At 52.4% G+C, this 69,572-nt stretch overlaps 2 protein-coding genes and 1 non-coding gene across 6 annotated transcripts in view; 2 read left to right on the forward strand and 1 right to left on the reverse strand.

Moving 5' to 3' along the window:
- Window positions 1-1,028: 1,028 nt before the first annotated feature.
- Window positions 1,029-47,087, forward strand: KIAA0930. 4 transcript variants are annotated; one of them, XM_077949341.1, is made up of 11 exons: window positions 14,774-14,869; window positions 15,160-15,233; window positions 30,562-30,713; window positions 37,031-37,150; window positions 37,235-37,312; window positions 37,645-37,746; window positions 39,017-39,157; window positions 39,824-40,018; window positions 42,981-43,143; window positions 45,026-45,184; window positions 45,736-47,087. In XM_077949341.1, the coding sequence occupies exons 3-11, from the start codon at window positions 30,600-30,602 to the stop codon at window positions 45,774-45,776; spliced, it is 1,113 nt and encodes a 370-aa protein (XP_077805467.1). In that variant the 5' UTR covers window positions 14,774-14,869; window positions 15,160-15,233; window positions 30,562-30,599; the 3' UTR covers window positions 45,777-47,087. The 4 variants fall into 4 exon arrangements, with proteins under 4 accessions (XP_028683439.1, XP_077805467.1, XP_077805466.1 ...); XM_077949340.1 differs by having other exon boundaries at window positions 14,842-15,012; XM_028827606.2 differs by lacking the exons at window positions 14,774-14,869; window positions 15,160-15,233 and adding an exon at window positions 1,029-1,397.
- On the forward strand, window positions 41,970-42,081 carry MIR1249 (microRNA mir-1249). Its single transcript, NR_128289.1, has one exon. It is a non-coding gene; the product is annotated as a microRNA mir-1249 (primary transcript).
- An 11,082-nt stretch (window positions 47,088-58,169) lies between the features above and the next one.
- The window catches only part of NUP50 (nucleoporin 50), a 21,461-nt gene continuing 10,058 nt past the window's right edge, over window positions 58,170-69,572 (reverse strand). Inside the window, 5 exon segments of the mRNA NM_001265689.2 lie at window positions 58,170-58,430; window positions 59,376-59,494; window positions 61,168-61,249; window positions 64,281-64,943; window positions 67,077-67,263. Of these exon segments, the coding sequence (NP_001252618.1) occupies window positions 58,228-58,430; window positions 59,376-59,494; window positions 61,168-61,249; window positions 64,281-64,943; window positions 67,077-67,263 (1,254 nt within the window). The 3' untranslated portion in view covers window positions 58,170-58,227.

The following is a 69,572-nucleotide window of genomic DNA, read 5'->3' on the forward strand; positions in this document are numbered from 1 at the left end:
AGAGAGGAAGGGAAGGCGGTCAGGGGAGGTTCTTTGAGGAGGTGACACTCCGGCCGCAAAGGAAATGAGGAAGCAAGTTACACAGGAATGGGGAGAAGAGGACTCTAGACAGAGGGAAGGGGGGCCTTGATGGGTCTGGGGGTCTGCACAGAGGCTGTGAATGCGGGGAGCGGCGTAGATTTAGCTTTGGGGAGACCTGGAAATCAATGCTGGTCTCTCCATCTCCCCTGTTCTTGGAAATGGACCACCAGGCATGAGGTTTGGGGAGGCCACTGGCTGCTTCTCCAGGGTCTTCCTGTATCAGTCACAACCAGCACACGGAGGGATGCTGGCCAGACCTGGCTTCATCAGGGTGACACGCCCAGCTAACCTCATACCTCCCACTTCATCAACACTCCCCCATGTTGGGGAGGCAAGGCAGGGAAAGGTCCCCCATGGTGCAGCCGAGGAAGTGGAGGCGCAACACTGCACTGTGCCAGGTGCAGAGGAAGGGGGCTGGAAGGGCTTTGCCACGGTGTCCCCCAGGAGACCACCTTCTGGGGGCAGGTGACCTCTTGAGGGGTTCTGCGGAAGAAATTCCCAGCAGAAACCAGGTGGGAAGTTCCCAGAAGTCAGCAGAGGGGACTCGGTGGAGGTGGCAACGCACAGGGCGGGTGACAAAGTACACATCCCGTGGGGCAGCAGCGGGGGAGGGGACAGGGGCCCTGAAGGGGCGGCGGAAGGGGCTCAGAGGCGTGATCCTGCTGGCGGGGCGTTTAGGACCGTGTGTGGAGGCGGGACCCCGCGAGCGGTTTGAAGGAGGGAGTCGCGAGCATCCGAAGATCGGCGGAGACCGGCCGTTGGAAGTGGGCGGGGCCAGGGAGGACAGGGGGCGGGGCCAGGGAGCCGGGGGCGGGTTCGTGCCGTTCAGAGGCGGGGCGGGAGGGGACAGGGGCGGGGCCGGGGCGGGGCCGAGGCGGGGCCAGGTCGGGGCCGGGCCGGGGCGGGGCGAGCGGAGCCGGGGGCGCGCGGGCGGCGGCGGCGCGGAGGTTCGCTCGCCGGTGTTGGGCTTGGCGAGTGGCGGCGGCGACGGCGACGCGCACAGAGGCGGATTGTGGCTTCCCTGGTGCTCGTGGCGGGTTGCGCCGGGGCGGGGGCGGCGGGGCGCGCCGGGGGCCCCTGCGGGCGCGGCGCAGGCGATGAACCGGGGCCCGGCATGGCCTCCGCGCGGCCGCCGGGCCGGGCCTGCGCCTCGGCGTCCGCGCCCGCGGGGCTCCGGGCCGGGCCGCCCGCCCTCCCCGCCGCCCCCGAGCCTGCGGGCGGCGCCGAGGCCGAGGAGCGCTCGCTGCAGCACATGCTCCGTGCCATAGCGGAGGAGCGCGGCCGCCTTAGCCTGCGCCGCGAGGTCTGCGGCCTCGGTGAGTGGGGCCTGGGGGCGAGGTCGGGCCGGGGGAGGTGAGCGTCTCCGGGGCCGCCTCTGCGCGTCCGTGTCTCTGTGCGCCCCGCGCGTCTCTGTCTCTGCGCGGGTGTCGTGGTCTCTGGGTCTACCCGGGTGCCCTGTCTTCCCCCATGCGCCCCCCGCCCTGCGTCTGGGTCTGTCTCTGCTTTCTGTCGGACCAGCGCCCCGCACCCCTGTGCCCGGGTCTCATTCGGCGTTTCCCCCTGTCAGTCCGTCCGGGTGTCTCTCTCATCTCCCTCCTTCCTCTTCGTGCCTCTGCGGGTCTTCTTCCTTCTCCAGGAAGCCCGCCCCGGGCCTTCAGCACGGCGGCAGGGAGTGTGGGCGTGGGATCTGGGTACACCCGTAGCCCAGCGCTGCAGGGCCGGGCCCTCGTGGGCTCTGGGTGGACCTCCGTGCGAACGTGCCCTGGCCACTGTCTCCTGCTTCCCGAAGCCTTTGTCTTTCCGCACCCGCCGGCCCCTCTCATCCCTTAGCTGTATCCAAGGACCTGTTGGGCAGTGGCCCCCCGAACCCGCCCGCTTGGCTGAGGGGCAAGGCCTGCTGCCTCTCGGTGTGATTCTGGGCTTAAGTCATGGATCTGCTGGGGGGCGTGGGGTGGGGGTGCCTCGTATTGTTTGGAAGGGCCTGGGACTGCAGGTGTGGGTGGGGTCTCCCAGCCAGTGAGGTAATCCATTACTGATAGATCGTGCCCAGACTCAAGCCCAGGAGAAGCCCCCTCTTTTGTCGTCTCAGGTTCGTCATTTTCTCCATGGAAAAGACCCCTCCCTCCTCCGTGCTGGGAATGACTTCATACCACATTGTCAGCCACCCCCCACCCCACCCCCAGGCTAGGCTGGGGATTTCTGAGGGGGTGACAGCACTGCTGAGTAGGGAATGTCAGCCTTCCAGGTTCACCCCGTGGCCCCTTCATTCACCGTTGGGGAAACTGAGTCCCAGAGAACAAATGCATCCCCCTAAGGTCACACAGCCGCCGGGACATGGCAGTACCAGGCATTCAGAGCCCCTCAGCAGGCCACACCCTGGAGGCTGGAGTGGGGAGAGGAAGTAAATTTGAATCCCTTTTGTAGGAGGCAGGCTTAGCATGAGAGGCTTCCCAGTGAGCAGGCCCCAGCCTAGCCTGCCTAGGGTTTCCTTATGGAGGGGTGGGGGTGGGGGGTGCTTATGAAGTGAAACGGACAAGAAGAACTTCAATGGTTGACAAGGTTTCAGTGGTTTCTTTCTGAAAGGTGTCAAGATTTACTTATGAGCAGAAATTGGAGCACGCTCATTAATTCATTCTGCAAACATTCATTGAGCACCTACTGTGTGCCACCCTGGCAGGCCCACCTGTCACCTGGCACCGAATATCTGAGCTGGGATGCGTCTGAGGGACCATCTGCTGCAGGCCACTTGGCCCTGTTTGCTCAGCAGCTGCAAGCAGTCCCTCCCCACTCCCCTGTCCACACATACCTACTGTCCTCTGACCACCTTTACTTGTGAGCACCTTCTCTCCTCTTGTAGACAGCCCCTCCCTCAAGGAGGCTGCAGGGCCATTCCCAGAACAGTGAACGGTGAAAATGGCACCTAGCATTTACTGAGAGCTTACTATGTGCCGGGTGCTTTCCTCATGCTGCAAATTTAATCCTGATACAATATTGACTTTGCCAGGGAGCGGTATTATCTCCATATCAGCGATGAAGAGTCTGAGGGCTCCTCTCCCGGCCTCCAGGCCTCCCACACGTGCGAGGTCTCCGTTCTTCCCCTACTGCTGAACTCAGTCCCTGCAGGGCTCTGAGGCACTGCACTTTACACCTGCTGTTTTCTCTGCGAGGAAAGCCGCCCCTACTCATGTGCCCCACAAGTTTTCCTTTAAGTCTCAGCTCCAATGCTGCCTCTCCGGGAACCCTTTCCAACTCCCAGGCCACAGTCCTGTGCTGCCTGTGTTCTCTCTGTGCCAGGGATGTGTTTGTCGGGACAATCAGGACGACTGTGGCCTTGTCATGGTCTGTGTGCTGTCTTCCCAGTTAGCACGTGAGGCCCTCAAAGGCATTACCCAGTCTGATTCGTCTTGGTGCCCAGTAAACACATAGTGAACAAGTGAGAAAATTATTATCTGGACTGGCAGATGAAGGGCGTGGAGGGCCACAGAGATGGGAATCTTAACTTCTTAGAAGGGCTCATTTTTGGCCGGGCACGGTGGCTCACGCCTGTAATCCCAACACTTTGGGAGGCCGAGGCGGGCGGATCATGAGGTCAGGAGTTCGAGACCAGCCTGGCTAACATGGTGAAACCCCACCTCTACTAAAAATACAACAACAAAAAAAATCAGCCTGGCATGGTGGCGGGCACCTATAGTCCCAGCTATTCAGGAGGCTGAGGCAGGAGAATGGCGTGAACCCAGGAGGCGGAGGTTGCAGTGAGCCGAGATCGCACCGCTGCACTCCAACCTGGGAGACAGAGTGAGACTGTTTAAAAAAAAAAAAAAAAAAAGGTCGTATTTTTCAGATGAGAGATTATCATGATGTTCAGTGAGGGATGAGCTTACTAGGAACTTGATGCCCAGAGTGGAGCAGAGCGCACCTCTCACCTCTCAGGTGTGAGTCCTGAGAGGAGCCAGAACACCAGCCCCGGAGCACTTCTGCGTCCTCGGAATCATCAACACGCGCAAGTTGTGGGGGTAGGGTTGTGTTTGATCATCTCCACTTCACATCTCTGGGAGCCTGTTAGATGTATGAGTGAATTTAAATCTCCCAGGTTGTTGTTGTTGTTTAGCGAAAGCTTGGGTTATTCAGAATCCTGCCGTGTCCTCTGAGGTTGTTTTGAAGGTGTCAAGGGAGCCTCAGGTGGAGACGCTGGGCTTTGGTTGAGTGATTGTCATTCTCGGAGTCAGTGTCTATGAGATGGGACAAAGCTCCTGGCCCTCCCCACTCAGGGATCATCGCTCAGCTCTCGTGATGAAAGGCACCTTGTAGATTCACACCTGGCTTTCGAGGCTTGTCTGTGGCAGCCTCTGCAGTAGAAGGGGACTTGAGCACTTGCTCTGTACTGAGAGGGGGCAGGAGTGTTGGGCCCTGATTCCTGCCTTGTGGGAGGGCACAGTCCATGGGGGAGACAGCCAGAAGCACAGGTCACTGTTAGCTGAAGTACAAACCCTGCTGGAAGCAGCCGGGGCTACGGCTGCCCGGAGCAAGATTTTGGTGTTGCATCCACAGGACACTGCTCGTGACTCCAGGTCACGGATAAGCCAGGTGATTCAGGACCCAGGTGTGCGATGCAGACGTTTGGACTGAAGGGGGACAAACCCTGTCACTTCCTCCTGGGTCCTGGACCTCCGCTCAAGCACGCAGGCCCCCTTTCAACAGGGGCAGCCCACCCGACAGTTGGTCAGGCGATGTGGATGCAACCTGGGCCCAAGACCCGGTGTGAGTCCTGAGAGGTGCCGTGAGCAGGTGGGGCCCACATCCGGCTGCTTGTCTCTGCGCCCTGCCTCAGCTGAGCATTTTTGGAGCAATTTGTGCCTGGCATTTGGGGCTAACCCCCTTTTAGGTGGCCTGGGGGATTCTCCCTGTGTCTGGAGTGCTGCAGAGAAGGGGCGTTTCATGTTCATTCTTTCCTTTTGTCTTTGGAGTAATCCCATGGGATTACTCCAAAGTTTCTTCTGATGAGGGAACACAGGTTGGCGGGAAGTAATGTGCCCCCAGCTGCAAGGCTAGAGAGTGGCCGAATCTTGCTGAGCCCAAGCTCTTAATTGCTTGACCCTGCGCAGAGGTGAGGCCCACCTAGACCTGTGCTGAGGGTCTGGTGTTTCAGGTTGTGTGGCAGCCTGGCCACAATGGATGGAGGCAGGGCCCCAGTGGAGCTGTGAGCTCTTAGCCAGAGGCCGCAGAGAATGGAACCACGAGCATGGCCCATGGGAGGGGTTTGTGGACAGCACAGTCTTCAAGCAGGGCTGAGGCTGGGTAGGCTTGTGTGGATGGAGGAGCAGAAGCTCACTTGGCTCTAAGCGGGGCTGTGGAAGTCGAGGCTGGAGTACTCCCTGGCTGAGAACTTGGTGTTTCCCAGCTCTGGCCTCAGAGAGCCCTGCAGGTGTGATTTGTGGAGCGGCTGCACGGGAGGGGCCACCAGTGCAGAGGATGCTGCGTGCCTGCCGCGAGCCGATGCCTGACACCTGCCGCGTTGCCTTCAGCCCCGCTCCTGGAGAGGTGGGTTCTGTCCTGACCTCATTTTGCAGGTGAGGAAGCTGAGCTTCAGAGCGGGGAGGGATGCACCCACAGCCACGTGGCTGGCAGGTGGCAGGCTGCCATTCCAGCTGAGGCCCGTCATATGCAAATAGCCGTCCCGGAAGGGTTCGTGGAATGGGCCCGAGGAGTGAGGGAGACGGCCTTGCCTCTATGCTGAACACCTGCGTGTGCTGGGCCTGCGAGTGGGGAAGAGCGCTGTGCCCCCTTCACCTCCCCCAACCCCCATCTAGGCCAGGTGTAGCTGGGCATAAGTGATGGGGGCTGGGGGGCTTTTCGTGGGAGGTGCTGCTGGAAAGGAAGACTGTGAGCCCTGGCTAAGCACTCCAGCCCTCGGGCCTCAGTGTCCTCATCTGTAGACTGGAGACCACAAACTCTCTAGGGACTTGGGGATTGTATGAGAGAAGTGACGGGGTAAATGAGACATGGCAGGTACAGGCTCAGCACAAACCCCTGGCGTGGAGTCGGGTGCAGTCCAGGCTGCTGTTGTCATCCAGGATACAAAGCACCTGGCCCAATGCCTGCACGTGGAATTAGGGTTGTATTTGCACCCTGACGCTCAGGCTGCTTTGAGTCAATGCGGAAGGTCTCCCTGGGCTCCTTGGGGCCCTCCAACCCCAAGACAGTCAGAGCTGGTCGTGGGCCAGCACAGTGGGGAGGAAGTGTGGCCGTGTGGCATGGCAGCAGAGCCTCTTTCGGTTCCTGGGCCTATTTTAAGGGTTGTGGGTTCCGGCCTCTAGCCGTTCCTGGGGTTGGAGCAGCCCGGGAGGCCCTCTCCTGAGGCTGAGACTCTGTGTCCTTTCGGGGGGAACCTGAGGACGCTGGACCTCACACTTTAAAGAGGCCGAGGACCACAGCTGCACGGACGTCTCTGCAGTGGCCGCATGGGCACCACCGGCCCGGGTGAGAATGCTGTGCTGCCCTGCTCTGGGCCTTGGGGAGTCATTCCCGCCCCTGGCTTCCAGCCTTCTGCAGAGAACTTCTGCGGCATGAGCCGTTCCCTCACTGTCCTGGGTCTCCTTGCCTCCTCCATCGAGCTGGGGAGGCTCGTATCGGCCGCACCACTAGGCTGCTGTAAAGAAGCCCTGAGCAGGAGACTTGTTAAACATCCTCAGATTTCCCAAATTTTTTTCTAATTAAAAAAGTTACATGCACGTTACAGAAACTGGAAAATAAGAGGAAACAATTATTCCTATTTCCAGTGACCCAGAGACACACTATTAACTTTGCAAAGTCCTGCCCGCTGGTCTTTCCAGAGGTTTTTAGAAGAGTACTTGATCCTCTATACAGGTTTCTTAATCACGCTTTTTCATTTAAAGTTCCTAAAACATTTCCCATGTTCTGACTCTAAACAGTAAATGACTGCTCCGGAGTTGGGTGGGCATGCCATGGTTTACTTAATTGGTCTCATGTGGTTGGAAGCATAGCCGGGATCCAGTTTTCACTGTTATAAATAACTTGCAGCAAAGCTTTTTCTACGTGCAAAGGTGTCTGTATTTGGATTATGTCTTTAAGCTGGCAACCTGGGAGGCCATTTCTTGGAGGCTGCTGTCTGACCCCCAAGGGCAGGGGCAGGACCACAGGTGGTAGATGGGTGTTTACAGGGCTTAAGGAGAACCCTTGAAGATAGCTTGTGGACTAGGAAGGAAGGTGAGCCGCAGCCCGTAGCTATGGGCGTCTCTGCCGAGGGCATGCAAGGAGCTGAGAAAGGGTCCAGCCTCCGACTAGACTTTGGGCCCATGCCTTGCCAGTCTGTGATCCTCCAACCTCGTCTTCTCCCCCGAGAGCTCTCCCCCTGGCGTTTCAGGCTTGTCTTCCCAGAGCAGGAAGCAGAGGTGCCCTCTTCCCCATCGGAGGACCGTGAGGCCTGGGAGCTGAGCCCCGAGCACAGGCCCGGGCCAGCTCCCCAACTGCACCCACACACTCACTGACCTTCCACTCCTGGTCACCCCTCACTCCGGGCCGCCCCAGCTTGCCGGGGCCTCGGAGATAACAGAGACGTTTGGCCCTCAGGGTCAGTACACGTGCCTGGCTTGTGCCACGGCCCCTGCGTCTCAGAATTCAACCAGCCTCTCCCTGTCACTGCCACATACAGGAGCTCTGCAAGCCCCAGTCCAGGCTCTCCCCGCTAGGGGTTCTGTGGGGGCTGGGGAAGCCCTGGTGCATAGCAGCAGCCCCAGCCCCGCTCTTCTGTCCTCTGGAGGCCCTTGTCCCTCTGGGCCTCCAATCCTTCCTGCACGCAATGCTGGGCTAGGCAGGGCCAAGCGGGATTTGTAAACAATACGTCATCTAATCTCATAACCCCCGTCAGGTGGGAGTTAGCCCGTGTCTTATAGGGAAGAAGCAGAGGCTCAGAGGGTTGGGTAGACCTTCCCTCGGTCATTTCCAGCAGCTTGGGTCTGGTGCACTCAGCTTCCTAAGAGGGCAGAGCTCGCTGCCCATCACCCAAACCCGGCTGTCCTGCCCACCCTCCCAGCGTCCTGAGAGCAGCCACCAGGGCCCCGGGTAAGTCAGAATCCGGTGAAGGTCCTGCCACCCAGGTGGGCACCAGGGCTGTTCTGCAGCTGACTTTGAAGCGTGTTTTGACTGGATGTGATTTCCCAGACGTCCCAGGTGATGTCTGCCTCTGGGCCCTTATGGCTGCGGCTCCTGTGCTAAGGGGACCTTTCCCATCCAGGCCTACCGACCCCTCAGAAGTGGGGCTGCATGCCCTGCGTGGCCCGTGCTGGGGAACTCGACCCAGCACCTGTGCTTACTTGTTCCACTTGAACCTCAGCCTCCACTCCTTGGAACACCCCGCCTGCCTCAGTCTACCCACTCTGTACCACACCGTGTCCAGAGCACAGAACCCTGGGGAACTTGAAAACAAAATGCCTACTCCTTCCCCCGACCTGGGCATCCGAATGAAAGTCCTCCGGGGGATCCTGGAGCCTGTGGTGTAATTCATTCCGTGTCTGGCTGTGTCAGCCGGGGTTGGTGGCCACTGGGCTGTTTACCACCCCTGCCCCCATTTGATAGATGGGGCCGCCGAGGCTCAGAAGCAGGAGGGGACTGGCTGTGATGCCTTCCTTCACCCTCCTGACTTGGCCTGCTTCCAGCCACCTGTCCTTGGACCTGCCTAAGCCCCAACAGCACGAACCTTAATGTCGTCAACTTTGATACCTGGCAGGGGGTGGGTGGGAAAATAAATGCTCCACAGGGTCCCTTCCTCACCCCCAGAGACACCTGTGCCCATGAGTCAAAGCCGAACTCTGCACATCAGGGAGACGGAGGCTGAGGTCAAGTACAGAGCCCTGGCTCAGCCCCACCACATGGAGAGGCAGAGGGCCAGCCTCCCCTGGAGCCAGTCCCTGCCCGGCCCACTCTGCAGGATGGGCATCCTCCTGGGAGAAGATCTGACTCCGGGCTTCCTGTGCCTGATGAGCTCGATCCTCCCAAGGTAGGGGGGCAGTTTGCTCCCAGTGTCCCAGTTTCGGCTCAGGCAGTAGAACGCCCTCTGGGTCACAGCCCGTCCTGGGGGAGCTGGGATGGAGAGAACGTCCCAGAATTCAACCAGCCTAGCCCTATCCCTGACACAGACAGGTAGGGGAGACTCACAGCGGACCCTGACTGGCTCAAACAGGGTGACGAATCGGGAGGGCTGGCTGCCGGATCTCACCAGTGCTGCCTGTTGCCCCGTGGTGCAGGTGAGGAACGACAGGCAAAGTTCCCTCACACCACGTGTCCGTTATCTTTAATGTAAAAATGCTTTGTATTGGGATGTCCTTTGAATCTTGAAAAATGCTTTTCACACTTGGAGCAACACTTATGGCAGAGAAAGAGAGAAGAGCAGAATACAAGTCCACATGTTATGAAGCGTGTGGATTATCCATGTAATTATGATAGAGAAGTGCTGCCCTGCACACCCTCGTGTGTCCTCAGAGCAGTGCTGAGCAGAAGGCAAGAGGGGTGTTGTCCTGTTTACAGAGGGGGGACCAAGCCTCAGAGTGATAGGCGGACCTGGGGTGAGGTGGCCCTGGACTGGGCTTCTGCCTTCTAGTTCTTTCTGAAACCTTGCTTCATAGGCAACAACAGCCAATCAAGACCCTTCTTACCTTCTCTGCAGTTTTTGCCCCGTCTGAGTGTACATTTTTATATATTCGTAGTCACCATTGTGTCATTCATGGAGGTCATATTTCTGGAGCCCTGAAAATGCAGTGCTGAATTAGGGTTGATCTGACTCCTGGGAGCCTGGCGCTCACTGGGGAGCGGGTGGTGGCAGGCTGGTGCGGGCTGATCGTTCGTGCCTCTGGTTTCCCGCCCCTGCCTCTGTATCCTGCTCACACACATCGCTGGGACCAGCCCAGACATCCCTCGGATCTCCAGGCCCCACTGCCAATGTAGGAGATGAAAAATGTCTTTCTTCCCACCTTAGGTTCAGGGCTGAGGTTCCTATAACAAAAGGCAGACAAGAGAAAAGTGTAATTTAGTATGAGTTTTACATGATACAGGAGCCTTCATAAGGAAATGAAGATCCAAAGAAATGGGCTCAACCTGTGTGTTTGCTTTCTTTTCTTTTCTTTTTTTTTTCTTTTGAGATGGAGTCTTGTTCTATTGCCCAGGCTGGAATGCAGTGGTGCAATCTCGGCTCACTGCAACCTCTGCCCATCCTGGGTTCAAGCAATTCTCCTGCCTCAGCTTCCTGAGCAGCTGGGATTATAGACGGCTACCACCATGCCTGGCTAATTTTTATGTATTTTTAGTAGAGACAGGGTTTCACCATGTTGGTCAGGCCGGTCTCAAACCCCTGACCTCAGGTGATCCACCTGCCTCAGTCTCCCAAAGTGCTGGGATTACAGGTATGAGACACTGCGCCCAGCCTCAGCCTGTTTATTTTCTGTGCTAGGTTTTATAAAGAAGTGGGTAATTATGGAGGGGTCTGATTGGATAAAGAAGTGTGATCTGGGCTGGGCGAGGTGGCTCACGCCTGTAATCCTAGCACTTTGGGAGGCCGAGGTGGGTGGATCACGAGGTGATCTAAAAATTAGCCGGGCGTGGTGGCAGGTGCCTGTAATCCCAGCTACTCGGGAGGCTAAGGCAGGAGAATCGCTTGAACCTGGAAGGCAGAGGTTGCAGTGAGCCGAGATGGCGCCACTGCACTCTAGCCTGGGCGACAAAGCAAGACACCATCTCAAAAAAAAAAAAAAAAAAGGCCGGGCGCGGTGGCTCAAGCCTGTAATCCCAGCACTTTGGGAGGCCGAGACGGGTGGATCACGAGGTCAGGAGATCAAGACCATCCTGGCTAACACGGTGAAACTCCGTCTCTACTAAAAAAATACAAAAAACTAGCCGGGCGAGGTGGCAGGCGCCTGTAGTCCCAGCTACTCGGGAGGCTGAGGCAGGAGAATGGCGTAAACTTGGGCGGCGGAGCTTGCAGTGAGCTGAGATCCGGCCACTGCACTCCAGCTTGGGCGACAGAGCGAGACTCCGTCTCAAAAAAAAAAAAAAAAAAAAAAAAAAAAAGTGATATGGTGGTAATAAACTGGGGGCACTTAGCAAGGCCTGTTTGTTGAGATTCTTCTCTCAACTAATCCCTGTGTCTTCAGAGATGGGGAATGCTCTCTTCCTCCAGACAGAGGGTGCCTCTCACATGAGGGTCTTATGACCTGCTTCAGGGAGAAGGGCACAGGGGGTGAGAGAGACCTTCCTGCTTCTGCTATTTTCTCAAATGCCAGCGTGTTTTTTGGCGTAATGTGGCCTGAACCCTATCACCAACTGACCCTCGGACATTTGCTCCCACCTATGTGTGTCTCGGGCACCTCCAGCTCAGCCTGACCGAGACGGGACTCGCTGCCCGCCCCGTGTCTGCTCTCCCCGGCACGCCTCAGCCGCAGGCCAAGAGTCAGCCCTCCCTTGCCCCTCAGCCAGCTATGGCTGAGGTCCAGGCTGTGCCTGGGCTGTCTCCTCTCCCCACTTGCATCGTCCCGTATGTCCCCACGTGGCCGTTCCTGACTGTGTCACTGTCGCCCAGGCTGGAGTGCAGTGGCACCGTCTCGGCTCACTGCACCCTCCACCCCCTGGGTTCAAGTGATTCTCCTGCCTCAGCCTCCTGAGTAGCTGGGATTACAGGCGCACGCCACCACGCCTGGCTAACTTTTTGTATTTTTAGTAGAGACAGGGTTTTGCCATGTTGGCCAGGCTGGTCTTGAACTCCTGACCTCAGGTGATCCACCTGCCTCGGCCTCCCAAAGTGTTTGGATTACAGGCGTGAGCCACTGCACCCGGCCCATGTTCACACCTTTAAGAACCTCTTGATGTCTGGAGCCCTGGAAATGCAGTGCTAAACTAGGGTTGATCTGACTCCTGGGAGCCTGGCGCTCACTGGGGAGCGGGTGGTGGCAGGCTGGTGCAGGCTGATCGTTCGTGCCTCTGGTTTCCCGCCCCTGCCTCTGTATCCTGCTCACACACATCGCTGGGACCAGCCCAGACATCCCTTGGATCTCCAGGCCCCACTGCCAATGTAGGAGATGAAAAATGTCTTTCTTCCCACCTTAGGTTCAGGGCTGAGGTTCCTACAACAAAAGGCAGACAAGAGAAAAGTGTAATTTAGTATAAGTTTTACATGATACAGGAGCCTTCATAAGGAAATGAAGATCCAAAGAAATGGGCTCAACCTGTGTATTTCTTTTTTTTTCTTTTTTTTTTTGAGATGGAGTCTTGTTCTATTGCCCAGGCTGGAGTGCAGTGGTGCAATCTCGGCTCACTGCAACCTCTGCCTCCTGGGTTCAAGCGATTCTCCTGCCTCAGCTTCCTATGTCTGCCAGGCATATAGTCCAAGACCCTTGGTGACCTGCCCCAGCTGACCCCCTGTGCCGCAGCCATAAGACGTTGGAGGGGGTTTCCCGAGGACCCCTCCACATGCTGCTTGGAATCACCCTCCTCACCCCGTTGTTGGCGGAGGGGGTTGGTCCTCAGCTCTCGTCTCTAGGGCCCTTCTGTGGCCTCCTCCTGACCCATTGGTGGAATCGGCCACCGCTCCGCTTGTTCTTGGTGGCACCTGTTGATTCCTGCCCCAGTGCTGTGACTCTACATAGCCCCCCGTGTGTGGCTCCTGTCCCTCTCCCACCTGAGCTCCCCTCCAGGGCTCCGGCTCTTCGTCCCTTGCGCCAGCTCAGAGTAGATGGATGCCTGGGCGCAGGCCCCTGGGAGTGACGGGGGAGCTGCCTAGGGGCGCGTGTGGTGGTGGGTGGGTGGAGAGGGATCTTTCGGGTGAAGAGGTGATCATTTGTTGGGGAACTGGTCCTTGAGCGAGGCATTGCCCACACAGGGCCCCCGCCTGAGCAGAGGTGGCAGGAAAAGGGCAACGAAGGTTCGCACAGTGATTTGCGGAGCCGCTTCAGGGAAGTCCCTGTAGCCCTCTGGGCTCCGTTCCCCGTTGCAGAGTAGGACTGCTTACTGCTCTGTCTCTACCTGGGGAGGGAGTGAGGGTCAGACCTACTGCCTCAGAGCATGTCATGGAGACTGCCTGTGACAGGTGGCAGAGCTGTGCCTCAGTTTCCTTTTATTACGTAGGGAGAAGAAGGTGGACCTGGTCACTGCTCACAGCCAAGGTCCTGGGACACATGTTCACTGGTCCACACTCTTAACCACTTGAAACCAAGCCACTTGTAAAAAGCACTGTGGACAGGCAGGACCAGCTGCTCAGGGAGGGGGACGCTGTGTGTGCTGGGGTTCGGGGACATCAGAAGTGAAGGAATTAAGACAAGCAAGAAGAATCACACCCCACTCTGGCCCCACAAAATGGAAATCGGAACCCTGTCATCCCACAACCCTGTGAACTGTGACTTCACCCTTTGGGTCGTAGGTTTCCTGCCCCGAACCCCCAGCTCTGTCTGCAGGTCCCTCCTGCTGGCCCATGGACTGTCTCCATTGGCCGGTGCTGACCTGGGCCATCCCTGAGACCGCGCGCCTACCAGGGGTGTGGGGGTCTAGGATTCCAGATTTATCCTGACCCTGGGAGGAGGGAGCTGCCCCTGCACACAGTGGGAGCTCGTGAGCTGCTGCTCCGCTCCCAGGAGCGCTCTCCCTGCAGCAAACCCGGATGAATCAGCCCCAGCCGGAGCTGCTGCTGCTTTAGGGTGCAGGGATGAGGTCATCTCTGTCAGGCTGCGACAAGAAGGCACTGCGTCCGGGATCCTTCCCTGTAGTTCAGTGGGGCCCATTCTCTCCCAGGGACACTTGGAGCCAGAGCAAGTTCCGTCGGCTTTACAGAGGGGATTTCATTTCCTCAAGCATTGTATCGGCAGCATTTCATTCCAGTGACAGCCCAGTGACGAGAGGGGTGTTGTCCCTGTTGGTGGAGGGAGACAATGGGACTCAGGCCAAAGCACTTCTGCAGGGTCCCAGAGCAGCAGGGGATGTTGGACCTAATTCTCCTGGATTCGAGGCTGGCCCCGCCTTTCTCCAGGGAAGGGTACTTGATGCCCTTTTTTTCTGGGTGGGCCTGTCCTGGCATAGTGTACGAGGCAGAGCCCACCCCCCTGGTTTTCACAATGAAGGGAGTCTCAGAAGTCAGAGTAGAGGAGGGCTAGGAATGCGGGTTGGTGTGGGAGTGGGTATTTCTGAGGAGGACGCTGCCTGCAGAGAGCATCAGATTGAGCAGGGGGCTGAGACCCCTGGGAAGGCAGAGCCGCAGAAGGGTCCAGAAGGTGCCTTGTGTCCTTTTCCCGTGTGGTGTGTCATCGCCTTGCACCTAGTACACGTGGGCCTGCACACTGAGCGCCTGCCATGGGCCGAGTGTTGGGCACAGGGGCGGGTGGCACTGGGCAGATGGGTCCAGGTGTGTGCCTGGCTCCTGGCTCAGGGCCCGGTCACAGAGTGGGGAGTGGAGGAGTGAGGAGGCGGCTGAAGCACGTGGCCTGAGTTCCTCCGCCAGGGTTTGGCGTCTCCGCAGGTATCATGAGCTGGGGGCGTGGGTCAGCCTCAAGGTTCAAGGGTTCTGGGACTTCCTTGTGCCACAGAGCTGGCATGGAGGTGGGAGGAGGTGGAATGATGACTGGGCGGTGGCCGGGTGACCTCAAGCCCAGGCAGTGGAGGAGAGGGCGGGGAAGCTGGCAGTGCGGGCTCCTGGCTGAGATGGGGCACCTTTGCCTGAGGATCAGGGCGAGGCCTGAGAAGTTACTCAGGAAGTGGTCAGCCGGTTGCGTAGGAGGCGGTTTTCTGTGTCGAGCAGTCAGTGAGTTAGGAGCTTGGATAAGGCCCACGTGAGGATGATCTCACAGAAGACGGGAATTTGAATCTGGAGCCACTGTTTCGGCTTGATGATTGTGCTTAGGAGATATTGAAACTGGAAACAGCTGTGGGGTGCGGGGGCGGCAGGTGCAGTGGTCACAGGAGGTGGGGGGGATTGTGGAAATTGCTGCTTGGAGGAGGATAAAGGACGCTTTATGGGAGCCCCAATCCAGCGGGAGCCTCCACCCCATACAAGGCGCCTTAAGGTCAGCTTTATTCTCCTTTGTCCCCCAGGACCTCACACAGTGCCTGGGGCAGAGCAGGCCGGTGGAACTGGATATGAAGCCCAGCTCCCACAAGCTTGCCAGGTACCCAGACTTAAAGACCTTGGTTTCCTTAACTGTAAAATTGCTATTAGGCGGTCACAGATGTGGTCTGGGGATTGTGAAAGCACTTTGAGTATTTCACAACGTCGTGCAAGTCTAAGACGGGCCGATGAATAAAGTTCTGCCTGCCATCAGCTGGGGGTGAGTGGAGAGGCTGCCGCGTGTTCTCCGAGCGCACTGAGGACGGGGCTCAGCATGTCCTGTGCATGTCCTGTGTTTGTCATCATTCACTGGCTCCCTGTGGTGGATACTGCCCTGCACTGGGCCCCGGACGCCCTGCCAGCAGGGGGCTTTGTATGGGTGGGGAGGAGCCCTCGGGACAGGTAGTTAGGAACCAGTGTGACAAGTCTGCGGTGTGGAGCCGGGAGCATGGCTCTGCAGGCAGGTGGGACTGTGGTCTGGCCCTGACCCATGCCAGCGGAGCGACTGCAGACCAGGTGCTCAGTCCTTGAGTCCCAAGTTCCTCATCAGGTAAATGAAGGGAATTATTCTTACCTGTCAGGATCTTTGTGAAGATCAAGTGAGGCAACGGGGTCAGGTGCGCGTGGCACAAGCAGCACTCAGGATGCCTTGCAAGGGCCCTATCTGGGTCAGGGAAGGCCGGTGGTGGGGTGGTAAGGAAGGCACCCCTAGGGGGTGACTGTGGAGGTGGCCACTGAGCTGACTTGCACAGGCCAAGTTGGAATGGGCGCCGTGCCCGTGTCCTGTGCCCTGTGGTGTGGTCGAGACCTGTTGAGAGGGAGCAAGGCCTCCCGGGGGGATGCAGGGTGTTTGGTCAGGGAAGAAGGGCCGAGGATGACTGGAACATTGGGGACCACACGGCAGAGGGCGGGGGCTGCCTGGAGAGCCTGGCTTGCCTGGTAAGGGAGCCTGGACTTCTTCCAGAGGAAGATGTGGAACTAGGCAGGGGTTTTAGGCACGCACAGTGGAGAGCCCACGCTTCCCTTTGGTCAGAGGAGAGGACATGGCACTGCTCACGTGGGGACCCAGTGGTCCAGCTCTCCTCCTCCGAGTGCCTCGGGCAGCTGGGGCCTCCCTGGACGGTGCCTTTGTTTGCTGTGCCCCGAGGGAGGGAGGCCCTTAGCTAGAGAGGCTCTGGGAGAGGCTCTGCGAGGCACGAGTGGATGAAAGGCCTATTGAGGGGCCACAGAAGCCCATTCAGCCGGCCCTGGCTGCCTGAGTGCGGAGGCTTCCAGAGGGCCAAGGGCCGCCTGGACTCTCCCCAAAGAGGCCAGTTGACCCCCACCTTTGGACCGTGGCCAGGGCCAAGTGGAGTCTGTTGCTGAGCCCCGTGTTCTCTGGAGAGGACCTTCTCCAGGCCCTTGACCCAGACAGTTCCGGGACAGGCACCCGGCATCTGCAGGCCGCCCCATGCAGAGATGCCTTCTCAGCCCCCTCCCCACCAAACGCTTCAGGGGTCCCCAGCCCTCTGGGGATAACGCAGAACCGCTGACCCAGGGAAAAGGGCCCGGCCCCCGCAGCTCTGCTTCCCACTCCGCTTCCTCGGCCTCAGGGCCGCTCCACCATCCCTGGCTCCCTCGTCTTCCCTGCAGGGGAGTGTTGACTGCTCTCCACCTTTGCCTGCTTGATTCCTAGTTTTCCTGGAGTCCCCAGCCGACTGGAATTCCCTGTCCAGCCACCGCCTTCCCCTGCTGGCCCCTGCCACAGCTACCATCTCACTCCTCACTGTGTTACTTATGAATACGTCCTGCTTCCGCCGAAGCTCGCCGGGGCCGGGACCGCATGAGACCAGACTGACTGATGTGAGGACGAGTGGGTTCAAGCACCAGCTCCAAGCAGCCGTGGGAGCCAGGCAGTCTCTCCCTCCTGCCGCGTCCTCATTTGTAAAATAAAATCTGCTTCAGTTGTGAGATCAAGAGCGTCAGGCTCCAGTGTTTAGCACCGTGTCTGGCACCCAGGAAGCCCTTGGGTGTATTTGTAAACATGCCGCAGAATATTTGTAAAACAGGACAAAGTTATTCTGGCCTCACTTTTTATTTCTTTATATTTTTGAGACGGAGTCTCGCTTTGTGGCCCAGGCTGGAGTGCAATGGCACGATCTCGGCTCATTGCAAGCTCCGCCTCCCAGATTCACGCCATTCTCCTGCCTCAGCCTCGTGAGTAGCTGGGACTACAGGCGCCCGTCACCACGCCCAGCTAATTTTTTTATATTTTTACTAGAGACGAGGTTTCATCGTGTTAGCCAGGATGGTCTTGATCTCCTGACCTCGTGATCCGCACGCCTCAGCCTCCCAAAGTGCTGGGATTACAGGCGTGAGCCACCGCGCCCGGCTCTGGCCTCACTTTTTTTTGTCTTTTGTTTTGTTTGCAGGATGAGGATCTGTGCACTGCACCACTCTTAACCCTGCACTGTGGGCATGTTCGTGTAATTCCTTCAGGCTTTCCTCCTAGGCATTTTTAAAAATAGTTTCCTTCATTTAAGTATTCAGGTATAATTTTATGTCCGGCTTTTTTCCTCCACCATGAGCGTTTTTCCAAGTAACTGCATTGTTAAAAAAATTTTGTTTACTTTTTGAATAGGTAAACATGCTCAGGGTACAAAATACAAAGGTTATGAGAAGATTCTTAATGAAAATACTGAGTCTCTCTTCTCTATAGTTTCTCTCCCCAGAGGCCATGAGGATACTAGTAATGATGTAATAATACTTTCCCACCCTGGGTGCTGGCTCGGTGGTGACCCTGGGTGCTTATCTGGTGCTGATCCTGGGTGCTGGCTCGGTGGTGACCCTGGATGCTTATCTGGTGCTGACCCTGGGTGCTTATGTGGGGCTGATCCTGGGTGCTGGCTCAGTGCTGACCCTGGGTGCTTATGTGGGGCTGATCCTGGGTGCTGGCTCGGTGGTGACCCTGGATGCTTATCTGGTGCTGACCCTGGGTGCTTATGTGGGGCTGATCCTGGGTGCTGGCTCAGTGCTGACCCTGGGTGCTTATGTGGGGCTGATCCTGGGTGCTGGCTCGGTGGTGACCCTGGGTGCTTATGTGGGGCTGATCCTGGGTGCTGGCTCAGTGCTGACTCTGGGTGCTTATCTGGTGCTGATCCTAGGTCCTGGCTCGGTGCCAGCACAATTTTAAAGGCTTCACGTGGATGGACTAATTTAAATTCTCAACAACCCAGGAGGTAGATACCATTGTTACTGCCATTTTACAAGTCAGGAAACAGGCACCAAGAGGTTTGGATTTGTCTGTCACATGACCAGAACCGCTGGAGCCAGGATGGACCCTGACAATCTGGCTTCCTCACCTCCCTTCTCTTCCGCAGGCTCCAGCAAGCATGGGAGTCATCTTAAACGATTGGCTTTAATAGGAAAAACCTCTAATATTGGTCTGCTCTCCATTTTTCGCTTCATTTATCCTAGGGAATTTTCCTCTTTGGAACAGATAGAGTTGCTTCAATCTTTTTTAATTGCTGTGTAGTATTCTGTTCTGTGAATGTCTTATAGTTAGTTAATTTAGTTACTATCCCTATTGATAGGACAAGTCCAGTATTTTGCCAACAGTGCTGTAATACTTACAGAATTTTACGTAGGTGGTAGGTAGTGAGACCACAAGGAAAAATTCTCCTTGTGAGATCGCTGGGTCAGAGGTAAAATGCGTTTGTGATTTTGACCGTCTGATATTTTTGGCAGTTTACGTCCCTACTGCAGGATATAAAGTCCCTGTTTCTCCACATCCTCTTTGACCTGAAGTGTTGTCAGGTATTTTGATCTTTGCAAATCTGATAGGTGGAAAATAGAATCTTGAGGCTTTAATTTACTCTCTAATTGTGTGAAGTTGAGCGTGTTTTTGTGTTCTAAAACCACTTATATTTCTTTCTGCTTTCCTTGCCGTTTTATTTTCTTATGCATTGTATACAATTTAGTATTTGTTAAGGAAATTGCCCTCGTTTAAGAGTTCCACCGGCTGGGTGCGGTGGCTCACGCCTGTAATCCCAGCACTTTGGGAGGCCGAGGCGGGTGGATCACCTGAGGTCAGGAGTTCGAGACCAGCCTCAACATGGAGAAACCCCCGTCTCTACTAAAAATGCAAAATTAGCCAGGTGTGGTGCTGCATGCCTGTAATTCCAGCTACTGAGAATTGCTTGAACCTGGGAGGTGGAGGTTGCGGTGAGCCGAGATCACGCCATTGCACTCCGCCATTGCACTCCAGCCTGGGCAACAAGAGCGAAACTGCGTCTCAAAAAAAAAAAAAAGAGTTCCGTCTATGTTTCCAGTGTGGTATTTGTTTTTTGCTTTGTTTATGGTGGTAGTGGGGGTTGCTGGTTTTTTTCCTATAGAAATTTTTAATTTTTGGCCAAGCCCAGTGGCGCATGCTTGTAATTCCAGCACTGTGGGAGGCCAAGGCAAGCTGATTGCTTGAGCTCAGGAGTTTGAGACCAGCCTGGGCAACATAGTGAGACCTCATCTCTACAAAAAATACAAAAATTAGCCGGGTGTGGTGGCGTGTGCCAATAGTCCCAGCCACTCAGGAGGCTGAGGTGGGAGGATCACTTGAGCCTGGGGAGGACAAGGTTGCAGTGATTGTGCCACTGCACTCCAGCCTAGGTGACAGAGTGGGACCCTGTCTCAAGAGACATTTTAAGTGTTTATGTAGTTTGATCATTCTTTTCCTTAATAGCTTTTATGTTCTCCTTAGAAAGGCTTCTCCCTCTCTGAGGGAATAAAAAATCCTCTCATGGTTTTTCTTTTTTATAGTTTTACTTTTAACATTAAAAGTTTTAATCTTTTTGGAATTTATTTTGGCTCGAGCAGGGACCCAACCTTATTCTTTTTCCTCAGCATACCATTTGTACCAAGACCAACTGTGGAAGAAGAATCTACATCCTATTGATTTGAAGTGCTGTCTTCATAAAAACTCTTGGCCAGGCGCAGTGGCTTATGCCTATAATCCCAGCACTTTGGGAGGCTGAGGTAGGCAGATCACCTGAGGTCAGGAGTTCGAGACCAGTCTGCTCACCATGGTGATACCCCGTCTCTACTAAAATAGAAAAATTAGCTGGGCATGGTTGCACATGCCTGTAATCCCAGCTACTCAGGAGGCTGAGACAGGAGAATCGCTTGAACCTGGGAGGCAAAGATTGTGAGCCAAGATCGTGCCACTGTACCCCAGCCCGGGCAACAAGAGTGAGACTCCATCTCAAAAAACTACAATAACAACAAACCCAAAAACTCAGTTATTGTGTGTTTGAGTTTTGTGTTTTTGCTTTCTTTTCTGTTCCATTGATCTGTCTAATCATGTACTGATACCACCTTGCTTTCATTAATCATTTAATTCATTTATTCAATTAGCAAATATTTATTATGTCCTATATGCCAGAAGCCATTCTGGAAACCGAGTGTATAGCATTGAACAAAATGATCAAAGAGTGAAAAATAATGGTATCTTCGTGGAGCTTAAGTTCTGGTAGGGCATCTGTGTGAAAACATACGTCAGCTTTGGTAGGGCCGGTGTTGGCAAACTATACCCCAAATCCGGACTGTTTCCTGTTTCTGTAAAGAAATTTTTGTTGGAACATAGCCACGTCCGTTTCTTTACGTATTGCCATGGCTGATTTTGTAGTTGAGACAGGACCCTGTGGTCTGCAAAGCTGAAGATATTTTCTCTCTGGACTTTCATGGAATTTGCCGACTTCTTTACTAGGGAAAGACTGAAAGTAAACAGAACAAATAGGCAAAATATATATTCGATATTGACAAGTGCTGTGGAGAAAAATCAAGCTGGAAGTGGGATAGGGCATATTGGGGATGGGATTTGCAACTTTAAATCAGTTGGTTTGGGAAGGCCTCTCTGAGAAGGAGGTGATACTTCAGTGAAGAGCCTGGGGGCAGGTCAGGAAATAAGCTTGGTGGAGGAACTTGAGCCGTGCAGTGATGAGAACTGATTTGTGTTCTAACAGTGGGCAGGGTGGAATGCAGAGACCAGTGAGCAGGCAGTGATGGTGATATGGGCCGGGATGGTGACGCGTAGCACAGGGTGGAAGCAGTGTTTTGTGAGAAGTGGGGGGGCTGGGGGAGCTGGGCACAGTGGTTCACACCTATAATCCCAGCACTTAGGAAGGCCTAGGTGGGAGGATCGCTTGAGCCCAGGAGTTCAAGACCAGCCTGGGCAACATGGTGAAACTCTGCCTCTACAAAGAATACAAAACAGAACTGGGCGTGGTATTGCACGCCTGTAGTCCCAGCTACTTGGGAAAGTAAGGTGGGAGGATCGCTTGAGGCTGGGGGTGGAGGCTGCAGTGTGTCATGATCATAGCACTGTGCTCCAGCCTGGGCGACATAGACCCTGTCCCAAAATAAAATAATAAATATAAATCAGGAATGGGTGTTGAATTTGATTGAATGTTCTTCCAGCATCTATGGAGATAATCCTCTGTTATTTCTCTTTTGAGCTCTAAATATGAATATATTAATAGATTTTCTAATATTGGACTTTTTTTTTTTTTTTGAGACCGAGTCTCACTCTGTCACCCAGACTGGAGTGGCCCGATCTTGATCACTGCAACCTTCGCCTCCTGGGTTCAAGCAATTCTCCTGCCTTAACATCCTGAGTAGCTGGGATTATAGGCACGTGCCACCACACCCGGCTAATTTTTTTGTATTTTTAGTAGAGACAGTTTCACCGTGTTTGCCAGGCTGGTCTCGAACTCCTGACCTCAGGTCATCTGCCCGCCTCGGCATCCCAAAGTGCTGGGATTACAATGTGAGCCACCGAGCTTGGCCTAAACCATTCTTTTTTTTTTTTTTTTTTTTTTTTTTTGAGACGGAGTCTCTGCCGCCCAGGCTGGAGTACAGTGGCCGGATCTCAGCTCACTGCAAGCTCCGCCTCCCGGGTTCACGCCATTCTCCTGCCTCAGCCTCCCAAGTAGTTGGGACTACAGGCGCCCGCCACCTCGCCCGGCTAGTTTTTTGTATTTTTTTTTAGTAGAGACGGGGTTTCACTGTGTTAGCCAGGATGGTCTCGATCTCCTGACCTCGTGATCCGCCTGTCTCGGCCTCCCAAAGTGCTGGGATTACAGGCTTGAGCCACCGCGCCCGGCCTAAACCATTCTTTATTCCCAATTAAATCCTGCTTGGCTAATGGCATATATTTTTAAGAAGTTGCTGGATTCTTTTAAATGCTATATTTAAGATTTTTGTCTTGACATTCGTAAGTGAGATTAGCCTGTAATTTTCTGTGTATGTGGTCTTTGAAATCAATACTGTGCCTCCTTGTAAAAATGAGTTGGCATGTTTCTTAGGCTCTGAAGTTGGGTGAGTAGCCCTGAAGCTAGCTGTCTGTTTCCTGAAGATCTGATAGAATTGCTTTCCCAAAATCACTTCTTGGGCTGGGCGCAGTGGTTCATGCCTGCAATCCCAGCACTTTGGGAGGCCGAGGCAGGCGGATCACTTGAGCTCAGGCGCTAGAGACCAGCCTGGGCAACATGGTGAAACCTGTCTCTACCAAAAATACAAAAAGTAGCTGAGTGTCGTGGTGCATGTCTATGGTTCCAGCTACTTAAGGAGGCTGAAACAGGAGGATGGCTTGAGCCGGGGAAATGGAGGTTGCAGTGAGCCAAGATCACGTGACAGCACTCCAGCCTGGGTAACAGATTCCGTCTCAAAAAAAAAAAAAAACAGAAACCTCTTGGCCTGCTGGGCTAATGTACTTTTTTTGGGAGTAGTTCTTGGACATTTTTCTTTATAAAACAGAACCATCATTTTTAATCGCTGTAAACTATTTTAATTAGGGCTTTACCATAACTTGCTTAACTTGTGTGGTTTAATGGCTTAATCCTTTTCTAAAAAAGGGTTGGGGTGGGTTTCAAGGAGTGCCTCCTAAAGTCGAACTCGTGATTATTCCCAGGGTCTGGTTGGTGGGAAATATTCCAAGTTATCATAGTAACCAGAGTGGCAGTTGTCATTCATCGTTTCTAAGTGCGGGTTGCGCTGCTGAGCACTGTGTAGGATCTCATTTGGTCTCCATGGTAACCGTAGGAGGCAGCTGTTCTAATTTTACTGATGAGGAAACGGAGGGTCGGAGAGGTTGTCACTTACCCACTTGGGCAGTGCATCACGAACGGGAATCAAGTCTGCTCTTGAACTCCAGTCTGACAAATCCTTCCCCCATCCCGTATAGTGATTGGACTCATCTGAAAGGCCGCAAAAGATAAAAGTTTCCCTTCTTTTTCAGTGTGCATCTGAAGAACCATCTCTGTGGAAAATAATTAAATCATGTTACATTGGCACTCGGCTGGGAAGTGGATCCCACAGCCCCCGTGCATGAAGCTCTTGTCCGAAGTTCTTCCAGGCATTCTTAGGCTATCCCAGGAAGACTTGGGGGTGCTTCAGGGCTCAGAGTGGCCCCTGTGAGCCCACTCCGCTGGGGACTTAGAAGTTGGGGGAGGGGGGAGGTTTGAAAGCCCGAGTTGCTTTCCTAGCTGTTCACCAGGTGACCCCTGGGTTCCCTCAGTTTCTGCATTTGCAACACAGCTGGGAGAATCCTCGTGCAGGGCCAGGGTAAGGATAAGGATGTGGGCTTATCCAGGAGAAGGATATGAGCTCTGTTGCAGGGGCTGGGTTCGAGTCTCAGTTCCTGAATATGCCTGATCTAGCCACTGGAGTCTCAAGTTTTGGCTGACAATGAAAACTGAGGTTTGAAACTAAGCTGAGGTTGTCCCCACCTCATAAAGTTGCCCTGAGGATCTGAAAAGACAATGGGTGGAAGGGTTTTATAAACTGTAGGGTGGGCTGAGCGTGGTGGCTCACGCCTGTAATCCCAGCACTTTGGGAGGCTGAGGCAGGTGGATCACCTGAGGTCAGGAGTTTGAGACCAGCCTGGCCAACATGGTGAAACCCTCTCTCTACTAAAAGAAACAAAAAAATAAAATTAAATTAAAATAAAAAAAATTAGCTGGGTGTGATGGCGCATGCCTGTAATCCACCTACTCAGGAGGCGGAGGTGGGAGAATCACCTGAACCTGGGAGGCCGGGGTTGCAGTAAGCCGAGATCGTGCCATTGCACTCCAGCCCGAGCGACAAGAGCGAGACTCCATCTCAAAAATAAATGAATGAATAAATAAGTAAACAAACTGTAGGGTGCAGGGCACATGTGAGCTGTCATCACATTCCTCGCTCCTGAAACTAGCACTGTTGAGCCGTTGGTGCTAGCATGTCACCCGTCTGGTGTCGTGCAGAACTAGGAGGAGAACTAGTGGCAACTCAGAGGTGGCGGACACTGCACTGGGGTGTGGACGGCCCAGGCTTAATGCTCACTTCCCACGCGCCCTCTTCCCTGCTCATCCCTGGAGTCACTCTCCTGGAAAGGGCTCTGCCAGTTCTGGAGTTGGAAGAAAGTGACTGACTTACAGAAGCAGGTCACTCGCTTGAGGCAGGGGAGGCAGCCGGATTGCCAGAACTCCCAGCAAATATCAGTTTTCCCGGTCCAGGCCATTGCCATTATTCACGGATCCACCTACTCACTGAAATGTATTTGTGACCCCAGAATCGGTACTCACGGTACTTTCAGGTTAATGACTGACATTCATGGAGTGCCGAAAAATTCCTTACCTGACGCACGTTTCCAGCTGAGGTCGGACAAGGCGATGCTGCATCTTCGTATGTCGGTCCTCACACTGCAAAGTAGTGTCCTTTTTGCGTCTAATTAGTGCCATGTCTTTTGCATTTTTTGTGCTTTTTGTCAGTGATTTAAAATGGCCCTGGGCTGAGGTGCTGTCTAATCCCAGGCACGAGATGGCTGTGATGTACTCTTTGGAGAAAATACACGTGTTAGAGAAGCTTCGTTCAACATTGATTGTTGCTGGGCGTGAGTTCAATGTTAGTGAATGAACTATATATTAAATATGGTGTCTTTTTTTTTTTTTTTTTAAACGGAGTCTCATTCTATCTCCCGGGCTAGAGTGCAGTGGCGTGATTTTACCTCACTGCAACTTCTGCCTCCCAGGTTCAAGCGATTCTCCTGCCTTAGCCTCCCAAATAGCCGGGATTACGGCGCCCGCCACCACGCCTGACTAATTTTTGTATTTGTAGTAGAGATGGGGTTTTGCGATTTTGGCCAGGCTGGTCTTTAACTCCTGACCTCAAGTAATCTGCCCGCCTTAGCCTTCCAAAGTGCTGGGATTACAGGCATGAGCCACCGCATCTGGCCTCAAATAAGGTGTCTTGAAAGAGAAACATACATAAAGCAAGGTTATGAATTGATCAGTTGCTGAAAATGTGATCAGAGGACCCTAACCTTGTATTTCCCCTAGGAGCCAGTGGGCTGGTATTGACTAATTCAGTGTTCACGGTTGCCTCAGATGAGGAGAATGGACAGTAATCTGGCTCCATAGGACCCAGGGAGGGAAGGCAGGCCCGCGGGCACAGAGCTGTCCGAGGTGCTACCACAGTGAGCCTGGCTCAGCTTTCGGGGGCGACATCTGCTTCCATAAGTCTCCACTGTGCTTGAGGGTGGGGAAGACCTGCAGCCCTGACTGGCAAGACAGCAGGGAGAAGGGACAGACGGAAGTCTGGAGATGAGGAGGCTCTGTGCTGGACTAGAAGCTCCCAGGGCTTGTGACCCAGGGGATTTCTTGCTCGGCAGGCCCTGGGAAAGGGTAAAGGGAGAAGGGGTTTGCTTGTGGGAGAAAGAGTCAGCAGTGACTTCACAGGCCAGCTGTACCTTGTGTGCTTATTCACAGCCAGTTACTGCACCGCGAGGCCAAAGGACACTGGAAGGTTTGGGATCCACTGACGTCATCCAGGCAGGTCACACTGCTGTGCTTGGTGTCAGTGTTTCTGACATGCAGGGCAGCAGAGCAGAGGGTCTCCAGCAGCCCACGTTGCAGCAGCTGGAGCTGAGCAGCCAGCAGAGCGCTTTCACTTCCAGCCAAGTCCTCACCTTGGATTCTGGGCGGGTGGCAGGTCAGAGGCCCATCTGACAGGTGGAGTCACTGAGGGTCAGAGAGGTTGGTTGAATGAACTGGCCACCTGGGTAGGGAGGGGTAGTGTCAGGACCTGAGCTCACGTGTGTTTGACTGCAGCTCCTAACATTGTACTGTGCCTCCGGGAATCAGATATCCCTCCAGTCCCGACCTTTCCTGGCTCTTGGATGTGGAGTGTGTCTGTGTTTGCCTCCCTTCCTCCCTCTGAAGAGAGGGAATCTCTTCTCTCTCCACTCTCCCCGCTCCCTTTCTTAATGAGTCCTATGATATTAAAAGTTGTACATTCATGGGAAAAAGTAATATCTTATGACTGAAAATATTAAGTCAAAACAACAAAAAAAAGGAAAACATCAACTCTGTTCAATTCATCCACTCCTACCGTTCTGGTCTGTTTTCCTCTAGTGTTTCCATGTGATTTATGGAGTTGTCATCAGTGTGTCTGCAACTTGGGGTTCTGCTTTTCCGCTAAACGTCATATTACACATATTCCCGTGCATCTGCATGTCATCTTTATAGCCATCCTTTAAAAAGATGGGTGACGATTTGGGTGAATACATACGGCTTGCTTTACCTCGGGGAAATGCCAGAAACTGCAGGATGTTGTGTCCTTTCCTTTCATCGTCTTCATCGTGGTTACTGCTGTTATTTTCTCTCATGAGTAACACATGAAATGTTTTTGTGCAAAAGGCCTTTAATTGTGCACTCCGCCATAAGGTAGATGCATAGGAATGAGAAAGTGCTCATTAGCTTCTCACGTTTTATTCTCTAGCATATCGGAGAGTTCCAGTTCAGTGCACCCTTGCCAGCATCAGCTACGACTTAACAATTTTATTGGCATATAATTTATGTAAAATAAACTGCATATATGTAGACTGAACAGTTTGATAAGTTTTTATGTTTTGTAAATTAATTAATTTTTTGAGACAGGGTCTCGCTCTGTCACCCAGGCTGGAGTGCAGTGGTGCCATCTCGACTCACTGCAGCCTCCGCCTCCCGGGTTCAAGTGACTCTTGTGCCTCAGCCTCCTGAGTATCTGGGATTACAGGTGAGCACTACCACACCCGCCTAAGTTTTGTATATATATATATATATTTTTTTTTTGAGACGGAGTCTCGCTCTGTCGCCCAGGCTGGAGTGCAGTGGCGCGATCTCGGCTCACTGCAAGCTCCGCCTCCCGGGTTCCCACCATTCTCCTGCCTCAGCCTCCCGAGTAGCTGGGACTACAGGCGCCCACCACCTCGCCTGGCTAGTTTTTTCTATTTTTTAGTAGAGACGGGGTTTCACCGTGTTAGCCAGGATGGTCTCGATCTCCTGACCTTGTGATCCGCCCGTCTCGGCCTCCCAAAGTGCTGGGATTATAGGCTTGAGCCACCGCGCCCAGCCAAGTTTTGTATTTTTAGTAGAGATTGGGGTTCACCATGTTGCTCAGGCTGGTCTTGAACTCCTGACCTCAAGTGATCCACCTGCCACGGCCTCCCAAAGTGCTGGGATTACAGGTGTGAGCCACCGCGCCTGGCCTAAATTTTATTTTTTAATACGCTTTTAGAGACAGAGTCTCATTCTGTCCCCCAGGTAGAAGTGCAGTGGTTCAATCATAGCTCACTGCAGCCTTGAACTCCTGGGCTCAAGGGATTCTCCCACCTCAGCCTCTGTAGTGGCTGGGACCACAGCCACGTGCCATCATGCCCAGCTAATTTTTATTTTTTTGTAGAGACAGGGTCTCACTACGTTGCCCAGGCTGACCTTGAACTCCTAGCCTAAAGCAATCCTTCCGCCTTGGCCTGTCAAAGTGCTGGAATTACAGGTGTGAGCTACCTCACCCGGCCAAGTGTGATGAGTGCTGATGGCCATACACACCTGTGAAACCAACGCCGCAATCAAGACGCAGAACCTTTGAGGGCGGCCACCCATCTGCTTTAAGTCACTCCAGTTCTGCCTTCTCCGAAACATCACGTGGATGGGATCATACAGTAAATAGCTTTTTGCGCCTGCTTTCTTTTGCTCTGCGGGACAAGTTTGAGGTTTATCCGCGGTGTGGTGTGGATCACTAGTTTGTTTTTATCGTGACACGTGTGCATTCTCCTGGTCTCCAGTTTGGGGCCGTTATGAACAAAGATGCTGTGAACATTTGTGTGCCAGTCTCGGTGGACATGTGTTTCATTTCTCTTGGGCAGGTCCTAGGAGTGGCTAGTGGCTGGTTTTGTAAGTATATGTTTAACTCTGTGAGAATCTGGCAGTTTTCCTAAGGGCTATTTTTTTGGGGTTTGATTTTGGTTTTTTGTTGTTGTTGTTGTTGTTGTTTATTTGTTTGTTTTTTGAGACAGTCTTGCTTTGTTGCCTAGGCTGCAGTGCAGTGGTGCAAACTCGGTTCACTGCAACCTCTGCCTCCTGGGTTCAAGCAATTCTCCTGCCTCAGCCTCTAGAGTAGCTGGGACTACAGGCATCCATCACCATACTTGGCTTATTTATTGGTTTGTTTGTTTGTTTATTTTTTCTGAGATGGAGTCTCGCTCTGTTGCCGAAGCTGGAGTGCAATGGCGTGATCTTGGTTCACTGCAACCTCTTGCCTCCCAGGTTCAAGTGATCCTCCCGCCTCAGCATGTTGAGAAGCTGGGATTACAGGCACCCACCACCATGCCCGGCTGATTATTGTATTTTTAGCAAAGACGGGGTTTCACCATGTTGGCCAGGCTGGCCTTGAACTCCTGACCTCAGGTGATCCGCGCCCCCGTGCCCCAGCCTCCCAAAGTACTGGGATGATAGGCATGAGCCTTAAAGACCAAATTTATTCTCTTATTCTGTTGGGCTCTAAGAGGGAACCAAAAGTGAAACAATGTTAAGAGGAGGTAACAAAGAATTGAATTTTATCCAGGAATAATCATAGCCCTTTGCTTAATTTTGCAAGGGTCTGTAGTAGGGTGAGTTGGGCATTGCCTATTGCAAAAACGCGGCAGGAATTTCAAAGCGACTCTGCAGACAGCATGCATGTGTGGTTCCCCAGGTCCTGTGAGCCTGGGAGGTCTTGCCAGTCCTGTGGGCTCTCCTGACCCTCACCCCTGGAGGCTGACAAGGCTTGCTGACCCCGACCCTCACCAGTGAAGCCTCCTTCTCTTTTCCTCCTCCTCACTGCCCTAGAGCCCAAGAGCCAGGCAGGGCATGGGCGTGGGTGGGTAACACACTTGGGCTGAGGGCCGGGGGCGGGGGCTGGCTTCGAGTCCTGGTTCTTTGGTTCTTTGGTTCGTGGTGTGGCTGACATCAGCCAAGGCTGGGGTGTTCTACGTTTGACTTGGCTGATGGCCGAGTCCTGGTCGGCCCACTGGTCTGTCTGTGAGGGCGAGAGAGGGTCCCAGCACCACTGGCCCTCAGGTTCCCCATCTCCAAGTGTCAGGATTAGTTCCTTCCAGCTGGACTAGTGCGGTCTAGTACCAGCACTAGATCGCACCGGTCAGTGAGGAAGACACACAACAAAAGCAGTCCTGGTTTAATCTACTGAGTTGATAAGAGGGAGCTTGGCAGCATATTTCGAAGTGTTGAATCCATCTAGAGAGGGGACAGACCCACCTATGTTGATCCTACTGTGTGCCCGTGGTCTCGGTTTGTCTGCAGGTGCCCCAAAGAACCTGTGGCTCAGAGCCCCCGCCCATTGTCCCGTCACCAGCAGCCGCGCTGGAACGGAAACCCAGGTCTTCCCTACCAAAGCCGGTGGGCTTTTTCTCTTTTGCAAGAAAATATTGCAAATATTTATCATAAAGAAATACCATCTGTAATACAAGGAGACGTCCCCGTGAGGATCAGATGAGCACGAAGCTGGCGAGCATTCAGGGCCAGCAATGCAGACGCAGGGCAGGGGTGGGGCAGGTGCTGTCTCCCCGCGGTTCCGCCTGCAGCCTCGGAGGGCGGCTGTCCCTTTAAGTCGGGTTCCCGTTGGGATTGCCGCAGCCATCGGGGAGTGGGTGGGGGTGAGAGATGTTGGTGAGAGCCCTGCCTCTCCAAAGGCCCCCCCCAGCCAAGCCTTCCCGGCTTCCAGCCCAGACAGCCGCCAGCCAGTGGCGTTTCTGGCTCCTTGGGATTTTCCTTTTCCACTGAAGCTGCTGATTCATCCCCAGGCTGGAGTCGGGCTCAACTGTGGGGCTGGGAGCACGGGCTCTCAGGCTGCTGCTGGGCGGAGGAACTGGGCCTCCGGGGGGTGTCCTCCAGCCTCTCTGGATGCCCCATGGGTGGGGGTCGGGAGTGGTGAGGGAGGGGCAGCGCATCTCAGAGCCCTGGCAAATTTCTGGCCAGAAATGTGGGGGTATGGGCACAGCTTGGCCAAGGCCATGCTGCAAGGGCCAGGGTGGCCGTCCTTCCTCACTCCTGTCTGGCCTCCCTCTGCAGGGTGCTTCAAGGATGACCGCATTGTCTTCTGGACTTGGATGTTCTCCACCTACTTCATGGAGAAATGGGCTCCCCGGCAGGACGACATGCTTTTCTATGTGCGCCGGAAGCTGGCGTACTCTGGCAGCGAAAGCGGTGCAGACGGGAGGAAGGTGAGTGGCCCCTGCCCCTGCGTCCGTGCCCCAAGCATCCCTGTGGTGTCTGCTCTCGGCGTGCATGTGGGCTTTCCTCAGTGCTCATGCATAGCAAAGAGGGTGAGTGATATTTATTGAGCACCTACTGTATTCCAGGAACTGTGTAGACAGTCTCATGTGCAAATCTGGATGTGCTGAGTGTCTGTGCACATTGTCATTCATCTTCACTGTGACCCTGAAGGGCAGTGATTGCTGTCACCATCGTAGCTTTCAGGAAACAGGTTCAGAGACAGCTGATCGGCTGGCCTCTTATAATTAGTCAGTAGATGGTAGAGCAAAGGTCGGGCTCCAGAGCCCAGAGCCCTCCCTCAGCCATGGCAGGGTGACGTGGCTCAGTGGTGGTGATGATGACGGTGCCTTCTACTTATTGAGCCCTCGCCATCATCTGGACACAGTGCTGAGCTCTCTTCTTCTCAGCCTCATTGTGAAGTCCCAACAGCTCGACAAGGTGGGTGTTCTTATCCTTGTCACAGATGAGGAAACGGAGGGCTCGGAGACGAAGTGATTCACCTAACATATTTCATCCACTAAATCTAAGTGTGGGAGGAGCTAATAAAATACATTTTGCATGCTTCCTTCTCTGTTTTTCACAGGCTTTTGCAGTTTGTAAAATGTTTAAGCAACCCCATATGCCAGACATGGACATGCTTTTGTTTTCCTTTAAAAACAAGAAATGAGAGGGCCGTGGAGCCAGGTCTGGAACTTGCAGCCTGCCCGGCTCTGTGACTCTGGGGCCATGTTTGTGGTCAGAGGCTAATGTAGGGATTACCTGGAGCCTGGCCTTGCCTTGGGCCCATTTTCTGAGCCTGAACACATGCGGGATGGATTTTCTGCAAGTGGGCAGGCCTGGGTGCCTTCATGCTGGCCCTGAGCCCTGAGCTAGCCCCACTTTGGAGGGACCAGCAAGAGACCATGAGCAACTGGCCAGAGAGGTGGGGGAAGAGCCAGGAGAGGGGAGGGCAGCCCAGGATGGGAGGGCAGCCCAGGAGGGGAGGGCAGCCCAGGAGGGGAGGGCAGCCCAGGAGGGGAAGTCTGGAGAAGTGGGGGCAGCCAGTGGGGTGCAGTGTCTGAAGGGCCCATTGGATTTGGTACCAGGGAGGGGTGGCGGCCTTAGCACAGCAGTTTCAGTGGCAGGTGGGCAGGGACTGGAGCCACTCAGGCAGGCAGGGGATGCTTTCTGGGAGGGATGAAGAGGAGGACGGACTGACTGGTGATGGGATCCCTGAGTAAGAACCTTCTGGAGCTGGCTCACGGCCCCTCAGAACCTGCTGCCACGCCCGCCCTGTCTGGGTGTGCAGTCGAGAGACCAGCTTTCATGGCCAGTCTTGCTTCCCCCTGGTTTACCATATGACATTGCCAGGTCATCTCCTCTCTGGGGTAAAGGGGAATCAGGGCAGGTGCCCTGAAAGGTGAGGGCCCTCCCATTGTGGACACCTGGGAGGCTGGGATGTTTGGGGTTGGCATGACCACATGAGTGCCCTTGGCAGGGAGATGGCTGGTGCCTCGGGATCCTCACTGCCTGTGACCCTCATGGCGGGCACAGGCTCCTCTAACCTCAGCACAGCTCTGGGGGGAGGCACTGCTCTCACCCATGGGAGCTGGAACTCAGAGGCTCAGGCCCTCTGTCGTCCCAGGGCTGTGGACCCTGCCCCTGTCTCCGTCCACTCCGGCCTCTCAGCTTCTGCTGGAGTTCAGGTTGCAGAGAACCTTTCCCCCACCCCCAAATGTTGGTCTTTTCCCCAAGGCAGAGTCTGCTGCAAGCAGGGGCTCTAACGAGGACTTGGCGCATTTGAGATACTGTCAGCTGTACTTTGAATTTTGATTCCAGAGAGGTCACGACTCTGGTCAAGAGGGCAGACAGGGAGGTGGGAGGATGGGTTGTGTGCACCCCAGATAGGCTGGGGTAGGGGGAGGAGAAAGGAACATCAGATGAGGGGTCCGTCTTGGGTGGAGGAGAAGTTAAAGGTGAGAGCCCTCCACTGAGAAAGCACAGCCCTAGATCCAGGCCTGAGGAATTTGGAGCAGTGGGGATGGGGCCACATCCAAGCTCTGCTGAAAATTTGGGGGTGTCAAGGTCAGGGAAGCCTGAGTCCCACGGGAGCAGGTGGCAGTCCAGCTATTCACATGCTAGCATATTCCGTTGTGACACCCACTGTGAACCATGTGCAGATGCCCCCCCACACTCAGTGCTGGGAGCACAGAAATGACTCATATCTGGCCTCAGTCTGTTGGGACAGACAGACAGTGTAGCCAGTGGTACGGAGCCATCAGTGCTGTGATGGTGGGAAGAGGAGCGGGGCGGTGGGGAGAGTGCAGAAGGTGACATCTGGTGGGCAGATTGTAGGACAGAGAGAGCGGGCAGCAGTGGGCTGACACGCCCCGTGGAGGGACCAGCGAGTGCAGAGCGGGAGGGTGTGTGATGGGTGCCACATGGGACCTGCCAGACTTGGCCGATGGAGATTGCGGGGCCTGGTGGGGGGTGGAGTCCTGGGGCTGCCCCAACTTGGCATTTTTCCCAGCTTGCCGGGCTGCAGTGCTGAGGGTGGCCTGCAGGGGGCGGGCTGGAGGCGCTGATGGGGAGATGGGGAGACCCTCCTGGCAAAAGCCCTGAGCCCTGGATGGAGGTGGGGGCCCTGCAGAGGCGCCTGCGCACTGCAAGTCCTCTGCGGCAGCCTGGCTGCTTCCCGCCCCCTCCCCATGCCCATCCCGCTGGTACCCGGTCGCCATAGCAACCGGCCGGGCCTCCTGCACCTAGCAGGGGAGGGTGGATTGGCAGGAGCTGCAGTATCAGGGGGACAGAATGCCGGGAACCCCGCAGTGCTCCAGGGCACGAGGGACATCCCCAGTCCAGCCTTTCCTAGGGAGGGATGTCCTGGATTTCCTGCCCTCTGTTTGCTCCAGCCCTGAACAAAACGCTCCATGTTCCTGGGCAGCCCATTGTGCCTTTGGCAGGAGGGGGACCTAACTGTGTGCTGCTGGCTCTGCGCTGGTGGCCCGAGCCCTGTGTCATGGTCCCGGGACACCTCAGGACCCTAAGGTGCAGATCATCTTCACACCCACTCAGAAAACCAAAGCTCAGAGACAGGGAGGAAGCTCCCCCGGGTCACACAGCTTGCCAGCAGCGAAGCCCTGACCCCAGTGTCACCTTTTCCTTTTTGGTAGATTGTTTTCAATATAACATCTATACGGAAAAACAAAGGTGTACACAGCTTGATTTTTTAGACTGAACACCTGGTTTCACCAGCCCCGAGATACAGAGTGACCAGAACACTGAGGCCCCTTCACCCCACCCCAGGGCTCACCCTCCTGTGCAGTCAGTGGGTTCTGTGTCCTCACAGCCCGTGTGTGTGGAGTCAGTGGGTTCTGTGTCCTCACAGCCCGTGTGTGTGGAGTCAGTGGGTTCTGTGTCCTCACAGCCCGTGTGTGTGGAGTCAGTGGGTTCTGTGTCCTCACAGCCCGTGTGTGTGGAGTCAGTGGGTTCTGTGTCCTCACAGCCCGTGTGTGTGGAGTCAGGCGGGTTCTGTGTCCTCACAGCCCGTGTGTGTGGAGTCAGGCGGGTTCTGTGTCCTCACAGCCCGTGTGTGTGGAGTCAGTGGGTTTTGTCTGTCCTCACAGTTCATGTGTGTGGAGTTGGCGGGTTCTGCCTGTTCTCACAGCTCATGTGTGTGGAGTCGGGCAGGTTCTGTCCTCACAGCTCGTGTGTGTGGAGTCAGTGGGTTTTGTCTGTTCTCATAGCTCATGTGTGTGGAGTCAGTGGGTTCTGTGTCCTCACAGCCCCTGTGTGTGGAGTCGGGCGGGTTCTGTCTTCTCATAGCTCATGTGTGTGGAGTTGATGGGTTCTGTCTGTTCTCACAGCTCATGTGTGTGGCCTCGGTGGGTTCTGCCTGTTCTCACAGCTCGTACATTGGAACCGGGCAGTATAGTAGTATATTTTGTTTCAGGCTTCTTTCTTTCTGTGTCATGTTTGTGAGGCATGCCTGTTGACACAGGTGGTTGCACTCTGTCTGGTCTCACTGCAGTGTAATGCCTGTGGAGTGTACCGTGGTGGCCTGGCCACCCTCCTGTCAGTGGGTACCAGGCAGCTCCCAGTGTTCTCTCGGGCCTGGCTTTGGTGCACACACGGGCACCTTTCTGATGGGGAACCTGCTCTTTTGCCTGCCTGTGCGGTGGGCTGCCCTGAACAGCTGTGCCCACAGTCGTGCCCACGAGCCTTTCATTCACTGAGTCCATAATGCTTTGCTGAGCAAAATCAAATGAACGGATCAATGAAGCGAGACCAGGAGGAGCAGCAGAGTCTTGTGAGCCCTAGGACCCTCAGCTCAGGGGCTCGGGGTGACTGCAGAGCCGCACAGGCGGTGGAAGTGGGAGGCCCCCCACCCGGAGACGTCTGTTTCTCGCTCCTAGGCAAGGCTGGCCTCCTGCATCTCTTTCCATAGATCCCAGCTCTGCCCCGGGGGGCGCAGGCCTGTGCACCCGCAAGGGAGCCCAGCAATGCCCAGCCCCTCGGAGCCCGAGTCTGTGAGAGCGACCAGGACCAGAGGCCCCCAGTCAGCACAGCTGCATCAAAATTGAAAGCCAGGCCGGGCATGGTGGCTCACGCCTGTAATCCCTGCGCTTTGGGAGGCTGAGGCGGGTAGATCACTTGAGGTCAGGAGTTCGAGATCAGCCTGGCCACCATGGTGAAACCCTGTCTCTACTAAAAATACAAGAAAAAAAAAATCAGCCAGGTGTGGTGGCAGATGCCTGTAATCTCAGCTACTTGTTAGGCTGAGGCAGGAGAATCACGCAAACCCAGAAGGTGGAGGTTGCAGTGAGTTGAGACCGTTCCACTGTACTCCAGCCTGGGTGACAGAGCGAGACTCCATCTCAAAAACTAAAAGAGGCCGGGTGTGGTGGCTCACACCTGTAATCCCAGCTCTTTGGGAGGCCGAGGCGGGCAGATCACAAGGTCAGGAGATCGAGACCATCCTGGTTAACATGGTGAAACCCCATCTCCACTAAAAATACAAAAAAAAAAATTTAGCCGGGCGAGGTGGCGGGCGCCTGTAGCCCCAGCTACTCGGGAGGCTGAGGCAGGAGAATGGCATGAAACCTGGAGGTGGAGCTTGCAGTGAGCTGAGATTGTACCACTGCACTCCAGCACTCCAGCCTGGACCACAGAGCAAGACTCCGTCTCAAAAAAAAAAAAAAAAAGTAATTGAGGCCGGGCGCAGTGGCTCATGCTTGTAATCCCAGCACTTTGGGAGGCCAAGGCAGGCGGATCACCTGAGGTCAGGAGTTCGAGACCAGCCTGACCAACATGGCGAAACCCCATCTCTACTAAAAATACAAAAATTAGACAGGTGTGGTGGCGCGTGCCTGTAGTCTCAGCTACTCAGGAGGCTGAGGCAGGAGAATCACTTGAATCCAGGAGGCGGTGAGCCGAGATCGTGCTGCACTCTAGCCTGGGTGACAGAGCGAGATTCTGTCTCAAAAAAAAAAAGAAATTGAAAGCCAGTCTCCTAGGAGAGGTATAGACATGCTTGCTTTCTCTCTGATTTGTGTTTATTATTTGATCTTCAGTAAACTTGACTCTGATCTGTTAACACTGGGCTAATACCTGCCTTGCAGGGTTGCTGTGAAAGGATTAATAATTTGTGAAATGTGTAGCCCAGATCCCGCCATCCACTAAGAGCTCAATAGGGATCACTATTATCATTGGTGCCACTTAGCAAATATTAGCTCTTCAAATCATTGTGACAACTTTGAGGGGAAGATGCCCTTAGTCCATTGTACAGATGAAGAAACTGAGGCTCAGCGAGGAGAATGGATGGCCCCCGTGTCCCATCTCCCATCACTAGAGAACTGGGGAACAAGAATTGGAGTTCTGGCCGGGCATAGTGGCTCACACCTGTAATCCCTGCACTTTGGGAGGTCGAGGCAGGAGGCTCACCTGAGCCCCGGGGTTCGAGACCAGCCTGGACAACATGGCGAAACCCCATGTCTACAAAAAATCTTAAAAATTAGCCGGGTGTGGTAGCATGTGCCTGTGGTCCCCGATGCTTGGGAGGCTGAGGTGAGAGGATTATTTGAGCCCAAGAGGTTGAGGCTACAGTGATCTGTGATTGCACCTCCAGCCTGGGCAACAGTGTGAGACCCTGTCACAAAAAATAATGACAAAAAAGAAGTGGAGTCCTTGTCCATCGTAATACCTGCCCAGCATAGTAGTCAGGGCGAAGAAGAGCGCCTGGACCACAGTGGGCCCTGGACACTCACTTCTGCTGTGGGCCTCGCAGGCTACTGAGCCCGAGGTGGAGGTGGAGGTGTACCGGCGGGACTCCAAGAAGCTACCAGGCCTGGGAGACCCTGACATCGACTGGGAGGAGAGCGTCTGCCTGAATCTCATCCTGCAGAAGGTATGGGGTGGATGGCTGGGGCTGCGGATTGGCCCCGAGGGGTGGCTGACCCCTCCCTGCGTGCTGAACCATGCTCTCTTCTAGCTGGACTACATGGTGACCTGTGCGGTGTGCACACGTGCCGATGGCGGGGACATTCACATCCATAAGAAGAAATCTCAGGTGAGCCCTGGCGCGGGAGCCCCCGCCTCCCAACTGCCAGTTCAGCCCCCGCGTGGTAGACCTCTGGCTGCCCAGCATTTGAGAGAGACAAGTCCTCCCGCTTACTTCTCTGCCCCTGAGGTGAGGGGTCTGACTCCAGAAATCCGCTGAGCTCCTGGGATCCTGTATCCCATTCGAGGAGCACAGAATCAGCTTATCCCTCACATCTCCGGGGAGGTCTGTGGCTTTGGACCGGCTCTGGGCCAGGTGGCCTCTCTCTACTGGCTTGGACTGACTCGGGGCCTGTGTGCGGGGCAGGGCCTCACTTGTCCTCCACATCTGCTTTCTTCCAGCAAGTGTTCGCGTCCCCGAGTAAACACCCCATGGACAGCAAAGGGGAAGAGTCCAAGATCAGCTACCCCAACATCTTCTTCATGATTGACAGCTTCGAGGAGGTGAGCTCCACGCAGGGCCCCTCTCCTTAGCTTCCCCTCCTCGGGATATGGGTGTCAGGCGCTTCTCCCCCCCGCCTTAGCCTTGCAGAAAGGCGTGGGTGGCTTGGAGCCGGGAAGAGTCCAGCTGAGGCAGACGTGGCTCGCTCTCTTCCTGGTGTTTGCTTGTGGGCAGGTGAATTCCCCTGGCGCAGCCTCCGCTTCCTCCTCTGTAAAAGCAGTGTCATGATCATCTGTCCTACTTACTGTCACCTGTCCTACTTACTGTCACCTGTCCTACTTACTGTCAGGGCTGAAGACCAAAAGGCTCCTGAGTGGGAGGAGGCCTCATAAACTCTCGCAAGCAGCGCTGCCCGGGCAGGAGGAGCCATTATTAGTGCCAGTAAACTATAAAGAAGCACCTCCACGCCTGCACTGACTTGGAATCCTAGGATGTCAAAGAGGGATGGGGTTTCCGGAGTTATCTGGGCCAAGCCTTTGTTTTAAGGTTTGGGAAACAGGCCTGGGCAGAATGAGACTCACTGAGAAACACAGGGCGCTGGGAGGGTGGGGAGGGAGCCGGTCGCGCCTCACTCCCTGCTCTGCCCACCCGTGTCTCTCCTCTGTTGAGGCCCTGGTCGGGGTCCTTGTGCGCATCCGAGGCCCTTAGGGTCCTGAAGACTGAGAAGGAAGGCATGCGCGTCCGCAGGAAGATCCCAGGCTCGGGGAGGTCGTGTCCCCTCCCCAGGCACACGCAGCTCCTGCGTGGCAGAGCTGAGATTTGCATCTAAGTCTTTGTGTCCTCGGAGCTCAGTCTGTGCGCCAGACCCTGGGAGCAACGACTCGTTAAGGCGGCAGGATAGGGCCTGTGGCACCTTAGTCTGATATTGTCACCCCAGGTGGGCAGTCACCCTGCCACCACCACTGAGCCTTTGGCTACACAGGAGCCTCAAAGATGTGGCGGGCAGGGCTGGGCACCCCAGGCGGTGTGGAGGGGCCCAGACAGTGGCCGACGGTCCTGGTGAACCGTCATGAGGGCGTGCGTCTTCCGCCAGTCCCAGCGTCTCCGTAAGGGTCCCTGTCCTCCTCTGCTGCTCAGCCCCTGCCCCAATGTGAGGCTGTTCCTGTCCCATGGGCCTTGGAGGGCATGGGGCCACAGGAGTGTGTGACAGAGAGCCAGCTGTCCCCTGTACAATGGGTTTTCCGAGCAGCCCTCCCTGCCGGTTGGGCCAGGCTGTGGTGTGGGCGGTGGGAGCCGATGGTCATGTCCTTGTCTCTTTGTGCCCTGCCCCAGGTGTTCAGCGACATGACTGTGGGAGAAGGAGAGATGGTCTGTGTGGAGCTGGTGGCCAGTGACAAAACCAACACGTTCCAGGGGGTCATCTTTCAGGGCTCCATCCGCTATGAGGCGCTCAAGAAGGTGTATGACAACCGGGTGAGTGCGGGGCAGCCTCACAGGCGCTCCCGGGCCCGGGGTCGGCGGCTCTACAGCCCACCTTGGTCCACACCACGAGGCCTCCCAGCCTGCTTCTGCGTGGTAGTGGCCACCAGGGGCACCCGCAGCCCCCGGGCTCCTTCTAGGCGCTCCCTGGCCCTCTTCACATCATTCTTCATGGTCGGCCTCAGCCCACGCGGGCCGCTTGCCTTCATCTGAAATGAGCGGGACTTCCTCAGTCTCTAGTTCCCTGGGAAGTGATGGCTGATAGTGTCACTCGCTTCCTGCGACTGGCCCTGGAAGCGCTCCGAGTCGCCCCCAACTAAGCAAGCAGATGTGGGCAGGCTGCTGTCCCCCAGCAGGCACCATCTACAGCCAGCCTTGCTGCCAGCCTGGCGCCCTGTCCTCAGCCTGGCGCCCTGTCCTCAGCCTGGCGCCCTGTCCTCAGCTTGGCGTGTGGTTCATGGGGCGGTGGGAGGGGCGCCAGGAGGGGCACCAGGCAGGGATGTGGTTCCATTCCAGCTGCCCCGCCTGCTGGCTCAGACCCTCCCTCCTGGGCAGCCCCCGCTCCTTGAGGGATGGTCACCCTGGCTGTTCATGTCCCGGGGAGGGGCCCCATGGAGCCATCGCCACCTCCCTGACTCAGGCTGCCCCGCCGGCCCCCAGGTGAGCGTGGCCGCCCGCATGGCACAGAAGATGTCGTTTGGCTTCTACAAGTACAACAACATGGAGTTTGTGCGCATGAAGGGCCCCCAGGGCAAGGGCCACGCCGAGATGGCGGTCAGCCGAGTGTCCACAGGTGACACGTCCCCCTGTGGGACTGAAGAGGACTCCAGCCCAGCTTCGCCCATGCACGAGCGGGTAAGGGCTGCATGGCTGGGGGCTGGGGCTCTCGTCCCTCGGGTTCACTTTCCACTGTCTTCCCCCGTGCTCACGGCCCCCCGGGGACAAAGGTGTCATCATCCCCACCCACCAGTGTGCAGGCCGAGGTGCCGAGCGTGCGGAGGCTGGACCCCCAGCCCTTCTCTTTGCTCAGTGGTTTGTAGGAGGCGCTGCTGCGGGGGAGGTGTTCCTGCCTTGCAGACCTGGAGGGCTGCGGCCAAGGTCACACCGCAGGCTGGTGCTGGGCCAGGCCTCTTTCTGCCTCCCTGAGATGCCGCAAAGCCAGGCTGAGTCCACAGGGCCAGTGGGCAGAAAAGACTGGCTGGGGACCCAGGCCCGGCCCTGGCACCTGCCTGGGTGAACCTGCTGGGTGGACCTGCTGGGTGAGCGTGGGTACATGGCCAGCCTTCCCCGGTGAGTCAGATGGGAATGATGGTGGCTGAGGGCCAGCCAGAGCATGCAGAGGCCTAGACCACCCAGCTCTGCCCCGCGGTTTGTACGAAGCACTGCTGCAGGAGAGGCGTTCCTGCCTCGCACACCTGGAAACCAGACTTGCCAGCTTGCCCCAGGTCACACGCTGTCTTGGGATAGCACTGGGCTTGGGCCCCTGCTCTGTCTCGAGGCCACCCTCCTTCCCCAGGGCGGGAGGCTGAGGTCAGCAGCGGCTTTGCTCCCAGCAGCCTGTAATGGGGCACAGACAGGAGAAGGCCTCCAGCCCACTGGCTGCTTTGCTCTGCCTGGTTCTTGCAGAGGGGCTGCCCAGAGCCGTAGGTCTTGGAAGAGGACAGGTGTGCTGGGCGGGGGGTGCCCGTGGCACAGGTCCGGGGCAGTCCTGCCCAGCCGTTGTCCAGGAGAGATGCCGCCCACAGCCAGAATCCTGCTCTGCTGCTCTCACAACCTTGGGTGTGTCTCTTCCTCTCCAAGCCTCAGTTTTCTCATCTAGAAACAGGGCACGAGGATACCTGCCCCTTCAGTATTTGGGAGGCTCTGAGGAGTCTGGGGCTTGGCCCTCAGGAGGATTCCCAGGTGGCAGCCGCTGTAGTTGCTGTTGACCTACTTGGAAAGCAGACGCATGGGAATGTAATCAATGCTTTACTGCAGACATGCCTGCGATGAGGGAGTGTGTGTTTGTTATACTTTTAATTCGAGAAAGATCTTAACCATACTTATCTCCAGGCGGTCAGATGTTGGTTTTCTTTCTCTTCTGTATACCTTTTTTTTGTTGGGGTGGGGGGAGTATCTTCTGTAATGAATGTGTTTTACAATCCAAAGACAGCAAGTGCTATGTTTTGCAAAGATGGGTGAGAACGGCAGGCAGCGGCCTCTCTCATCTTTGGAATGAGGTGGTTTATATTTCTGAGTTCCTTTCTGAGATAAAGGGCCTGATTCTTCTTCCTGGTCCTTAATTATCCCCTGGGACTCTGACAAAATGTGTGTGTGAAAGTCCTTATGAAGATGTGGCCCGAGCTCTGGGCTGGACAAATGTGGGTGCCGTCTCCAGCCACAGCGTGAGGGCTGAGTGACCATAGCTCACTAGACCTGCCTGAGCCTTGGTTTTCCCATCTGTCCAGTGGGAGTGGTTGTGAGGGGTGTGAAAGTCCCTGGTGCCTTAGCAACTGGGCAGCCGTGGGATTCAGGGGGAGGGACGTGCTAGGGTCACACAGGGTCAGCAGCGGGGCTGGCCCCTGGGGACTGCCACCTGTGCGCCTGCTATTACCTGTCTCCTTCTCCTGCGGGGTCGTCTGGAGCCAGTGCGTGACACATGCTGACTCTGTGTATTGTGGTTGGTGCTGTTTGTTTCTTTTATCTTTTGAAAACCTTCCCCGGCTTGTGGGAACACCGTCTGGAGCCCAGCAGCTGCCAGGACTTTGGTGGATGTCGGAGCCTTGACGAGGAGGCTGACGGGGCTCCCGAAGTCTCGGTCCCAGCTCATCCTGCTCCTCAGATTCTTGTTGGCATGGGGAGGAGGGAGGAGATGGGCCAAGTTCCCTCTGGCTGGAACGCCCTTCCCCCCCTTCTTCACCTGGCGAACTCCTACTCGTCCTTCAAGACCCAGCTCCAGCGGCGTCTCCTCCAGGAAGCCTTCCCTGATTTCCCAGGCTGTGGATCCTTTTTGCCTCTGTGCTTCATGTATCCTGTGCTTCTCTTTCTCTGTCTCCACAGCCAGCATGCTGTCTATGGTTGTCACTCTCTGAGTCTGTCACCCCAGCAGACTGTGAGCTCCTTGAGGGCAGGGACCTGCGATGTGCCTATCTGTCCTTAGTGCTATGGCTGCCTGGCCCTGAGTGGGTGTGAATGTTTGGTGACCAGAACCAAACGTGATTAGAAGTGGGGAGGAGACAGAGGCCTAGAGACACTTAGCACAGCATCTCCTGTGAGGGGTGCTGGGAACAAGAGGGATGGGGCCACTTCAGCCCTGAGAAGTAGGATAAGGAGCGTGTCCCCTGGAGGACAGAAGACAGGGCTGCTGCCATCCTGCTTGGTGACCACAGGCAAGCCAAGGTCTCAGTCCCTGCTTTAGTTTCCCCATCCGTCAGATGGGCTGACGCTAGCCCCTGTCTCATGGAGCTGGGAGGCTCGGTGGGTCTCTGTGGGGCCAGTGCTCACTCAGCGTCAGCAGCTGTTGTTCATTTGTGCTTGAACATCCCCCTAACCAGTGTCTGAGGCCCAGAGGACGGGGTCTTTCTGCCATTTGCGGCAGCAGCCTGGTCGCTCCTCGGGCAGCACTGGTGGCCAGGTGGCCTGCTGGCCCCTGGGCTGGAACGCATCTTCCAGTCTCTAGGCCCCACCTAGCACGGGCCAGTTGGGGCTGGATCCTCTTGGCTGAGCGGCCTCTTCCCTGGGAGCTGTGTCAGGTTGTTTGAGGACGGGAGAGGAGGGGCGTTGGGACCCCCGGGTATGGGGCTATTCTGCTCTGGTGACTTTGGATCCTTGTTCCCAGGTGACCTCCTTCAGCACGCCCCCCACCCCAGAGCGGAACAACCGGCCCGCCTTCTTCTCCCCATCCCTCAAGAGGAAGGTGCCCCGGAACCGGATCGCCGAGATGAAGAAGTCTCACTCGGCCAACGACAGCGAGGAGTTCTTCCGGGAGGACGACGGCGGAGGTGACCCCCTACTCCGTGCCCTAGGGCCCCTGCACCCTTCAGTCTCCTCTTGATCCAGACCATTTATTTATTCATTCATTTGTTCATTCAGCAACACTTAGAGAGTGGGTGCCATGTGCCAGCCACGCCTCCAGGAGCTGAGGGTAGAGCCGGGGACGGACAGAAATGGCTGCCTCCGGGGGTCCCGTCCTGGTGGGCCCAGGCATCTCCTTGGCAGAGTGCTTGGAGCCCAGATGTGCAGCAGTATGTCAGTTTCAGGGGATTCCCCACCTTTCTAAGACCTTTCAGCCTGCTTAAGAAGGCCGATGGGTGATCTGATGGCTCCACACACACCGGCTGTGGAGGGAGAGAGGAGGGCTCCCCTCCCTTGGGTCAGCTCACCCTCAGGGGGAGGCCCGGCCTTGCTAGCTCTGTGCAGCCTCCCAGGACCGTGTGCTCTTTGGTGACAGAGTCGCCACCTCGTGCAGCCTCCCCCCAGCCTCCTGTGCCCCTGTCCCCCAGACTCTGGGTGTCTGTATCTGGGTGTTCCTGTGCCCCGCAGTCCTGCCCAGGCAGTCTGCACTCTCTCCTGAGCGCCTGCACCTGCTCCCTGTCCGCGCTCAGTGACTGTCCAGAATACAGGAGTCGTTCCCAGAGCCCCCAGGGAGGCCATGGGGGGGTTTTAAGCAAGGGAGTGACACAATCAGATTAGCATATTTAAAATGCCACTCAGCAGACCCTGTGGGAAATGGCTCCTGAGGACAGGGGTGGCCATCACAGACAGGTTGGGAGGTTCTGCCACGCTCTGCTGGCGTGGACCACGTGCCTTCCTCACCGTCATCCTCAGGACCCAGTGGGCGCCTGGCTCTGCACTGTGTGCCTGTCTGTTGAGTGTATGGAAGTGAAGGATTGGCCAGGCGCAGTGGCTCACACCTGTAATCCCAGCATTTAGCAAGGCCGAGGTGGGTGGATCACCTAAGGTCAGGAGTTCGAGACCAGCCTGGCCAGCATGGTGAAACCCCGTCTCTACTAAAAACACAAAAAATTAGCCCCGCGTGGTGGCAGGAGCCTGTAATCCCAGCTACTCTGGAGGCTGAGGCAGGAGAATTGCTTGAACCCGGGAGGCAGAGGTTGCAGTGAGCCAAGATTGCACCATTGCACTCCAGGCTGGGCAACAAGAGTGAGACTATCTCCAAAAAAAAAAAAAAAATAAGGAAGTGAAGGATTCGCTGATAACTCCCACTGAGCACCTCCCCCAGCGGGGAGCTGGGGCTGCAGCATTGGTCAGAAGAGGTGGCAGCCTTTGTCCTGACTGCTGGAACCAAGAGGCAGGGGCCCCGCCTATGCAAGGCCCGGGTCAGGGACTCCAGCACTGGCCTCGACCTGCTCTTGTGTGAACTTGGGCCAGCCCCTTCCCCACCTGGGCCCGTTCCCGAGTCAGTGAGAAGTATTGATCACTGCCCTAGTCTACCTCTCTGGGGCAAGTTCCCCCAGCCGGGACCGCAGGACTGGGTAACGGTGCAGGTCGGCCCAGGCTTGCCCCTCCCATGCTCTGCAGGTGGCAGTGCCTAGTTCCAGGGACAGGGCCCGCGGAAGCAGAGAATTACACGCTCTGTGTACCAGCCCCCCTGGAGGAGACTGAGCTCGAGACAGAGAAGGGAGAGATGAGGGGTGGCCAAAGCCTTCCTGGAGGTGGAGGCGTGGGTCTGGCTGGAGGAGGGGGGAGGGGTGTCACGGGCGAGGAGGCGGTCGCTCTGGAGTGCGTGGGTGCTGGTGTGGGGGTGTTGGTAAGGAGCGTCCCAGCCTCAGCAGAGCGTGGCCTCAGCCTGGCCTGGGAGCTGGCGTCCTGCTCTTCCCCCCGCAGCCCGCGCTGTGGGCCTTGACCTGGCTTTCTCTCCTCCAGCCGATCTGCACAATGCAACCAACCTGCGGTCTCGGTCCCTGTCGGGCACCGGACGGTCCCTGGTTGGGTCCTGGCTGAAGCTGAACAGAGCAGATGGAAACTTCCTTCTCTATGCACACTTAACCTACGTCACTTTGCCGCTGCATCGGATTTTAACAGGTAACGCTGGCTGATTTTAACAGGGAAGCTGCCGCCCTCACAGCCAGCTCTACCTCCAGGGCCTTGGTGCTTGCGAGCCACCCGCAGTCGTCCCGCCCCGTCCTGTCGGTGGGTTTCTTTGCAGGGCTCTTGGCCTCCTTGTCTCAGACTTTGGGTGGAGCCGTAGCTTTCCCAGAATCCTCCCTTTGCTCACCTTTCTGGCACACCTGCTGTCCCCTCGAGTGGCCACATGCCCGGGTGTGTGTGATTCACAGGCGATTGGAGGCTCTTGGGCCACCTCGCCGACCCAGGCCTGCAGCAGCTGTGACAGGCCGTGGCTCTGGCCCCCACACCAGCTTGTACCTGAGCCCCTGCAGGGTGTGCCGTTGCTGCGGGCCCGTTTCCCAGTCTGCAGGGTGGGGATGGTGGAGACACGTCTCCTCTGCAGTCTGTGAGGCCTGGAGAGGAGATGCGTGAGTGGCCGAGGCGGGCTTCCTTCAGAAGTGGCACTGCTTAGCACTCACTGCTGTTGAGGGTTACTGTTTCACCTGCTTCCCTCCTGCCGGCCCTAGACATCCTGGAAGTTCGGCAGAAGCCCATCCTGATGACCTAGCCACGTGCGGAGCCTGTGCAGAGCCCCGGCCGGGCCCAGCCCTGGGAGTGCTGCCAAGTGCCTACCTGTCCACCGCCACCGGGGCCTCCTGTGACCTGCCAGTGCTGGAGCCGCAGCCAGGCGAGGCCACTCGACTCCCGGGGCCAGGGCCGACTCCACGAACACCAGCCCAAACTGAAGTGCCTCTTCCCTCCCCTGCTGGCTCTGCTCCGCCCTGTGCCCCCGCCCGTCGCCCCCCACCCATCTCTGGAGAGCCCTCTGCACCCAAACAGGACTAGAGCTGCCGAGCGGCCATGAGAGAGAGCCGGGAGGAGCAGCTGATGCCCAGAGCGGGGCCGGACCGGCGCATCTATGTTCTCATGCCCCCAGCAGCAGGCGGAACCACCCAGCCAGGGCACTCAGCGCATCAGACTGTCCACACCTTCTTGAGGAACGCCAGTTGAAGATTCTGGAATGCCATGCGGATGAACTTCAGCACCCGCGTCAGTCCCAGCTCATCCTTCCCAGTTTACCACTTTGTTCTAACAGGAGATGGGAATACAAGAAGTTTGATGGCTTTGCCCTGGGCTGGGAATACCTCACCCACGCCCAGTTCCAGAAAGGCCTCCAGCTGAGCAGACGGCCCCGATCCCGCCAGAACGGCCTTTTGCTTCCAGCCAAAGAACACCGCCAACACACACACCTCCAACCTGGAACTCCACGCTGGGCCTCGGACAGAGGGACCCGCAGAATGTGGATTCTGAGGGTGGTTGGGAGGCCTCGGTAGCCGCGCAGAACAGGGTATCTGCCCAAGCGTGTCTGACGTGGGGTGGGGCTGGCATCATCCCAGGGAGGTTCTAGGGGGGGCCCCGCCTTCTGGGGGCGGGGGTGGCTTCATCGTCCCTGGTTTCCTGGAGCTCGCGTCCTTTGACAGCGTGTGCTGGTCCCATCTCAGACCAGCTCACTGAGGCAGAGGAGTTGCTCAGAGGCTCACACGGGCACTCCCATCGGTTCGTGTGAGCAGCCGCCCAGCCCCAGGCCTGCGCTCAGCCTGGTCCAGCATGAAGGCGTTTCCATCTGCAAGGATGCACGGTGCCCTCCCCAACTGGGAATCAGCTGGAAGCTGGGTCTCTTCGTGGCTGGTTTTGTTTGAAGTTCCCAGGAATGTTTCAGGTTTTCCAGCGATGTGTTTAGGGATCTCGGGGGGGGAAAGGAAGAGGAGGGGCTTGTTCGCCCATCTGTTTATTCTTTGGGCTCCGGGAACAGGGGACTACTTTGGGGCTTTCTCCAGACTTTTGTATGTTATTATTAAAAGCGAGCTATTGCATTTCATTCTGCCTCATTTGCCCACCTGTGAAATGGGGTTTACACCACCTACCTCACTGAAGTCTCCAGGGTTCAAGTGTGTGGCTGGGTCAGGGCACGGTCACCCATCATACTGCCTAGGTCGGGTCGGATGTTAGACTCCTGGGATGCCTACCTCCCCCTCACCCTTTGTAATAACCTAGTCCGAGACCGTGCTTGATGGGGGATTTGAACCTTCTCTCTCCTCTAGCAGTGTCCGCTCAGGCCTGACGGCTCAGCTCTGCACGATTTCATGTTCCAAACCCATGTCTTAGGGCAGCACAGAGCCAGGTCATGTCGTGCCCCAAAGTGTGGGGAGAGAGCCTCAGCGAGCCCCGAGCGTGGCCCAGCCTTCTGGCCCAGCCCCATTTGAGTGCTCTCAGGGGATGCCAAATGCTGTTTCCAAGTTTGTGTCCGTGTGGCTAAAATCCACCTATTTCTTCAGGAACTCTTCCCCTGGTTGTTCTGGGGACCTTGGGAGGAACACAGCCCTGACAGCTCGTCCGTGGGAAGATGAGGCAGTCCAGGTCATGAGCAGCACAGCGGCCCGCCCTCTCTTCTCAGAGGTGAGGGGTGTGAGAAGGTTCTCTCCCCTAGGCCAGCATTTGGCCGAGCTTGGAGGCTTGCCTGGATGGCTCGGGGCGAGCTGGGCTCCTCGTCTGTCAGATGGTGAAAGTGCTGCCCGCCTCACAGGTGACCATGAGGACCAGTCACAGTGATGTGTGAGAGGGCTCGCTGGTCACAGAAACGTGTGCACATCATGCTGGTTTAGAGACCAGCCCTCAATGTGTAAGGCATGTGAACAGAGCACACGGTGGACTGGCGGTTTCATAGCCAACACATAGCATCTACTCCGTGCGGCCGCTGGTCCGACCCCATCTTACAGACGAGGAAACCAGCACACAGGCACTAGGGGACTGCCTGGAACAAACAGCAGGGGCCAGCGACGGGAGTCAAACCCAGGCATGTGGCCCGGCCTGCACGCTGAGCCACACGGTGCTGCCCGGACAGATGGACAGACACTTGGTGGAGTCTGCCTTTCTCGGTCCCTAAAACCCTCTCCAAAGGGTACTTGCGATGCCGGATTTAAACCTTGCTCAGGGCCACTTAGCCACTTGAGAACTAGACAGGAAGGTATTACTCCCAGGTTTGTCTTTCCAAAGTAACAAATGACATGTGGAATAAAGTAACAGAGTAACAAGTGGCAGGGCCAGAACCAGCGCCCCCAAAGTCCGGGTGTGGGCACATTTGTATTTCTTGTACGGCCATCTTTAATTTTTCTGGGAACATAACCTGCCTCTTGTGTAATGCAGGGAAGACTCATGCATGGTGACACCTAGGTGTCCTCAACAGCACACTTGATCCCAAAACCCCTTTAACACATTAGGTTTCCTCAACAGAAAACTGTGCTTTAATCCCAAACTCCCTTTAAGACATATTGGGGCCGGGCGCCGTGGCTCACGCCTGTAATCCCAGCACTTTGGGAGGCCAAGGCAGACAGATCACGAGGTCAGGAGTTCAAGACCAGCCTGGCCAATATGGTGAAACCCTGTCTCTATTAAAAATAGAAAAATTAGCTAGGCGTGGTGGGCACGTGCCTGTAATCCCAGCTACCCGGGAGGCTGAGGCAAGAGAATCACTTGAACCCGATAGGTGGAGGTTGCAGTGAGCCGAGCTCATGCCATTACACTCCAGCCTGGGAAACAACAGACTCCGTCTCAAAAAAAAAAAAAAAAAAAAAAGACATATTGATCTTTAATGGCAAACTCCCTTTAAGGCCTGTTGGTCTGAAAGAGGATTTGGGATTGAAGCACAGTTTTCTGTTGAGGAAACCTAGGTGTCACTTTTTAGAACATGAAGAAGAAAGTTGTGGGATGGGCTTTTCCATTTAAAGGAATGTGATGATCCCAGGTTCTGATGGGTGATGATGGTCTCCGTTTATACCCTTTCTTCTTTCAGCAGCTGTAAGTTCAGGTAGTGGCCGTCTTACATTTTGACGTCCTACTGGAGGTGCCTAGTTGCCTGCAAAGACAACTAAGGCTCATTATTTCAAAAGAAGATTATTGAAAACACGAGTGACAGGTAGTCAGAAGAGAACAAAAGGATGCAAGATACTCTCTAGCCAAGTCAGCTTGGAGGCAGGATGGGTTGCTGAGTGGGGTCGCCGCTCACGTCTGGATTCTTACGGACTGTGAGTTAGTGCTTCCCTCTACATGGAGCCATGGGAAGGGTCTAAAGGCACGTTCCTGAGGTGCCCTCCCTCAGAGTCTACCCGCACTCAAACCACGGCCTGTGTCTGCTGTTTTCATCATAAACAGACTAGTCTGAGGTGCCCTCCCTCAAAGAGTCTACCCGCACTCAAACCAGGGCCTGTTTTTGCTGTTTTAATCACAAACAGACTAGTTAGTAGAATACTTTTGAAGAACAAAGTAAAACTTTTTTGTCATTAAAAGACGTGCCAGAGGAAAGGCCCTGTGCAGCCAGTATATTCTAATGACTGCCTTGACCACGTCCTAATATGCTGGTTTTAAGTTGTTGGCCAAAATCCTCTAAAGACATATGAAACATCTGCCAACTTTTTAGTGAACTTAATAGGTTTCACTGACATTTTTCTCAATTTTTGAATCTGGGTGGGATCTGCTTTCATGTCCTGTTTCAAAAACCAAGTCTCTCTTGACAGCCCATTGGTTCTTCCTGTCCTCTTGCTCTAGTCTGTATCAAAAAGCAGAATGACTGTACTTCTGTTTTAAAAATAACCACCTGATAGGATGGACACTACAAGCTAAGGAAACGCACGTGCCCTTGAGCTTGAAGGAAGCGGCCTCTGGAGTGGCAGCCACTGCCCTTCGAGGGAGAGCAGCTCTTCAGCAGGTGGGCCCTGGGAGCCGGGTGATGGACACCTGCTGGGGCTCTCCTTTTCTCTTTTTCACTGGCTGCTTGATCCTCAGCGGCAACGCTCCTTGGGACATGGAGTGGCCTCGGGGCTGGTTCAGAGCTCCCGCAGGGGGAGGAGTCTCAGAAGTGGAGGCAGCTGCCGATGGGCGAGTTTGCAACTTCTTATGTCTAAGGCAAGTAGGCATTTTTATTCCGTCTCCAGTCCTTGAGCTCAGCAGATCAAAATCACAGTGACCCCGCAACCCTACAGAGCCCAGGGCACGCTCGCTGTCGTCTGCCCCGCCGTGCCCCTTTAGTCCCCGCTCTGTGGAAGACCAGGCAGTTTAGGTGTACATAGGTATCTTTTATGGTTTCCAAATGAATTATTTGTGTGAGTAATTAAATCTGTAAGAAAACTGACTCTGAATTATGATTTCTACAAAATGTATTTTAGCAAAAACACCACGATACCTGCACTGGACAGCTCGGTATGCTAATTGCCAGTGCTAGTTTCATAAGCATTCCCAACAGCTGCTTTATTAACCGTCTTCCACGTCCAGTAGCGATCATTTCTAGGCGGTATTGGTTGGTTGGCTGTTAGCTTTGCTTTATGATTTCATGTTTCTTTTAAAAGTTGTTTTGCATGTTGAATATTAAATTTGTCTTTTGTCTTCCTCTAATCTTTTTTTCTGTCATGGGCATTTCAGGGTAAATACAGATATAGCAAAGCGATCATGATTGAACCTTAATTTGCCCCCAATGATTCCTTAAACTTTTTTTGGAGCTTTCACACAAGCTGCTTTTTTGAACTGGAGTGTGCTGGAGGCAGAGAGAAATCACCCTGTGTGCTGGCTTTGCCTGTCATGAGCCAGTGAGGAGTCCGAGAAGTGGTGGGCAGGTCAGTGACTGGGGTTTGGCCAGAGATGCCATATTTGCAGAATTAAATCATTTCAAGATAAATTTCAAGGCCTGGCACAGTGGCTCACGCCTGTAATCCCAGCACTTTGGGAGGCCGAGGCAGGCAGATCACTTGAGGTCAGGAGTTCGAGACCAGCCTGGCCAACATGGTGAAACCCCGTCTCTACTAAAAATACAAAAATTTACCAGGCGTGGTGATGTGCACCTGTAGTCCCAGCTACTCAGGAGGCTGAGGCGGGAGAATCGCTTGAACCTGGGAGGCGGAGGTTGCAGTGAGCCGAGCTCACACCACTGCACTCCAGCCTAGGTGACAGAGACTCCATCTCAAAAAAACAAAAAAAATGCATTTCAAGTTTAGCGTTCAGCCTCCACAAGGTAGTGCATACCCTTTCAGTTGTACTGTAAAATTTCCCAAGCTTTTTCAGAGAACCTCTTAACCCTCACAGAAGTGGGAAAACAATGGAACAGAGGCCAGGAGTCCCAAGTTCAGGTTTTGCAGGCTCCAGGTAAGCTGCCTGGTCTAACGGAAGATGAGGCGTTCGCACCAGGCGGCTCTGCTGCAGCTCAGCGGGCGAGGGGACCTCGAGCAGGTTCTCGCGTTTTCTGGCGGATCCTTCCGAGCCTGCTACTGCAAGGCCCTCGTAGGTGGAAGCAGGCTCGTTGTCGCCTTTCACACCACGAGCTTTTCCTTTCCATGGTCAGATGGACTGAGGAAGTTACCAGCGATGGGTGTAAGGCCCAAGACACCACAGAAAGTTACAGAATGGAAAATGAGGGGCAGAGAGAAAAGAGGGTCTGAGAGGAATGCAAGCATTCTGGAACATAGTAAGGGACACCCCACCAGTGACACTTCTTGGGAACAGTCACTGCCTTAGAAACACCAGACCAGGAGAATTTTCTGACCAGCACCTCAAAGGCAGCCCATGAAGATGGCGGTTAGGAAGGAGACGGTCTAGCAGGTGAGGACCTCCTTGTCATCCAGGTCAACCCCCTTCTCGTTGAACAGTGGGAAGTCCTTTTAAAGCAGTCACCTGAAAAATGTTTAATAGATATTTGGGGAGAGTCTGTATCTTGGAAACTGCCTGCAGAAACTTCATTCCTATTCATTGCCTCCTCTGGAAGGCTAATTTTGCTGTTTCAGTTCCTTTATCCTTAGATGAGCTTTTAGGAACTACTGTCATGCCCCTAGCTTAGAAGGAAAAAAGTTAACTGGAAAGGAAAACCTTTGGGAATCATACTGGGAGGAGAGGGGAATGTAACTCAATCCATACAATAACACAGTTCATTGTAAATAGACATGTTGACTGTGGTAACATGCTATACTTTGTGCCTGATTGTTAAAATGACGAGAATAGCTGGAAAATTTACATGAGGAAGGAAAATACTTGTTTCTGGGGATGAAGGATCATGTTCTTTCCTTGCAGCATCACCAAATTGCCCCCGACCTAGCCTCTCCATCAGCCACCAGGTTAACGAGATTTCTTTCCTCCGTGTGGACCGGGGTCTTTCCTCTTGGAGTCTGACTTTAATAAAACAATTAGGTTGTTCCTTTTGAAATAACCATGGCTTTTAGCCGAATTTTATGCTACTCTGAATAAACAATTTTGCTCAAAAGATTTTAGCCAATTCCAGAAGTCAGTGCAGTTGAGTAATTTAGTGGGCACGTACATCTGCTTAACATGGCACGCGGGGAGAGGAGTGTGGGGCTGGGACCTCAAGCTGCAGCACCTCAGACACACTCAACCCTGGGCCTGGGTTTCCTCAAGTAGAATCACCACTTTCCTTCCAGGGATACGACAATGTTGAAGTGAGACAAGGTACATCCAAAGGCTGGCGTAGTTCCTGGCAATGCTGATAACTACTGCCATGTCTTCCCGGCGTGCCCAAGGGGTATTTCATGGGCCATCTTTAGAGTCATCAGGAGTGCATGTGTGCCACGGTTCCCAAATGTGAACGTGCATCAGGATCACCTAATGCATGCTCTAACCCAACGTTCAAACCCAGAAGACTGGTAAGGAAAGTACTTTGGAATCAGTGATGACGGCTGCACAACTCTGTGAGTATGCTGAAAGCCACTGAATCGTATACTTTAAAGGGGTGCAGTTTATATGAATTCTATCTCAATTTTTAAAAATGGGCTCCAGCCTGAGGTGCTGATTCAGTAGCCTAGTTGGGGCCCATGGGTTTGCCTTTTTCTGGGGCGGGCGGGGGAACGGGCAGAGTCTTGTCCTGTCACCCAGACTGGAGTAGAGTGGTGCGACCACAGCTTACTACAGCCTGGACCTCCTGGGCTTAAGCGATTCCTTCCACTACCACGCCCAGCTAATTTAAAAAAAAAAAATTTTTTTTTTTTTTAGAGACAGGGTCTTGCTGTGTTGCCTAGGCTGGTCTCTAACTCCTGGGCTCAAGCAAGCTTCCCACCTCAGCCTCCCAAAGTGCTGCAATTACAGGCATGAGCTACCTTGCCCAGACGGGTTTGCTTTTTTTTTTTTTTTTTTTTTTTTTTGAGAGATAGGGTCTTGCTTTGTCACCCAGGCTGGAGTGCAGTGGCATGATCACTGCTCGCTCCCTGGAGCCTCCACCTCCTGGGATCAAGCCATCCTCCCACCTCAGCCACCCACGTAGCTGGGACAACAGGTGCGTGCCATCGTGCCTGGTTACATTTTGTATTCTTTGTAGAGCCAGGGTTTTGCTATGTTGCATGTTGGGGACCAGCCTCAGCACCACCCACAGGGTACCCGAAGTCTGTTGGCGACAAAGGATTGAGAAGAGACAGGCTAAGAGTAAAGGTGGAGCCAGGGGGCCAGCTGCAAAATGTGGAGGCTGCAAAAGGCTCAGAGCTCTGGTCTCTACAGTATTTATTGAGTACAATTACAGAAGCAGATGTTGAGGGCGGGACAGTGAAAGGGTGCAGTGCGTCACAGGCGTAATCTACAGCAATAGCGGTTTCAATGAATCTCCTTTGTGCTCAAACAGCGTATCTTTAACTTATCGGAGAGTAGCTAGTGGGAGCGGCTTACTAGGAGCCTGCATGTCTGTCCACATTCCAGTGCTCCAAAGGAGTGTCTTTCTCCTTGAACACAGCGTTTACAGATAGGAGAGCGGGTCTCGCACTGAGCATGGGAACATGATGGCAAATAGGCTTTCCTCCTCACAGGCCTCTTGTGACTTTCCACAACTTAATGTCCCGTATTTTTATGGTCAGTTTATACAGGCACCCACAAGCCCTTTTCCCAACAGTTGCACAGGCTGATCTTGAACTCCTGGGCTCAAGCGATCCACCCACCTCGGCCTCCCAAAGTGTTAGGATTACAGGCCTGAGCCACCGCGCCTGGCCGGGCTTGCATTTCTATCAAGTTCCTATGTGGCAGTCCCAAGACCACTTTGAGAACCCAGGTTCTAGCCCAGCCATGCAGCTGAGTATCTATACAGGGCTTCTGCGGTTTAGGCACCATCTTCCTCTTGAGATAACATTCTCTTAGTGTCATTTAGTTTCTATTAGATGTTAACAGTTCAGGAAAATACTTTGATGAATAACCAGTCTTTGCAGTACTATTTTTTTAAACCAGAAAATACCCCTTATAAACCAAATAAATGCTGAGTAACGTAGGAAAGGTTAAAAATATGTCTCAAAGGTTTGCTCTGAGGACTAACCAAGGTAATACATATAAAGCAGCTAGCCAATGCTTTGCACACTAGCCCATTAGGGATCAATTGTTCCCATTCCAATCTGTTAAGATTTTAATCCAACAGGAACCCTTGGTCTGAATGGTTTAAAAGTAGTCTCAACCCCCAGCCAGGAGTCTGATAATAAATTGGTCTCTCACTCACCTCCAAGCCGACCCTCCTGTTGTTCAAGAACTTTCTGGTTGCAGCTTCTGCGTGATTCTTTTCCTCAGGTCTGACTTGTATTAATGCCAAGTGCATCACAGAGGAACATAAGACTGCCATACACTGGGATTTTGTTTACTTTTCATTTATTCACATTTCATGGATTGTTACACTTCTTCGATGGGAGCATTCAAAACTAACAAGCTGAGATTATATTGTCTGACAATTCAAGTATTTTAGTTTTAGAAAACAATTTCCTATTTAAAGTAAAAAGCAAACAATGTATCCATCTGATTGCTAAGAAGTTTACATCTCCATTACAATTGTGTCTGCATCAAACGGAGAGTCCTTCGTCCTCAGGATGATTGTTACTGGCTGAGAACATACAGTGGCCTGTGTTGCGAATGCCTGATTGGAAAAGACCTCCCCATCATCTACCATGCTACGGGGCAAACCAGTACCTACTCAAATTCCCACTTCCAGAATGAGGACTCATCAGCGGCTTAGGAGTTTGCAAAGCCTTCAAAATACATCGTGCTGGAATTTGGACTCTTCTGAAACAGAGTAACTGACAAATGCTCAAAAAACAAACTTGTTTAACTTTTACTGAAAAGGCTCTCAGTGGAAACTTGTTTTGAACTCTACTAGTAAGGGAGAATATTAGTTTTTCTTCCCCTCTACACCAGAAAAGGTAGTTTTCTCTCTCCTTTTTTTTTTTTTTTTGGCATGCAGCATATACAAAATTGTAATCTAGAATTGAAATTGTAAAATATAATAATCCTCTTAAAGAAAATCAGTCCATGAACAGTCAGACTTGTCCTTCCATGGAAAACATAATCTAAACTTCTTTAAAAACTGGACATATTTTAAGTCTGTAATTCGAATAATGATGGCATAACAAATTTTTTGCTTACTAGGAATGCGCAAAAGGATGAGATGGATACACAGGTTTTAAAAAAAAAGGCCACTGGGATACTTAGTATTTGCCAAGATGCAAAACAATTTTAGAATAACAAAATACACACCTTGCTTTAGGCTACGTATATGATACACTTCATAGATTCTCAAAAGACAAAAATTTCAGTCCACATTAAACATTTTAAAGCATAATTGCTAATATTTTGTTAAAAATAACTCAAACTAGACGCATAAATCAGAATTACCTGTTAACATAGTGGGGAAAACAGGTAAGCCCTCCGGGGGCCCCGTGCCCCAAATAAAAGACAAGGAGTTACATTTCACAGTCAAATCCACATATACTCGGGCTCTTTACACCAATAATCAAAGTGGAGACCAACCAGTTCCTAAAGCATACAAGAGTGATTTTAAGAAAATCCCCCATTCTAAGTTTTATGGTAGACGTGTCACATTTTCCCTGTAATTTTCACTTTAACAGTGATAGTCTTAGCAGCAAAAATTTGCTGGGAATGTTAGGAAAAAAGAAAGCCACACATACCCACTAATTTAAAAATATATAAACTATTTTTTACAGAAGGGGCAGGTTTAAAAGATAATCCAATCATGATCTTTTCATGCCATTTTTTGTAGACTTTCCATACACGCGCAGACGCTAACAAAGTACTGTGTCATATACGCTTAAGTGTCCGAAAGATGCCTGCGAGCTTGATTCCAGCTGGTACCAGGGAAGCACATGTGGCTAAGTTGCAACAAACTTAAATTTGTTCCCCTTAGTTCTTCATCTTTTTAAAAGTTGAATAAACCTAATGTCAATCGGGCAGGGCCGGTATTAACAGCATCAACCACTTGCTTACTAGAAATCATCGGCAACAAAAACTCACATGCATTCTCAATTCTAAAAAGTCAATGTAAAAATAATGGCCACTTCCTAGGTGCCTACTATAGCTATGTCTGACAGCACCCTGTAACAGTACAAGCACACCTCTCTGCACGGATTCATGCAAGGCCACACACTAGGCCAGAGTCTCCCGGTGGAATCAGAACACTAAAAGTAGAGTAAGAACCTCATGACAGCGCTGGCCCAGTCACACCTCAGGAACCTCGTGACAGCGTTGACCCAATCACACCTCAGGTACCTAGGAGTTCATCATATTTGATCATGAAATTGCTCCCGGCCCCAAACTTTACACTTAAAGATTGTAGTTTTAAAAAAGCCACTTGTGCCATCCACAATTATTCTGACTACTCTCTTCTACATGCGAATGCGCAAAGCACCGAAGATCAGAACACACACACGAGCCCTTACGGCACCGACCCTGAGCCTGTACACAAGATCAGCTGGCACTAGTCTCAAACGATTCATGAGGAATCAAAGTGGAAATTTAAACATTCAATTCTGCATCTCATTCCTGTGCCCAGAGTCTTCAAAGAATGCTCGTGTTAGTTACCTGACAACTCTGGAGAAGTGACGTCGATATTCGTGAGCATAACCATGGCTCCCTTCCAGACAGACATATGGAATCTTATTCTTAAAAAAGTAAAGGTATTTCAGATATCAAATGTATAATATACTGCTGCCTAAAGTTAAAGGCAAAATTTACACACGATTTTCTCTTCCATTACCTTATTACATGTTTCCTAGTGAATTCAAATGGCTCATGTGTCAAAGCTCCCAGGCACGTCACTTGGTCATAGTTTTCATTATGCGTGGGGTTGATTATGGTACAAATGCCTATGAGCATCTTCTTTTTCTAGGATGGTCTCGTTTGACTTTCATTTCGTAAAAGGGTTCACTGTCCATGGTATAGATGATAAGCTACCAAACTTGTGCTTTTAAACCCATTCCTGGCAATCCCCCGTTATCTTAATTTTGTCTTTAGGGGGATAAAGAAGTTAACACTACCTCATGAATAGAAACTACAAAGCCAAAAAAATCCTTCACAAGCTGTTCATTTCCTTTTAAAATGAAAATGCAGGTCCTGAATTCTCGTGAAGCAGCCCACAGGGTTACAGGCCAATGATTCGTATGCTGAGGTGAACACTTAGTACTCACATTTTAGCTTCAAAATAAAAATAAAGCAGAGGACAAACACCTGTCACAGCGTGGCAGCCCAGTTCATTTGGTAACAGAATGAGTCTCACACGTCGGCTGAGCCCACCGGAGAGAAGCACACAAGCCAGCTTTCTTCTGAACGTAGCCAGGCACCTGTTCAAAAGCCTCTCTGGTGGTGGCGGTGGACCCCAAAACCCACGAGTTGGAAGAGCCTTTGGGAAAGCGAATCGATACCCTGATTACGGTCCTTGAAGAAATCACTTAGGGTTAGTTTAATAAACAAACGAACATTAAAAAATCTTCCAAAAATTGCATTTGAATGTATTTTAGACTTTAAGCAGTTCTTAAGGGAGAGTGCGGTTTCCTGACACTTAACATTTAAAGGTTTTATTGGCCACATTAATCTTCCTCACAAAAGTTTTAAGTTATCTATAAGTTCTTAGAATGTCAAAGAAGAGAAGAAAACTGACTAAGTTTAAGGGGCGGTGGGAGAAGCAGCAACTTGGCAATAATTCCGCAGCCGACTTCGCACGTTCAGGCATCCTTTTTCTCCAGTAAAATTTTGTGCAACTCATCTGCATCCTCGCTGGTTTTTACCCGAATCAGCATGGTGACTGGCATGGTGGCATTCTTCTCGTCGATTGGTGGATTTGGAACACAGACGATAAGAACGTTATTTTTCCCTGTTCGCGTACATGGCATATTGGGCGGAATCAGAACATTCAGCAATATGTTGCCTGCATTCAAACAAAACCAAACCCATCAAAATTATAGAAGCTACAGCTCCACCAAACGAGTCTGTAACATGCTAAACATTAAACACTGAAATAACTTATACTTAATGGATCTAACATGGGGAGCCAACAGGAATGGCTCAAAATCAGGACTGGTTCCCTGAGAACTGGGAGGCCTCGGGGAGGACTTGCCCTCACTGTGAGGAGTGGCCTTCGGCCCTCGCTCCAGCCCGGGTCTCCGCAACCACACAGCGTTTCTCACTGAGCCAACAGCCTGGCTCAGAACCATCAGCCCTCTCAACTGTCCGTTTTTGCACTGAAGGAAGAACACGGTGGCACAACAGAATCTTCACTGCACCACATGACCCAAGGACACCTCTGTCACAGAGGCCGGCACAGCTCCCTGGGCAAGAGTGACACGACCGTAATGTTATTACTAGTCAAGCCTACGGGAAAGAAAAACGCCTCCCTGGAGTTTCTTTCTGCAACACAGCCCCCCGTTCTCTACCACTACTGCCCACTCCACCGCAGCCTGCCCGTCTTCCTCCTCCTCCGGGTGCTAGGCTCCTTGCAGTGGACTCTTTTCAGGGTAAACTGAGGGTGGACAGCGATCAGTTAGTGATTACTTGCTATATAAAAAGGATTCCTTTAAAAGGTTAATTTCCTTTGGGTGTTTATTAAACGGTCTAATCTCTAGCTTCTTAGTCACATTTCTAACACAAAGTAAAATGAAAAACCATTTTGTTTACAGTTTCTAACACATTTATGTTTCCTTACACACTATTATCCTGGGACTCAAAACTAGAAATAAGTAAATACAGGATGAATTTGGCCTGAATGCGCTCTGTTTAAAAACGTACTAATAACCTTGAATCAGCAGGGCAAAGGCTTTTATATATTATGTGATGATGATGATGATTTTGCGCCAAGTGAAAAAAAGGTACCCACCTAAATTGGTGTCTGCCCGCACCAAAAGCTGTGTCTTCTGATTCGCAGTAGGTTTTAAATGCAGAGTACCTATGCCTTTCTCTTTAAACTCATTGTCTTTCTTGTAAAATAGTTTACACCTATGGAGAAGAAAAATAGGTGCCATCAAGCATTCAGAGACGAATCAAGTCACAGTTTTCTAACAAGCACTCTTCACACTTGGGTGGAAAATCTGTATTAAATGAGAGTACAGGAAGTTTCAGGACAAATCTTTAAACGATCCAAAAGGAGCCTGAGCAAAAACCAGAATAAGAAAATCTGCTTAGAGATTTTAAAACCCCCTCCCCATTTTTTCAAATTAAACAATGGGCCCCATGAAACTTTTTATAACACTTTATGAAACTGTGTTCTCAAGTCAGTCAAAATCAGGGCTCAACACCCCTCCCTCCCTATTCTGCTCCTTTGGCCCTGAGCTCAAGAGAGCTGATCTGGTCCTCTACAGACAGCGGCAAATAAAGGACAGACTCTGTCCTGCATCTCACCCACCTCTCCCTTTTTTTTGGCCTATTTCTTATTTTAAAAATTCTCCTCAAGGCTCCTTCAGTTTTTGCCCAACATTTTTAAATAAATTTGGAAAACATGCTTGGGTAGGGTCTAACTAATAACAAAGTAATCAAATATCTTCCCAGCCTCCTATGCTATACATCTCCTGAGGTTATTAATAATACAAAACCATGGCTCATTTATATATTTATTTAGAGACAGAGTCTTACTCTGTGGTCCAGGCTGGAGTGCAGTGGCATGATCTTGGCTCACTGCAACCTCTGTTTCTCAGGGTTCAAGCAATTCTCGTGCCTCAGCCTCCCAAACACCTGGGATTATAGGCGTGTGCCATCACATCCGGCTAATTTTCATACCTTTAGTAGAGACGGGGTTTCACCATGTTGGCCAGGTTGGTCTGGAACGCCTGACCTCAGGTGATCTGCCCGTCTCAGCCTCCCAAAGTGCTGGGATTACAGGTATGAGCCACCATGCCTGGCCTCATTTGATTCTAATTAAAAATCTTAAAGTTGGGTCACTCCTTTATGTCATGTGAGTAGTGAAATTTAAAACACACACAGAAGAAACTGCTGGCCTCTTTTACAAGTTCTTGAAACACCTGGGAATCCCCAGGATGTGGTGACCTGTTACATGGAGAGCTGCTCGCTCATTATTCTGAAACTTCTGCATTACAAAAACACATCTTGAAAGTTTCTGAAATGGCACAAGTGTTTTTTCAGCAAATATCTTTGTAAAAACTAATCTCATTTAATTGAAAGGAAGATGAAAATTTTTATAGGTCCTAAACAGGAAGGGACGGTTACTGTGCATAACTTTTTGACTATGAGAAAATCCAGAAAGGCCAACCAAATCTCCTGGAAGGGATCAGAGATACTTCCAGGGTAAAGTAAGTGAAGCCAAACCTGAAATCAGTGACTGACTCCGCGATTTCTTTGTTGGGGGAGGAGGGAGGGGAGGGAGAAAGACACAGGGAGAGAAGAGGGAATGGGACGGGATGGGATTGGGAAGATCATAGAAGAGCCTGTCTCTAAAGCACTTTAAAAGAGCTAAAGTGACAGAAAAGAGTGAGACCTGCCCACCAGGACATTCCTAGAACTGGTTTTTAAAATAAACTGGCCAAGAATTCTTTCCTGTTCCACTTGAGAGCAGGCAAAGCCTGACCCTCAGTCAAGTCCGTAAGGACATTCTCCGGTCTGAAGCATGCTACCATGTCTCTAAAACACATGCACCTGCAGGCTCTGGTGAGTCTTACTTTTTGGAGTAAAAAGCATCATCTTCTTTTACTTCGGTAACTACTACTTTGGGTGGCTCATCATTCTCTTCTTCATCTCCACCTTTTATAAAAAAGACAATAATTCAGTAAGATTCCAATCCAGAGTTTAAAAAAGTGAGAGTTTTGTTATGTAACACCCTAAACATCCATCTGAGCACTCCATGTAAACTGAGAGACATAACGCAGGGGGATGCCAGAATGGAGTGCCTGCTGGATTTTAACTATTTTGTGAAAAACAAGAATCCTTTCTAATGGGAACATACCTCTTAATTCTAAATAACTTCCAATATATAGAAAACCTTAGAATGGAAAAATCTCCATGCTTATGACAGAAAAATAATCATCACTCTATATTCAAATTACCCACTGGAAAATTACATCTCAGATGAGTTTTTAACACCTTCACCCCTGAATATTCCTGTGACCATATCCACAACAAGTATCAGTAATGGCCAAAGATAGAAAAATATATATATTTTTTTTTTTACAAGGGGGCAAGTTGTCGGAGAAATCATTCCAAAACCCCAGTGTAAGTAATTTAAGCTTTGTCTGAATTGCCACATGGGTCACTGCTCTGGTATCAAAGGTATCCCCACTAATGGGGTCTCCCAAACATGGGAGACCTAGGCCATTATTTAAACAAGACACTATTTAAACACATGTGTTAGGCCGGGTACAGTGGCTCACGCCTGTAATCCCAGCACACTGCAGGGCCAAAGCAGGAAGATCACTTGAGCCCAGGAGTTCGAGACCAGCCCGGTCAACATGGTGAGACCTCCCCCAATCTCTACAAGAAATAAAGTTAACCAGGTGTGGCAGTGCATGCCTGTGGACCCAGCTACATGGCAGACTGAAGTGGGAGGATTGCTTGAGTCCAGGAGGTAGAGACTGCAGTGAGCTGTGACTGCGTCACTGCACTCTAGCCTGGGTGACAGAGCAAGACCTTGTCTCAAAAAAATAAAAAAACCCCACATATATAAAAGTATCCTCTTAAAGAGAATGGCAGTTGCATAAAAACTCACTAAAAAGCAATTCTAAGAAAAACAACTCTGGTGCTCAGATGATGGGTCACACGACGACCCATCTCACCACTCCAATCTCCCTGGTCACATGACTATCCATCTCATCACTCCAATCTCCCCAGTCACACAACTACCCATCTCACCACTCCAATCTCCCCAGTCACACTAACTACCCATCTCACCACTCCAATCTCCCCAGTCACACTAACTACCCATCTCACCACTCCAATCTCCCCGGTCACATGACTATCCATCTCATCACTCCACTCTCCCTGGTCATGTGACTAGTCATCTCATCACGCCAATCTCCCCAGTCACATGACTAGCCATCTCATCATGCCAATCTCCCCGGTCATGTGACTAGTCATCGCATCACTCCAATCTCCCCGGTCACATGACTAGCCATCTCATCACTCCAATCTCCCCAGTCACGTGACTACCCATCTCACCACTCCAATCTCCCCGGTCACATGACTACCCATCTCAGCACTCCAATCTCCCCGGCCACGTGACTACCCATCTCACCACTCCAATCTCCCCGGTCACATGACTACCCATCTCAACACTCCAATCTCCCCGGCCACGTGACTACCCATCTCACCACTCCAATCTCCCCGGTCACATGACTATCCATCTCATCACTCCAATCTCCCCAGTCACGCGACTAGCCATCTCATCACTCCAATCTCCCCAGTCACGTGACTAGCCATCTCATCACTCCAGTCTCCCCGGTCACATGACCATCCATCGCATCACTCCAATCTCCCCGGTTTCCTGATGTGTACACTGATAACCAAGAGCAAGGAACAGGCGCTCACTGAGGGGCATCCTGCATCCACTGGGACTCGATTCAAATCCAGCGTCACTGTGTCCCAGTGCCTGCCTCAGGAAAGACTCCCCATTTGTTGTAGTTATGGGAAGCAGAGAAGAAATAAGAAGGGGAGACCTTTATTTCACCCTGTGTCCAAAGGGCCCATGCCTGAGGATAGACTTGAAAGTAGGGCAAGGCAAAACAGCAATGGAAGTCTAGCCTCCTGCTAGAAAACCGTAATTCTAGGGATCAGTATGTTCATATGTCTGAAAAGTACACTTTTTCTTTTGTTGAGGCAAGGTCTGTGTTGCCCAGGTTGGAGTGCAGTGATGCGAACTTCTGAGCTCGAAATACTCCCCTCAGCCTCTTGAGCAGCTGTGACTACAGGCACCCACCACCTGGCCTGGCTAATTTTTTAAAATTTTTGTAGAGGTGGGGTCTTGCTATGTTGCCCAGGCTGGTCTCAAACTCCTGGCCTCAGGTGAGCATTCCACTTCGGCCTCCCAAAGTCCTGGGATTATAGGTGTGGGCCACCTCACCTGGCCTCATTTTTAACTGCTTACAAGTAGGCATCTTCACAGACATCATTTGTTCACAATCACCATGTGAGGAAGCGGCATTATGACATCACCCCACTTTTTAAGCTAACAACAGAGGGAGTGGAGGGCCCAGACTAAGGCCCAGACCTTTTGCCTGGTCTAGGATACTGATGCTACATACAGGAGACATCACTTAGACACCACTGCTGTCCTCTGGAAAGGAGGTGCCTCCAAACCCACAAGAGGAAAACACTGTTGATTTGTTCTCTATGGCTATGAAAAGTCTACATTTTTAATGTATAGTCAAGTACTGTTTTGCCACATGACTTTATTTACAGTCAAATCTCCTAAGTACAAATCAATTCAGGGGACATTCATGAACTTGATCAACTTTTTCTAAAACACAATTCTCAAAAAACGTCTTTAATTCACTTCTTTTTTATATGCTAAGCCACGTGTGTTTGAGACGTTTCAAAGTCAGGTGTTTCCAAATTCATTTTATTTTTAATCCTTATAAACAACCCTACAAAATAGGTCTTACTCTTTTATAAAGAAGGAATTGGAAACGCAGAGAAGCCGATTAGCTCTGCCCAGAATCACACATGGAGAGGACAACAGTGTCTCAATGTGGATCCAGATCCATTCGGAATCAAAGTCTCTGTGTTTCCCAAGACACAAATCTTATGCAAACCTCAACCCAATGCCAAAGCTGGTACTTACCTTTGCATTCACCACTGTCACCTTCCACTTGGCCCTCCAATGGTTTAGTGGGAAATGGTGAAGAGACTGGTTTACTCTGGGTGGTATCTTTGCCAAATAAACTGGAGGTTCCAGGGGAAAATGAAAATCCAGTCAGGGGGACAGAGCTCAATGAGCCCAAAACAGAGCTATCAACTTTCTTGCCGAAATTAAACGAGGCACTTGTCGCTCCTAGTGACGGGTCCGTTTTCTTTTCAGATGCAACCTCCACCTTCTTGTCAGGTGTATCTTCAGTTTTGTTGCCGTGAAACAAAAACGTTGACTCTTGCTGTAACTTTGTTGAGCCGAAAAGGGAAGGAGACTGTGTTTCAGCTGCCGTTTTGTTAGATTCACTTTCAGAATTCCTGCCACCATTCCCGTGTTGCTGTTCAATGTTTGCTAAATATTTCTCGTAGTCTTTAAAGATAGGTGTCAGATCACAGAGGGGGTTTGTATTCACGTGCTTCACTATCCAATCCCGCACGGAGCAGTTCAAGGCGGCCAACTGCTTGTGATAGGCATTTCCGACACAAGCTTTACTGGAAGCAAGGCCAGAGGAGGAGGGCTGCTGACTGTCCCCGTTAGTTTTGGGATTTGAAACTTTTTTATCAACCAAGGCGGTAGGGCCATTTGCAGCAAGAGAACCTATAGAAAGTTAATAATTAAACCATTTATTTAGACTAATTTGATTAAGTCATCTAGATTTTTATGCCACTCTGCCTTTACACTTCCTGCTTTGACTGTATCTCCCCCTCCACCGAGACAGTCTTGTTCTGTCGCCCAGGCTGGAGTGCCGTGGCATGATCTTGGCTCACTGCAACCTCCGCCTCCCGGGTTCAAGCGATTCTCCTGCCACAACCTCCTGAGTAGCTGGGATTACAGGCGCCCACCACCACATCTGGCTAATTTTTGTATTTTAGTAGAGACGGGGTTTCACCATGTTGGCCAGGCTGGTCTTGAACTCCCGACCTTGAGATCCGCCTGCCTTGGCCTCCCAAAGTGCTGGGATTATAGGCGTGAGCCACTGTGCCTGGCCTACTGTATCCTATTTTTGTGACAGCTCAAGAAGTATGTGTTCAAGGAGTAGTATTTAGTAACTGGTTATCAGTAAAACCGATGAATAAAGATCAAGTCAAAGTTTATATAAGAACACTAACCACCATATGCTTGTTCTACGTATTTTAAAAATAATCTTTTCCTTCAAAAGGACACCTATTTGAGATGAGATCAGGCATGTCCAGGGTGGTATGGCTGTAGACAAAAGGATGCCTATTTCAAACAGCACTGTCAGAATAGTAGGTCAGCATTAACACTTAATACCCAAGGTTCTTGGAATGAATAGTATTATAGTCGCCCCTCTGTACCTGCAGGTTCCACACGTGTGAAATGCAGTCCTCAGCCAGGTGCGGTGGCTCATGCATATAATCCCAACACTTTGGGAGGCTGAGGCGGGCAAATCGCTTGAGCTCAGGAGTTTGAGACCAGCCTGGGCAACATGGCAAAACCCCATCTCTACAAAAAATGCAAAAATTAACTGGGTGTGGTGGTGTGCACTTATAGTCCCAGCTACTGGGGAGGCTGATGGGGGAGGATCACTTGAGCTCCAGAGGTTGTGGCTGCAGTGAGCCAAGATCACACCAATACACTCCAGCCTGGGTGACACAGCGAGACCCTGTCTCAATGCAGTACTCTGGGGATGAGGACTAGTGGATACAAACACTCACGTTTCCTATCTAAGAGTTATGTTGGTCTGACTATGGGACTTGAACATCCGAGGGGGTGCTGAAACCAGTCCCCAGGATACTAGGGGATGGCCGTAGTTAGAAATCTTTACAGAGGCTGGGCGCAGCGGCTCACAGCTGTAATCCCAGCACTTTAGGAGGCCGAGGCAGGTGGATCACGAGGTCAAGAGATCGAGACCATCCTGGCCAACATGGTGAAACCCCGTCTCTACTAAAATTACAAAAATTAGCTAGGCGTGGTGGCGTGCGCCTATAGTCCCGGCAACTCGGGAGGCCAAGGCAGGAGAATCGCTTAAACCCAGAGGCAGAGGCTGCAGTGAGCAGAGGTCATGCCACTGTACTCCAGCCTGGTGACAGAGCAAGACTCTAACTCAGGGAAAAAAAAAAAAAAAATCTTAACAGAGAACGCTTATTTTAAATCACACTACACATTCTGCCAAATTAAAATCAAACAGTACACACTTTCAGAATCATCAGCTAACTACAACCAACTAGTCAGGATCATTTCCAAGCTTTTAACCCATGTTGCTAATTCCAAGAGTTTTTGACTAATTCCCTCAAAACAGGATCAGGCAATCAACACATCCCATACCCAAACCAGTCTAGCGTGGGAGGGACCCTGGTCACGGAGAACCTCATCTGAGTTCCCAGTAGCTGCTTTGGTGTGAGGCACACAGAAAGCCCTTGCACACAAAGGATCTACATAGCATTTTCTTTTCTCTCTTGACTTTACATCAATTCTGAGGGTCATTCTCCTTTCAAAATTGAACATTCTGAGGCTTAGAGGCCAGGGTCACACAACTGGTAACTGGCAGAGCTGAGAACAAAATCGAGATGTTTTGGATCAAAAGCCTGTGCTCTGCCCACTTACTCTGTAAATAACCAACACCTCCCTAAGTCTCATCTCTTTCATTATTACCCTAGTTTTGCTCACACAGTTCCAAGACACAGGGTAGGTATAAGAAAAACATCTTTGCAAAGCTATTTTCCATAGATTATACTTACACAGGTGGCTGGGGGATGGGAGCCTACTTACCAAAGGCTACCTTGGGCTCTGCCACTGCCTTCGCACTGGTGAAGGGAGGGGCACTGGCTATGTTGTTTCCATTTGACAGTCCTTCCAAAGGCTTCCCTCCAGCGCCACTACCAAATCCAGGAAACCGTCCTCCTCCAGAAGGTACAACCAAACCTTTAAAACCTTTAAAGGCTCCTCCACTGTCAGACTGAAATATGAAGGAGGAGCACACATTAGGTAAGCATACTTTCTATTACCAAATAAGCAAGTGAGTGACTATAGCATCTTGGCTAAATAGCACCTAGACTCCATATGCAGTCAGCATTATAAAGCAAACTGCTGGCACAAGCAGAAATAAGAAATGAGATGGGAGGATTCTATTCAGAAGAATGGCTTTGCAACCCACAGCTGCCTTCCTGAAACAGGCAGGAAGGACATTTAAAAAATATATGTGTATTTTTAGGACATAAAAGGTAAGAAAGACTAATGCAATAAACCTGTGTACCCACTGCCCAGCCTCAGAATTACTGAAGTGTCTCAATAAAACTAAATCCCAGTGAAAGATACTTCATGTACTACTCAGCCAAAGACCATTTACTGCCTAAAGAAATTATAAAAACATCAAGTTAGGTTAACTAAGAATATCCATTTGCCTAATTTCTTAAGAACATCGGTAGCTTGCAATCTGCTTTCAGCCTACAAAAACTTAGATGATCAAGTCTCAAATCTACATGTTCCTGTTAGTTGAGCAGCCCGGGACAACTTCTTACTCTCCTTTTCCTCACTGCTTCCTTAAACTCGATTGTTTTAACAAGGTTTTTCTAGTAGGCCTTTTCCCTTTGTGCTAGCCTGCTCACATCTCTAATCTAAAATGCTCTGGAAATGTTTGGCATTCCTTATGAATTCTAAAGCTCCTCTCTGCCCCTGGAACTTTTGGACAAAGGTTCCTCAGTTTATAGTGTTTTGCTAAATAAACTCACCACAATTTTTAGAAGCCCTTTTTTGTTGTTGTTCAAAGAAGTGATTACATTATAGGAAGTGATCTGCTTCTCAGACCAAACACCTAAGAAAGTTCACCAATCTTAAGTTTCCACGAGTGAATTATAATCATGATTTCACCAAAAAAAGAAATTAAACTGGAACCCCTTCATTTACTAAATGGGCCAGTTAGCCTAAACTTTATTGCATGTTTTTCCAAAACCAAAGTGTCGATCTCATCTACAGAATTTCAGATGTTTACTGACCACTGATATATTTATGGCAATAAAATTAGGCAAAGAATGTAAAATTCTAACTTGTATGAGTTTTAATGCACATATCAAATACAGCTTAGATTCTGTTGCTCTAAATTTGATTTTTCGTCATTTAAAATTCCAAATACACCAAACTGATAGCTGTCATTTTAAAACAATGATTCATGGACAAACTCAGAGCCTTCAATTTTGCACAAACTTAACAGTCACTTGGTTTTTCTAGGGATTTTAGAAATTGCTGATAGTAAACTGGCTCTAGAATCATAACAAAAATTCAAGAACCACAAGTTAAACAAAAAAAAGATATTCAGAAAAATGAGAGTAAAAGTTGATTACGATATTCACCAAGGGGCCGGCGTGTGGCTCACACTTATAAAATCCCAGCACTCTCGGAGGCTGAGGCAGTCAGGTTACTTGAGCCCAAGAGTTCAAGACCACCCTGGGCAAGAGTGAGACCCCATCTCTACAAAAATGCAAAAATTAGCTGGGGGTGGTGGCGCGTGCCTGTAGTCCCAGCTACTTAGGAGGCTGAGGCAGGAGAATTGCTTCAGCTCAGGAGGCAGCGGTTGCAGAGTCAAGATTGTGCCACTGTACTCCAGTCTGGGCGACAAAGACCCTGTCTCAAAAAAAAAAAGTAGGGGGGGAATACCCATGTGGGCTGCATGGGTACTGACACAGCCCCACATCCCTCAATTTCCCTCATTGGTTTTATTTTTCCCCATGGCACTTACAGAAGAAAAATTAATGCTGTGCATTTATTTGTTTCTCTTCCATAGGGCAAGGAGATTTTGGTCTTTTTTACTCACCAATATATCTCCAGTGCTTAGCAGATCTATTGAATCCACTATTTAGGAAAAGCCACATTTCAGCGTTCTGGTGGGTGACATGACATTTAATTGTCCTAATATACAAGTTCTGATGAAAACTTCAGGCTAAGAGTTACAGCTAAAATTATCTGTGGATTTCTATTATCCACCTACATTGAATTTCCCTTAGTGGCCCAAGGGCTCCTGCCCTCTCCCTGCCTCGTCCCTTCAGCTTAATTGTAGATTATGGTCTGTACTGTTTCTATCTCTTGACCTTCCTTCGGTTCCACAGGGGGACTGCCCCTCCTTCAGAATGGCTTCCCTCGGCTTCTGCAGTGAGCTGTTGTTCCTCCTTCCTCGTAGGGCCCTCCACCTGCATGCCTCTTCTCGCCTACTCCCATGGCTTCAATCCCCACATGACGAAAGCTCCCGGAGCTGTGATCCTTGCCCTAATTCCT

This window comes from Macaca mulatta, chromosome 10, assembly GCF_049350105.2.
Source record: "Macaca mulatta isolate MMU2019108-1 chromosome 10, T2T-MMU8v2.0, whole genome shotgun sequence".
NCBI classification, from domain to species: domain Eukaryota; kingdom Metazoa; phylum Chordata; class Mammalia; order Primates; family Cercopithecidae; genus Macaca; species Macaca mulatta.

Excerpts from the sequence above, each read along its gene's own strand:
- KIAA0930 (XM_077949339.1), top strand. The coding sequence starts at position 30,018 with ATGCAGACGCAGGGCAGGGGTGGGGCAGGTGCTGTCTCCCCGCGGTTC. Across the intron at positions 37,313-37,644 it reads TCCATAAGAAGAAATCTCAG|CAAGTGTTCGCGTCCCCGAG; the intron begins GTGAGCCCTGGC and ends GCTTTCTTCCAG. Across the intron at positions 45,185-45,735 it reads GCTGCATCGGATTTTAACAG|ACATCCTGGAAGTTCGGCAG; the intron begins GTAACGCTGGCT and ends TGCCGGCCCTAG.